General features: G+C 39.9%; 1 long non-coding RNA gene across 1 annotated transcript; it reads left to right on the forward strand.

Annotated features, from left to right (window-relative positions):
* Positions 1–8,263: 8,263 nt before the first annotated feature.
* Positions 8,264–47,672, forward strand: LOC124553201. The gene is made up of 4 exons (XR_006968016.1): positions 8,264–8,395; positions 20,122–20,163; positions 41,101–41,169; positions 47,558–47,672. It is a non-coding gene; the product is annotated as an uncharacterized LOC124553201 (long non-coding RNA).
* Positions 47,673–72,089: the final 24,417 nt, after the last annotated feature.

A 72,089-nucleotide genomic window follows, 5' to 3' on the forward strand; every position in this document is an offset into this window, starting at 1 on the left:
GCTCTGTGCAGTGATTTGAGCAGTGTGTATGTAGATGTAGGAAGTATAGAAGCAGTTGAGGCCCGGGTGGACCTGGGCACGAAGAGGGGTCCGTCGTCACTCTTTTGTAATTGAGAACTGCATTAACGAGAGGGAGAGAGTATTAAATTGCCCAGGAGATTTGTTTGTGAATAAAATCTGTGAGGTAGCTGTAGTTGAGGACAGTCTGAGAGAGACTGTCAGTGTCAGTGTATGTGTTGAGGGAGTCTGTGGTGTTGTTGTGGTCTTCAGTCTTGAGACTGGTTTGATGCAGCTCTCCATGCTACTCTATCTTGTGCAAGCTTCTTCATCTCCCAGTACCTACTGCAGCCTACATCCTTCTGAATCTGCTTAAGTATATTCATCTCTTGGTCTCCCTCTACGATTTTTACCCTCCACACTGTTCTCCAGTACTAAATTGGTGATCCCTCGATGTTTGAGAACATGTCCTACCAACCGATCCCTTCTTCTACTCAAGTTGTGCCACAAGCTCCTCATCTCCCCAATTCTATTCAATACCTCCTCATTAGTTATGTGATCTACCCATCTAATCTTCAGCATTCTTCTGTAACACCACATTTCGAAAGCTTCTATTCTCTTCTTGTCCATACTATTTATCGTCCATGTTTCACTTCCATACATGGCTACACTCCATACGAATACTTTCAGAAATGACTTCCTGACACTTAAATCAATACTGGATGTTAACAAATTTCTCTTCTTCAGAAACGCTTTCCTTGCCATTGCCAGCCTACATTTTATATCCTCTCTACTTCGACCATCATCAGTTATTTTGCTCCCCAAATAGCAAAACTCCTTTACTACTTTAAGTGCCTCATTTCCTAATCTAATTCCCTCAGCATCACCCGACTTAATTAGACTACATTCCATTATCCTTGTTTTGCTTTTGTTGATGTTCATCTTATATCCTCCTTTCAAGACACTGTCCATTCCATTCAACTGCTCTTCCAAGTCCTTTGCTGTCTCTGACAGAATTACAATGTCATCGGCCAACCTCTAAGTTTTTATTTCTTCTCCATGAATTTTAATACCTACTCCTAATTTTTCTTTTGTTTCCTTTACTGCTTGCTCAATATACAGATTGAACAACATCGGGGAGAGGCTACAACCCTGTCTTACTCCCTTCCCAACCACTGCTTCCCTTTCATGTCCCTCGACTCTTATAACTGCCATCTGGTTTCTGTACAAATTGTAAATAGCCTTTCGCTCCCTGTATTTTACCCCTGCCACCTTTAGAATTTGAAAGAGAGTATTCCAGACAACATTGTCAAAAGCTTTCTCTAAGTCTACGAATGCTAGAAACGTAGGTTTGCCTTTCCTTATCTTTCTTCTAAGATAAGTCGTAAGGTCAGAATTGCCTCACGTGTTCCAGTGTTTCTACGGAATCCAAACTGATCTTCCCCGAGGTTGGCTTCTACTAGTTTTTCCATTCGTCTGTAAAGAATTCGTGTTAGTATTTTGCAGCTGTGACTTATTAAGCTGATAGTTCGGTAATTTTCACATCTGTCAACACCTGCTTTCTTTGGGATTGGAATTATTATATTCTTTAAGATAAGTTGTAGGGTCAGTATCGCCTCACGTGTTCAAACATTTCTACAGAATCCAATTTTGTGGTGGAGCAGATATTTTTGCTGCAGATGTGAATGTTTATCAGAGATGAGAGTATTGTCATGAGTGCCCCAGGGAAGTGTAATCAGACTGCTGTTGTTTTCTATATACTCGTACATAAATGATTTGGCGGACAGGAGAAGCATCAATCTGCTGTTGTCTGCTGATGATGCTGCAGTGTATAGTAAAGTGTAAAAACTGAATGACTGCATGAAGATTCAAGATGACTTAGACGAAATTTCTATTTGGTGTGATGAATGGCAGTTAGCTCTAAATGTGGAAAAATGTAAGTTAATGAGGATGAGTAGGAAGAACAAACCTGTGATGTTCAGATACAGTATTACTAGTGACCTGCTTGATACACTCCAGTCAGTTAAATATCTGGTCATAATGTTGCAAAGCAATATGAAATGGAATGAGCATATAAGGTTTGTGGTAGGGAAGGCGAATGGTCAACTTCAGTTTATTGGGAAAATTTTAGGAAAGAGTGATTCACCTGTGAAGGAAATCACATACAGGATGCTGGTGTGACCTATTCTTGAGTACTATTCAAGTGTTTGGGACCTGTACCAGATCAGATTGAAGGAAGACATTGAAGAAATTCAGAGATGGTCTTCTGGATATGTTACTGGTAGGTTGGAACAACACGTAAGTGCTACGGTGATGCTTTGGGAACTCAAATGGGAATCCCTGGAGGGAAGGCAGCATTCTTTTCGAGAAATACTATTGCGAAAATTTAGAGAACTTGCATTTGAGACTGAGTACTGAATGGTTCTACTGCCACAGCAACATACATTGCGTGTAAGGACCAAAGAGATAAGATATGAGAAATTAGGGCTCATACAAAGGAGTACAGACAGTCGTTTTTCCCTTGCTCTATTTGTGAGTGAAACAGGAAACAAAATGATTAGCAGTGGTACAGTGTACCCTCCACCACGCACCATACGGTGGCTTGTGGAGTATCTCTCTAGATGTAGATGCAGATGCCTGGGTTGTAGGGAAGGGAGCATTTGATGTAGACAGGGTGGCAGCTTTCATAAAGTGTAGGTATTGTTGGTTTTGATATGGACTGAGGTTTGGATGTGAGTTTCAGTGAGGCAGAAGTCAGCATGAAAGGAATTTGCTTTGGGTCTGAAAAAAGACCAGGTGAATTTGATTTGGGAAAATTAGTTAAGTTTTTGCAGGAAGAGGAGAAGAAATTGTTCTTCACCACGAGTCCAGACCACAAAGATGTTGTCAGTGAATCTGTATCAAACCAGGGTGGGGTGGGGTGGGGGGGGGGAGCTTATAGGTCTTGGGGAAGGCCTCTTTCATGCACCCATGAAAAGGTTGTCATAGGAATGGGGTGCCCTGGTCCCCATGGCTTTGCCTCTGATTTGTTTGCAGGTCTGGTCCTCAAATGTGAAGTAGTTATGGGTAGGGCCGGAGCCGGCTTGTGTGACAATAAAGGAAGTTTTAGAAAGACTTTCAGGCTACTGTTGGAAGAGGTGGCATTCTAGGACAGAGAGACCATGTGTATGTGGGTATTAGTGTAAAGCAAAGCTGTGTTGGTGGTACATAACAAGGATAGCACCCTGTGGGAGAGCATTGGAAATAAATTGGACACATTCCAGGTGGTGATTGGTGTAGGAGTTGGACACAACTATTGAGGTATTTGAGCAATTGGCTACACAGATTCTTAAGATGGTGAGAGGTTTTGTTCAATTTTATGGCTGGCTTCAAGGAGAACCACACTGAGTGTGTTAGCACATTAAGGGGCTGAAAGGTAGGATTTTCAAGAGAGAATGCATCTGTCGGGAATGGCAGTTTGGGAGGCAGTTTATTTGTCAAGGGCAAGGTGGGTAAGTAGTACAGATTTTTCAGTCTGGAATTTAAGGAGGGAATGGTAGAATAAAGGGTCACATCCAAAGATGGGTCTTGGCCTTTTGGAACAGAAACAAAGGTTAAGCATGTTGGGAATGTGCGTCTCGCGGGGAGCATGCAAGGGGTAAGTGCCTGCAGGTGCACTATTCTCTGTGCCCTCGGTGGCTCAGATGGATAGAGCATCTGCCATGTAAGTAGGAGATCCCGGGTTCGAGTCCCAGTTGGGGCACACATTTTCAATATGTCCCCAATGAAGTATATCAACGCCTGGTTACAGCTAGCGTGTACATTTAATTATCATTTCATTCTAGCAAAGCTGCATGGTCATATATGGTAACTGTTCTTTTGGGAACAGATACTAATGTCATATATAGTTAAAAAATATGGCTTCCCGACCATCGACCTTCTTGTGTGAATGCACACACTATGCCCAAACTTGCAAGGGACTTGGTAGATTAATCTGCCACGAGTAATGAGAATGATGGGCAAACATCTATTAGGCGCACTACGAATGTAGTGGTGTGGACATGTTGGGAATGTGCATCTCACAGGGAGCATGCAAGGGATAAGTGCCTGCAGGTGCACTATTCTCTGTGCCCTCGGTGGCTCAGATGGATAGGGCGTCTGCCATGTAAGGAGGAGGTCCCGGGTTTGAGTCCCAGTCAAGGCACACATTTTCAACATGTCCCCAATGAAGTATGTCAGTGCCTGGTTGCAGCTATGGTTTCCATTTAATTATCACTTGATTGTGGAATTAATCAGGCCATAAAAAGGAGTAATTTTGCTGTAGTGTTTCTAGAACAGTTTTGACATCTTGTGCTGAGTTTGATAGCATTATCTTTATGAACAATCAGTAAATCACACAGAGCATATTTCCTGATGGACTTCAATATGCTGTCACACCAATCTAGAAACTGGACAATCACAGAAAATCACTTTTAATTACAGAACTATATCAATCCTTCCAGGCTTTTCAAAAATGATTGAGAAAGTGGCATGTGATAGAATACGGACTCAATTAACTGAAGAGAACTTGTTAACCGCCTCCCAGTTTGGCGTTTATAAAGGATTATCCACACACAAAGCAATACAAGGCCTCCGAAATAAAGTCTTAGCTAGTGGAGCTAAACAAGGAAAAAATCTTATTGTCATATTCTGTGACCCAACCAAACCCTTTGATTGTGTGGAACACAAAGTTATACTTTGCAAAATAAAGCATTACAGCATTAATGGTGTCTCTCTTGCATGGATGGGACCTTACCTCCATGACAGGAACAGACTGTACCTCAGGCTTGAAAATAACTTCAGAATGGAGAAACATAACACATGGAGTGCCACAATGATTGGTACTAGGCCTGCTCTTGTTTCTAACCTACAGACACTGATCAGCCAAACCATTATGACCACCTGCCGAATGGCTGATTGGTACCACATCTGCACACACGTCACCTGGGGTGATGAGCTCTGATGCCAGTTCTACATCTACATCTACATCCATACTCCGCAAGCCACCTGACGGTGTGTGGCGGAGGGTACCCTGAGTACCTCTATCGGTTCTCCCTTCTATTCCAGTCTCATATTGTTCGTGGAAAGAAGGATTGTCGGTATGCTTCTGTGTGGGCTCTAATCTCTCTGATTTTATCCTCATGGTCTCTTCGCGAGATATATGTAGGAGGGAGCAATATACTGCTTGACACTTCGGTGAAGGTATGTTCTCGAAACTTTAACAAAATCTCGTACCGAGCTACTGAGCATCTCTCCTGCAGAGTCTTCCACTGGAGTTTATCTATCATCTCTGTAATGCTTTCGCGATTATTAAATGATCCTGTAATGAAGCGCGCTGCTCTCCGTTGGATCTTCTCTATCTCTTCTATCAGTCCTATCTGGTACGGATCCCACACTGTTGAGCAGTATTCAAGCAGTGGGCGAACAAGCGTACTGTAACCTACTTCCTTTGTTTTCGGATTGCATTTCCTTAGGATTCTTCCAATGAATCTCAGTCTGGCATCCGCTTTACCGACGATCAACTTTATATGATAATTCCATTTTAAATCACTCCTAATGCCTACTCCCAGATAATTTATGGAATTAACTGCTTCCAGTTGCTGACCTGCTATTTTTTAGTTAAATGATAAGGGAACTATCTTTCTATGTATTCGCAGCACATTACACTTGTCTACTTGAGACTCAATTGCCACTCCCTGCACCATGCGTCTATTTGCTGCAGATCCTCCTGCATTTCAGTACAATTTTCCATTGTTACAACCTCTCGATACACCACAGCATCATCTGCAAAAAGCCTCAGTGAACTTCCAATGTCATCCACAAGGTCATTTATGTATATTGTGAATAGCAACGGTCCTATGACACTCCCCTGCGGCACACCTGAAATCACTCTTACTTTGGAAGACTTCTCTCCATTGAGAATGACATGCTGCGTTCTGTCATCTAGGAACTCTTCAATCCAATCACACAATTGGTCTGATAGTCCATATGCTCTTACTTTGTTCATTAAACGACTGTGGGGAACTGTATCGAACACCTTGCGGAAGTCAAGAAACACGGCATCTACCTGTGAACCCGTGTCTATGGCTCTCCGAGTCTCGTGGACGAATAGCGCGAGCTGGGTTTCACACGACCGTCTTTTTCGAAACCCATGCTGATTCCTACAGAGTAGATTTCTAGTCTCCAGAAAAGTCTGTTTCAGTCACATCCCAGATGGTTTTGATCGGGTTCACATCTCGAGGGTTGGGGGGCCAGCACATCAATTGGGACTCGCCACTGTATTCCTTGAAACACTCGATCACACTCTTTTCATTGTGACATGGTGCATTATCTTGCTGAAAAATGCCACTGCCATCAGGAAACATGAACATTATGAACTATGTGGTCTGCAACGAGTGTACAATACTCCTTGGCCCTCATGGTGCCTTCCTCAAGCTCCGCTGGACCCATGGATGTTTACATGAAAGTTCCCCAGAGCACAATGTAGTTGCCACCAGATTGTATCCATCCTGAAGTATGGGTGTCAAGGAGCTGTTCCCTGAAAGACTGGGATTCATCACACTGTGCAATGCTCTTCCACTACCCCAACGTCCAGTGCCGATGGTCACGAGTCCATTTCAGTCGTAGTTACCGACATTATAATGTTAACATTGGCACTTGCCAGGGTCGTCAGCATCAGAGGTCCTTCGTTAGGAGTGTTCCGTCTTCTGTGTGTTCAGACACACTTGTACTCTACTCAGATTAACGTCCGATGGCACAGGTTGCTACCTGTCCTGTTTTACGAGTCTACTCAGCCTACAATGTCCAACATCTGTAATGAGGGGTGGCCACCCAACCCTCTGACATCTGGACTTGGTTCCACCTCGGTTTCGCCACATGTTGAAGACACTAATCACAGCACTCCTTGAACACCTGACAAGTTGTGCTGTTTCCGAAATGCTTGTGCCAAACCTCCGGGCCGTTACAGTCTGCCCTCGCCCAATCTCAAATAGATCACGTACCTTCCACATTGTACACACAGACGGCATGCTCACCGATACAACATATACCGTGCATTTGCTGGACTACGTTATTCCTTGGCGGGTGACACTGCTATCGCCTGAACGGATTTATATTTATAGTAGGTCGATAATTTAGTTCTGTATCATTTTTTTATGGTACAATCTACATCGCACAAAATATTGTTCAACCTTTTAGTAAGGATTCGAAGCTTTCTTAATAAGCCAATAGTCCAAAATACTTTGAGCTGCTTTCATGCTATGCCTCCAACCCATGTTAACTAAGTGACAGACTTCTTTTAGTCAATAACGATTTACCGTTGTAACTTACATGAAAGCCATGGCCGGTATGCAAGGAATTATCTAACATGATTACGTCTTTCAAGTTCACCTATATTAGTTTTCTGTGCACTTCATTCATCTCACTGTTCACTTTTTTCTATGAATTTATTTTCGCATGACCGAGTGGACAGACAAACAGAAAAAGTGGATTGCTGGTGACACCGCGATCGACGCAACTTGAACTAAACATTTCGCCTTCTGAAAATGATGTTTCTACTGCAAGCAATTCTGGCACAGAAGAATTACTTTGACGCTCCTGATCAAACAGTCGCGCATCGGACATAACTCATGAGTGTTTAGAGCACACAGTGTTGAATTAATTCTCTGCACTGCAGTCTGCAAACCACTGTGAACGTGTGAAATGCATGACTCACTCTATACACACAGCAAGTTACACTGACATGCGTAACCGAAACAGATTTTCGGGAGTCTAGCAATGACTGATGCAGCAAATGGGCAATCGAAAGAATTTGAAAATGCAGTCTCGATATAAAAAAATTCTCACTTCCATGTCAGTGAGAGAGTGATTTTCGATGAACTAAAATGAAGATACAACAGGTTCACGTAATTTAAACGCCTTTAGAGATAGAATTAATGTTTGAAACAACTTAAAAAAAGAAATTTGTGATATTGAGGAGGGTGTAGTGATACTTTCGCGATTTTGATCTGCCTTCAGCTGTTGGGTAAGCAACGATTCGGTTTTTGTCGCCAAATCTACGTAGTACGTACTACGTTGGTAGCTTTGGTCTCTGTTCATTTGTTTTAGAGTTATTCCGTAAATCCGTAATAGTATGTGGAGCGATATGTTTGTTGTTGGTTACAAATAAAAACAAATTAATAATAGTGTGGTAACGGGATTACTGTGTTCAGTCATGCACGATTTGAATTCAAAAAACGTTACCGAAGATCTGCAGTTTTTGTACATTTTAATACATGGGTGTAAGTGGTTGTACATCACTAGTGTACCACTTTTGCTGTTAATCAAAGCCTGTGAACAAATAGTACAGTAACTTGAAGAATGAGCATGTAATGCGATGCAGGTATTTATCATCCTTGTTATTCGTTTATTTTTGAAACTATGTTAGGTACGTCACGTTACATTGAAAAATGCATAAGCGTTGGCAGACAGGCAGATGCTTTCAGTTTTGCCGTAATTTAAGTTCAAAATATACATTTGAACTTCATCTCACTCATACCACTACTCTAACGCTTCTTCCACTGCCTTAATTTTGTACCCAGCGTAGATAATACTAGATCAGACAAATTTGATTAAGTTTTGGACCTTGATGTCTCAGTTGTGTCAGATTTTTTGAACATCTGACCATACCCAGGTAGTTAACAAACACCGCGAATTCCAACAGCGTTTCTCTATGCTAGACTTTTTTCTTCGAAATCGTGAGAAACTGCGTGATTTTCCAAACCTTTTGAGAAATATTTCTGTATTTAGCTCTTTAACTATTGAAGCTAGATAGTTAACTCTTGTCAGTTGAAAGCACCTAAACTATGCGTTAATTACTGTGAGATTAAATTTTACTTTCAAAAATTGAAGAAAAAATCCATTTGAAAGTCTCAAAAACACACTTTTTATTTTTCTAAGAAAAATATATTGCTGCCGTATTTCTGTTTGCCATTGATAAAATTTGAAGGTGAGGAGAGGATGAGTAGAAAGGGGAATTGATTTTTAAATGTACAAGTCTACTGCACTACATTGATTTTTCTTAAGTTACAAGGGATCATCAATAATGAAGAGTGGAAGTTTTGGTGTAGCTTCTATTCTAATTTTAGATTAAAGTTACGCTGTTATGTTATTGGAGAGATTTTTTGGAAATTTGTGGTAAGATCTTATGAGACCAAACTGCTGAGGTCATGGGTCCCTAATGTTATTAAGGGGCAATCAGTTTTCTTATGATACAAGATGACTCAAAAGTTCTCATAACCTATAATTTTGCTGAAAATTACTCATTTGTGCTTCGATGTATGAAATTCAGTCTTACCGGTGGACCGTCTGCCAATCCACAATGCATCCTTCGGTTGTATACTGCAATGAGGATAATACTGAACTCGGATACATGTATTACACATAGACATTTTAGAATGCGTAAAATGCAACACAGTGATATTTAATGTTTTCCATTCAACAGCCTATCTTAAAATGGCAGCATTCACAAGACTTCAACAATAATGAAGCAGCATTCACTGTCTTCTCATAACAAATTGTAAAAGTGCTTATAGCATATTTATGGGCCAGTGACAACAAACTTTCTGCTAATGCGGTGTTGATTTGAAAATGAAATTATGACACACAAACAGCTGTGCAATAATAGCTCAAGAAACCATTGTCGGAATCTGATTTGAACAAAGGAATACCGTCAGAACCAAGCGATTCAGAAATCATCCCAGGGACTTCCCTCTCTCATTCCAATGTGTTAATTTTAGGTTGCATTTAAGCCATATGCTGTGAATGATAAATCAGGTGCACAGACCATAGACCATTCCTAAACAGAAGACTTCTACAGAAAATGTGTCATTGAACCTCGATTGGTTGCATCTGCTTGAACCGAGAGTAGCTTAACATTTTTCAAAGTTGATAGTATGTTGCTTGCCAACATTCAAAGAAATTAAAAGTTAGTGTTCTGTGCCCAAAAGGATCAACAGCTTCATTGTTTTTTCCTTATCTATATCTTGAAATATCTTACACATCTTAACTGGTTGTATTCTAGGGTAAGCTGAGCCCAGTATGGCCACTGGGAGAGTCTGTACTTTGATTTTTGATAAAATATCATAATAACCACTTTGTTTGTTCTTGTTTACAATTTGTTGTAAAATCCAAACGAAAGGCATCTTGGCATCTTACAAATGAGACTTCAGGTAACATAGCTCAAGTGACTGCTTTGTGTAATCTTATTTTATTCATTTTTATTCTCTTGTGGGAGAAAAGGATTGCTTAAACCTTTCCAAACAAAATGCAAATGATGTTCATTAAAGTCATTGTTAGCCTCTGTTTCTACGGTGGGTAACTTTTATTACTTAAATATATCATCATATTCATACTATATATAGGATTGATAAAGATGTAGTTCAGTTCTTAGTAAGACTAATACCATAGCTTTGCTTCTGGAAGAAAGTTGTTGGTTGGTCGATTTGGGAGAGGGGACCCAACAGTGAGGTTATCAGTCCTGAAGAAAAGTCATCATTTCACGGCTTGTTATTTAAACAACTTAAAATGTACATAATAGATTGGTCTTAACATTGTATCTCAAATACCCTTGCTTTCTTTATCTTGAAATTTAACCCATTGTATGTAAACAAAAGGACTGTTTTTGACACTTACCAAACTTTAAAAAAAATAAAAAATAAAAAATTGAGCATCACTTTAGATTTCTAATCAAAGCTCAAACCTAGACATTTACATTATTTATGTTGATGGTGATTGACAACTGTTTGAAATTAATCCGCTAAATAGGAATAACTTGGTGCCATTGTATTAGGTACAGATGTTGTACCTTCTGGTGTTATATGAAAATATGTGCCAGACTGGGACTCGAACCCAGATTTCCCGCTTATCGCAAGGAGTCCTCTTACCATTAGGCTATCTGTTCATACCTTCTGGACCGATCCAAACACTGCGTTGCTATACTGTAGTCTTACTTTCATCACTGAATGCCTGCAGCTTAATTCTGTATGCCTGCATTAGTGGGAATAAGACTGTATAGAATAGAGACCTATTCTTTATAATCTAGGGCCTGCACCAATATGGAGTATTACATTAATAATGATTAACAGCCGCTTGAATTCAGATCAAAATAAATTAACTGAATGTGAATTACTTGGTGTCAGCTATTTTAGGTACTAATGTTTTACCTGTTGGTGACATTTGAAAATTTGCACCGGACTGGTACTCGAACCCAGATACCTTGCTTATCGTGAGCGGTTGCCTTAGAATGAAGCTATCTTTGCACACCTCTTGGATCGACACAAACTTCTATACGTTACGTTGTCTTCATCCCGACACCATAGGTGCTGGTCGGTCTGGGAGGCAAGTACAGAGAGCCTAATCCTGAGGCGAGCACATGTGATGAGTGGGAAAACTGGGTTCGAGTCTCCGTCCGGCACAAATTATCACGTGACCATCTGGTAGGACATCCGTATTGTAACAACTGATGTCAAGTTACTTGGATTCGGTGAATTTATTTCGATCTAAGTCATTTATGTTAACATCAGTTTCAGATTTCTAGCAACAGTAGTTTTGAAGTTTCATGGCAATCTCAAAAAATACTTCTCTTGTTAATTGAAAAACAAATAACCTGTGCTTCAACAGAATATTAAATTTATTAGGCCTACTTTTTGTTTACTCTGTGGGTATATACTGTAAATAAAAAATATGAAATACCTGACACTTTGATGTCAAAATCTTTTGGGGATTTGATATAAACTAGCCCACAGGTACCAGAAGCACAGGTGATAATTTCCACATTGTCCATATTGGTATCATATATCACGTTTAATAATGATGACGATAAGATATGTAATAATAGTCCTAAGCCTCTATAGTACTAAGAAGAGGATTTGACATTTTGTATTAAATAGTCACAAGGGGACAAGATCACAATAAAGTAATGGACAGCACTAGATCTGCTGTTCCAAAAAGCTGACAAAACAGAATGGGGAAAAATAGCACTGTATTGCACCACATGATCAAATAGTGTTCACTCAGTGACAAACCCCATTGCAGTGTCCTTGCTAATCAGTGAAATTACATTTTCACCTGTCAGCCCCAAACACACACACACACACATTGATTACATTTTGTGTAATGTAGAATGGAGTATATGGGAAGCGGTCTGTTATTTTCAGTAATCACAAAGTTTTTCATGCTCAAATTGTAAACATTCTTAGTGTGCTATCCACATTTTTAGTGTCTCCCAACTTATCTTCAACCACGTTGTTGCCATTTGACCTGAATTATATCCCTAGCCGTATTGCTTAGCAATCTCCCACCACAATCAAGATTTCAGGTGAGAAAGAGTGCCTTAGTGTTGGCAGTAATAACTCGCATTTAGAGGGGTGCATAAACATTTTCAGGAAGCTGTTTCTAGGAGTTCTATGTGACACGGTGGGGGTGGGACTAGTGAATACAAAAGGGGGGGGGGGCCCAAAATCACTGGAATTTCTTTGTAGAAAGCATTTACTTTATTGTTTTTCAAACACAACCTTGACCTTCTCCTAAGTACACTCCATTAGCATTAATGCACTTGTCCAAATGTTTATTCCAGTGTGGGCAATACCTTCTAAATTCGTCCTCTTTGTGAAGTGCTAATACCTTCGTGACACTGCGTCTTACATCTTTGATATCGGCAGAAAACTTTCCTTTCAAGTCTCTTTTTATCCTCAGGAACAGGAAGAAGTCAGATGGTGGTAAATCTGGCGAAGAAGGCACGGGGTCAAGGTAGTCATCTTTGCTGAGGACAAAAACTGATGAACACTGAGAGCTGTGTGTGTGTGTTAGTGTTGACAAGATGCAGGGACCAATTGCTGGAATCCCATAAAGTTGGACGTTTTCACTCCAAACTCCTGTGCAGACTTTTCATAACTTCCATATAGAATTGGTGTTTACTGTATGGTCTTGAGGGACAAATTGCGAGTGTGCAATCAGTTTGATGTGAAAAAAAAAAAAAAAAAAAAAAAATTGACAGTGTCTTCACGTTCGATTTCACTTGCTGAGCTTTTTCTGGACAATGTGGGCCAGTTAACTTCCATAGAATTGACTATTGCGTACTATCTGGATCATACCGATAGCACTGTTGCTCATCACCTGTGATGATTTTGTTGAAAAAGTTTAGATCATCTTTGAATGTATCCTTCAGTTTGTGACAGGCTCAAACGTGATGATCCTTTTGATCTGTGGTGATAATTTTCAGCACAAACTTTGCTGCCTCTTTACACCTCCCCAAATCAACAGTCAAAATGCACTGAATTGAGCTCCGGGACAACCCTGGCATGTCGTCAAATTGGTCAGTGGCCTGCATAGATCTTTGTTAATCACATCACGCATTTTGCTGACATTGTCCTCGCTTTGAGCAGTCGAAGGGCGATTGGAATGAGGCAGATCTTCAGTGGCCATTTCTCTGATTTTGAACTGAGAAAATTGTTTGTACACTTGAGTTTTACTGAGAGCATGTTGTTTGTGCTATGTTTTAATCATCACATCTGTTTCCGTTACTTGTCAAGAACATAGCAGAAACAGCTATGATGATGCAAACAGCTCACAAACAACACGCTCTCCGTAAGACTCAAGTGGTTATGTGAATTTTGAAAATAAAATGAAAATGATAGTAATGATGAGGAAAATAATAAGAAATGATAATAGCAAGAAAAAAATGCATATGTTTACCTTATATAACAGGAACGTGTGCCTTTTAAAAAGCAGACATAATTAACATGAAAGTTTAAGTAAAAGGAATTGAAGAAAATATGTTTAAGGTCAAAACTGATTATTTTCCTTGACTTCAGTAAGTGTGGTAAAACTGTAATAAGCCTGATCATAAACTATTTGTACTGACATTGTTTCACTACTTCTGTGGACTACACTGCAAAGAGAACCGATTAGCTGTTAGCATGTCTTGCTTAATCATTAATCTTTTAGTTAAACCAGGTTAAGCAATTAATGTAACTACATGAAGTAAGTTAAATTAACCTCCCCTGAAAATCCATACCAATTAATATTACTGCCACCCAGAATAAAACAGTATAAACCCAGTTTTGTCACGTAATATACAAAACCCATTTTAACTTATACAACATAAGAACTTCGTATGTAATTTGTTGTTGGAGAGACCTAATCATTTATTCACATAATAACCTTAATCTACACTTGTTAAGGCACCAACATCAGTAAATTATAACTTACCTCTCATAGAAGACTTAGAGGATGTTCCTTTTCTTCAAGCATTTTGATTACTGTTAGCATTACCATTTCTGGAGGACTCTCCCTTCTGAGCAATTCCAGCCAAAAACTAGCCAGTGCCTGTAGCAGGGGAAAAAAAGGAAAAGAATTGTGTCTCTGCAGAGAAAAAAGGGTTTAATTACTATTAGATACGTCGGTAAGTCAATTGTTATCCACAATTTAGTTATATTTTTGTTTATTTTGGTAGTACTGTCATTTTACGTTGATGACGCATACTTTGTTCATTGGCTGCTCCGCTGTCTATTTGCACCAAAGAAGAGCAACGTTCAGTGATACATTTTTTGTGGTCAGAAGGCGTATCGGGCCGAAATTCATCGAAGACTTTCAGTACAGTACGGGAATAGTGTTTTGCCACAATGGAGTGTCTAGGAATGGATTGAAAAAATTCTGAAATGGTCGCACAAGTGTTACACACGATGAAGGAGCCGAACAACCGTTTACCACCACAAATGAAGAAACCACTGAGCATTCATGTGAAATGATTCTCTTAGATAGACGATTAACTATTGATGAAGTGGCACATCGTCTGCAAATTAGTCACAGTTCTGCCTATGTAATCATCCACAACAGACTTGCGTTTCATAAAGTTTGTGCAAGATGGGTCCCAAATTAACTCACACAGTTGCATAAATGAATGCGGTTGGACATCTGCAGAAAATATTTGGATTGCTATGGTAATGAAGGGAACAACTTCTTAGACAAGATCATTATTGGTGACGAAACATGGATCCATCATTACAAGCTGGAAAGTAAACAGCAGAGTATGGAATGGAAACAACCAAATTCGCCATGCAAGAAAAAGTTCAAGAGACAACCATCCGCAGGAAAACTGATGCCTACTGTTTTTTCGACGCACAGGGCCCAATACTGGAACATTATGGGGAAAGGGGCACAACAATAAACAATGTATGTTATAGAGAGATGTTTACTACCAGGCTAAAGCCTGCAGTTCGAAGCAAATGCCCAAATGCTGAGGATTGCTGTCAAAAGGTGTTGTGTTGTTGCACGACAAAACCCTTCTGAATACTGCTGCCCACACTGCTGAAACACCCCAGAAACTCAAATTTGAAGTACTGGATCATCCTCCATATAATACTGATCTTGCCTGTTCTGACTATCACTTGTTTGATCCAATCTAACAGGCGTTAAAGGGCCGTCGATTTGCCTTGGATGAAGCAGTGAAAGAAGCGGTGCATTCCCGGTTCACAGCTCAACTGAGAACCTTCTTTTATGAGGGAATCAGGAGGCTTATACAACGATGGACCAAGTTTGTTGAAACGCAAGGAGGCTATGTCGAAAAATGATGTTCTTGTTAAGTTTCCTGTTTGATTACAATAAAATTTTATAACTACTTTGTGTATAATAATTGACTTAACCTCGTAGGTTCTTCCTTGTAGCAAGGGGAGAAAGATTTCGCGCTACGTTAATCTACACCATGTAGGTGCTCACCCCCTCCCTCTTTTTTTAATGAAAAGAAGGAAGAAGAAACATTACTTGACCTCAATACTAATGTTAAGATTCGTCATGAATTTTTACATCATTTGGTTCATCATAATAGACCCTAACAAATGGTACCTCCTAATCAGGGCACAAAGTCCTTAGGCCACCATCCAGTCACACTTATACAGGGTGTAAATGATAGAAGCTGCCATAATTATACAGCAGGTACATGTCATTGTGCTTGACAAAAAAAATCTATTGAGATATCACTGTATCGAATTCTTTATTTTTGTATTCCGAAAAGGCAGATATTTGTGGGTTTGATAGTTGATGCACTTCTGTTTACATTGTCATCTGACGGCGTACAGCGTTTCTTGTCTATTAAAGACATTGACACAGTGGTCAGAGAAAGTTAATGGATGAAGCAGAGCAATGTAAGCATTGGACGTGTACAAGAATGCTGCGTGGTGTCTAGGTATTAAAATACTACCGAAACAAGCAGTTTAAAGAGTCACTGGCTGGTTGACAACATATAATCCATTTTACATAATCAATGAACTAAGTACAACCAGATGTTTTCTCTGTTGCAACATTACCATAAAGGAGGTCATGGTAGTAAAGAAAAGCTACATAAAATAAAATGTGTTTCCCGTAGTACAAAATGAATCAATTATAATTTGTTGTGCATTAATACAATCAACTGTTTTCTCTTTTTACAATAAAACTGCAATGAAAATTAAATTCAGGTTGTTTCCCTTTGCTACAATAGTACTGTAATGAAACCCACATTACTTTGTTTAGTGTTACACCAGTGTTCAAAATGCCCGCCATTCATTTCAACACGTGCTTCATGACGGCGAACCCAGTCTTGTCGCACTCATTCACGCGTGTGCTCATTTGCCTTCACGGTATTGCCTCTGTGTAAGTTCATCCACACTAATTACTTTCTGGACATAAGTAATTCCCTTCATAGGGCCCGAAAAGTAAAAAAAATCCAGTGAATTTAAATCAGGACTGCGTGCTGGCCATCAATATGCACAAAAACATCCTATCCATTGTCCTAGAAATCGTCCATTCAAAACCTCCATACTGTGTGACCAGTGTGGGGTGGAGCACCACCATGGAGGAACCTGTGTTGTGACATATGGCTAATGGAACATTTTCCAATGAAGTTGTTAGCAATGTCTCCTCTACATAGTTTTGGTAATTGTTAGGAATCCATCATGCAGGTAAAACGTAAGGGCCAATAATTAAATCATCGATTATACCTGCCCGTACATTTACAGAAAAGTGGTACTGAAAATGTGTTGCTACTACTTGGCATGGATTGTGTTCATTCCTCGTGTGCACGTTATGAAAATTAGTTATTCTGTCGTGAGTCAAACACGGTTCAATCTGTGATGAGTATTTTGTTTACCATGCGATCTGTTGTTGTCTACCTGTTTCTGATTCACTCTCACTATATCTTTATGCGCAGGGGCAGGGGTGATCCTAGAAGTCAGTCAAGGGGGGTTTTTGGGGGAATGGAATATCGCTTAACTAAACGAGAGTTGGGGTCCTCCACCGACAAATTGTTAAAATTTGGTGTTGCTTAAAGTAGTTTTTGGTAACATGTCTACAGAATGTGTGTGCTCGTGAAAATAATACGATTTGTCCCAGATGTCCGGCAATTTCGAAGTTTTTTGTGTGGGGTCAGCAGTTTGTGTTGGTAGGCATACGCAGCATAGGCCTATTTAGCTTCCTTGATTATTGTAAGTGGTATTCGTACCTTAATAATCATCCAGTGTATATTATTAAATAATAAGATGCCCTTTTTAAGTTAAATGCTATTTATTGGTTTAGCTACATTGCAACCTGTATTGCTGTATTATCATAAAAGTGGTTGAATCTGTTGAAGTTATGTAGTTGCTGATTTCTGAAGTCATTTTATTCAGTGTAACATGATACTCCATTGGGGGGTGGGGGGGTTGGGGCTATAGCCCCATAGCTAACCCCTTGCCACCGCCCCTGCGCAGCACTAAATAATGCGAACCGATCGCTTACATAAGCGTACCTGTGTTGGAGGATGTGTGGGACAGGCGCCCTTAGTTTTTGATTCTCTTTAATGGATTCTTCCAGTCTACTATGCATAATGTTTCCACAAGTCACATCTAATCTTTGTGCGCTGTCCAGTGTCAACTTTTCCAAAAACATTGTCCCGAGTCGAACTCTTTTTTCCTGGAACATTTGTAGGAAATGGACAAACATTTTACTAGATGTTTTAAATCATTTGGTTGTGATTTACTAACATGATCTTTTTTTGGCAGCTTATACCAATTACATCTTGTATGTCGGTTCGTATATGCCTAAAATACTTCTCCTTAACTTTCTGCCAGTTACTCATCTTGTTCCCATTGTGATAATCTAACTACTTCTCATCTTGTAGCAGACTCTTACAGTTAATGAGACAAATGTATTATCATCTATGAAACTTCCAAAATAAATATAATCTTAAATCATTACAGTGCCAGATGTTTTATCTGCCAAGTGCCTGAACCTAGTCTGAAGAGCCAGTAGTTACTCAGATACCCTGAATTTTGAAACTACGTGTTGGTCAGTTGATAAGACTGTCAGGTTTTCCATGATAATAGCTTACCCTTGCTCTTTGTAGGAAGGTGCTCCCACAAACAGTGATGTTATTTTATTCCTTATTTGTCTTCCACATGTACACTACTGGCCATTAAAATTGCTACACCAAGAAGAAATGAAGATGATAAATGGGTATTCATTGGACAAATACATTATACTAGAACTGTCATGTGATTACATTTTCATGCAATTTGGGTGCATAGATCCTGAGAAATCAGTACCCCGAACAACCACCTCTGGCCGTAATAACGGCCTTTATACACCTGGGCATTGAGTCAAACAGAGCTTGGATGGCTTGTACAAGTACAGCTGCCCGTGCAGCTTCAACACGATACCACAATTCATTAAGAGTAGTGACTGGCGCATTGTGACGAGCCAGTTGCTCGGCCAACATTGACCAGAAGTTTTCAGTTGGTGAGAGATCTGGAGAATGTGCTGGCCAGGGCAGCAGTCGAACATTTTCTGTATCCAGAAAGGCCCGTACAGGACCTGCAACATGTGGTCGTGCATTATTCCTGCTGAAATGTAGCGTTTCGCAGGGATCGAATGAAGGGATGAGCCACGGGTCGTGAAACATCTGAAATGTAACGTCCACTGTTCAAAGTGCCGTCAGTGTGAACAAGAGGTGACAGAGACTTGTAACCAATGGCACCCTATACCATCACGCCGGGTGATACGCCAGTATGGCGATAACGAATACACGCTTCCAATGTGTGTTCACTGCGATGTCGCCAAACACGGATGCGACCATCATGATGCTGTAAACAGAACCTGGATGCATCCGGAAAAATGACATTTTGCCATTCGTGCACCCAGGTTCGTCATTGAGTACACCATCGCAGATGGTCCTGCTTGTGATGCAGCATCAAGGGTAACCAGAGCCGTGGTCTCCGAGCTGATAGTCCGTGCTGCTGCGTCGAACTGTTTGTGCAGATGGTTGTTGTCATGCAAACATCACCATCTGTTGACTCGGGGATCGAGATGTGGCTGCACGATCCGCTACAGCCATGCGGATAAGATGCCTGTCATGTCGACTGCTAGTGATACGAGGCCGTTGGGATCCAGCACGGCGTTCCGTATTACCCTCCTGAACCAACCAATTCCATATTCTGCTAACAGTCATTGGATCTCGAGCAACGCGAGCAGCAGTGCCGCGATACGATAAACCGCAATTGTGATAGGCTACAATCCGACCTTTATCAAAGTCGGAAACGTGATGGTAAGCATTTCTCCTCCTTACACGAGGCATCACGACAATGTTTTACCAGACAACGCCAGTCAACTGCTGTTTGTGTATGAGAAATCGGTTGGCAACTTCCCTCATGTCAGCACGTCGTAGGTGTCGCCACCGTCGTCAACCTTATGTGAATGCTCTGAATAGCTAATCATTGGCGTATCACAGCATCTTCTTCCGGTCGATTAAATTTTGCGCCTATAGCACGTCATCTTCGTAATGTAGCAATTTTAATGACCAGTAGTGTAATAAAATAATCTTCAGTCTTGATAAATTTGCTACATGATCAAAGTCCAAACAGAAAAGGGTAATAAATTCCTGTAGTAATTTCTTGATGTAAATACTTAGCCTCCTCATGTTAAGTTTCAGTACAGTCCAGGTATCTAACTCCAAGGCATGAGATGACAAAAATATAGTAAATTTTGATTACAAATATGTGTAGCAAGTTGTTAGTAATTATTTTCTATTTTAACTGTCAAACCAAATTTCTTCCATTCCAGATTCATGTTACACTCCAGGACTGCCATGTGAGAGAGTCTGCTGTATGTAAAATCCATTAAAATTTTGTTACTCTTAAAGTATTTTCCTTTTCACTATATTCTTTACTATTATTTATCATTATTATTTACTCCTTCATACTGGGAAATAGTTATCGACAGAATTAGATAACAGAGTACCTTGTTATATGCTACCTCTGTATATACATCAGAGCAATTTTTAGTACTCACTGTCAGCTTTTCTGTACAAGTTTTTACAGAAGCATTTTTGCATGTAGCTTTCATTGACAGTGTTAGATATCTCTTACTCTGAGGTGCTCCTTAAGACATCCATGTAGAGTTGGAAGCTCTGTCGTGTACTTGGTGTGACATAAAGGCATTTTCTGACAAATTTCTAATGCCACACATCGCCCAAGGAATATCTCAAATAAACAATAATACAACACAAACAAAATATGTGTACTAATATGTAACAATACATGCAAAATGTGGGCCTATGTGCCTTACATTATTAATAAACTGCACAATTCCTCATTTTTAGAGTTCCGTATCTCAGCTGATAAAAATGGAACCCATACAGGATCACTATGTTATCCGTCCGTCTGTCTGCCTACCCGTGCGGCCATTTTTATTTTATTTATTTACGCGTCAAGTTCTGTAAAACCAAATTGAGGAGCAAATCTCCAAGGTCCTGGAATGTGTCAGTACATGACATTACAACATAAAAGTAATAACAGATAAAAATAAAATGTGTATGAGCCTGAAAAATGTCAAGCCATAAGTTTCAGTAAACCCAGTCAGCAATATAACGTAAGAATCAGCTTGATTTTTAAGGAACTCCTCAACAGAATAGGAGGAGTGACCCATGAGGAAACTCTTTAGTTTATATTTGAAAGTGCATGGATTACTGCTAGATTTTTGAATTCTAGTGGTAACTTCTTGAAAATGGTTGCAGCAGTATACTGCACACCTTTCTGCACAAGAGTTAAGGGAGTCCAATCCAAATGCAGGATTGATTTCTGCCGAGTATTAATTGAGTGAAAGCTGCTTGTTCTTGGAAATAAGCTAATATTATTAACAAGAAATGACAGTAAGGAATATATATATTGAGGCCAATGTCGAAATACCCAGACCTGTGAACAGGGGTCTACAAGAGGTTCGTTAACTTACGCGACTTATTGCTCGAACCACCTGTTACTGGGCCAAAACTATCCTTTTAGAATGGGAATAGTTACCCAAAAAACATAATACCATATGACATAAGTGAATGAAAATAAGCAGAGTAGACTAATTTTCATGTTGGGCGATCACTCAGTTCAGATTGCATTCGAATCGTAAAAATGGCAGCATTAAGTCTTTGAACAAGATCCTGAGCGTGTGCTTTCTACGACAGTTTACTATCTATCTGAACACCTAGAAATCTGAACTGTTCAGTTTCACTAATCATATGCCCATTCTGTGAAATTAAAATGTCAGGTTTTGTGGAATTGTGTTAGAAACTGTTAAAACTGAGTCTTACTGTGATTTAGCGTTAGTTTATTTTCTACAGGCCATGAACTTAATGTCGTGAACTGCACTATTTGAAACCGAGCCAATGTTGCGCGCAACATCCTTTACTACCAAGCTAGTGTTATCAGGAACAGACATATTTTAGAGTTACCCATAATTATTTATTTATTTACATAGTTTATGCCCACATTGGAGCACTAAAATCAAACATAATACAACAGTCTACAATGATTAAATTTAGGTCTTAGCAGTCAGCAATTTCTTCGTTTTCCAAAACTTCTTCATTCGCGGTGATCTGGCTGCTCGTTCTTCTGCAGATATGAAATATTTCCTCCATTCTGATGGTTAGAATCTCAGCCGTGTGTATTTGTTCTCCAGAAGCAGTTTCTCTTCACTTTGTTGAATTTGGTGTGTGGTGATGTTCAGTTCATCCAGATCACTTTGTACTTCTTTAAACCAGATGTTTTTGGTTTTACTGTTCCAGAAGTAGTCAAAAAGTTGCTTCAGGATTCTAGTATTTGGAAGGTGAGATATGTAGCTGAAAAATGCAATCCTTGTTTTCTGCATTTTATCAAAAATGGATTCACTTTGTTTATACACTACTGAATTTGGCAAAAGTCTCCTCTGCCCATTAACTTGATGTTTCTTACTGATAATTGTTAGGAGTATTCTTATCTCAACTTTCTGCAATTTGTCAGTTGTTGCTTGAGTATTTAGTCGGAATAGTGTTTCACTTGCATATGTTGCTTCCAGTTTAACGATGGAGGAGTAATGTCGAAATTTAGCATTTATTGAGAGAGATTGTTTTTAGTAGGTGGCCACATTGTTCTCTGCGCTCACAGAAGTTCTAATGTTCTACTATCTACTGATGCTCTTTCATTAACATTCCAGGTAATAATGTCACCAAGATATTTAAACTTTATTTTAATTATTTGATCATTATGGAGTATGATACGGGATGTGTCAACCGAGAAAGCTGGGCATCATTTCTGTTTTCCCAAACGAAATTTGCAATCCGATCTTTGCCGCTAGTTGTTCTATTTGTTCTGTCTGAACCTTTGCTTCATTAATATTGTTTGCTAACAGCACCAAATCATCTGCAAATGCAAGGCAGTTAAGTTGAATCTTTCATCCAGTCTTAACAGGTGGTGAGCATATCTTGTTCCATTTGCACATGATTTTGTCCAACACCCAATAGAACAATAATGGAGACAATCCATTGCTTTGTCATAGGCCAGTATGGATCTCAAAAGGTTTAGAGAATTCATTTCTGAACCTTACTCTAGCTTTAGTATATTGAAGGGTGACTGCAACGAGGTTGACACGTTTCTGACGTAAACCAAATTCTTTAAGAATTGACAGTAGAGATTCACGATGGATACTATCGTAGGCCTTTTTAAAATCAACAAACGTGATCACTAGTTTCTTGTCCCTGACCCTTCGATGTTTCATTATCCATATGAGACTAATAATTTGATCAGGACAGCTTCGTCCTGGACAAAAGCCTCCTTGATATTCGCCTAGTTCACCATCAAGCTGTTCATGAATTCTGAAATACAGAACCTTGGAAGAAATTTTATAAGTAATATCCAGTCGGGATATACCCCTATAATTATTTGGATCCAATCTATCTCCTTTTTTGTGTAGTGGATGGATTATCGCAACATTCCATTCCTCTGGCAACTTTTCAGTATTCCAAATGTCAGTAAGATGTTTAAGTTCAGGATAATTTGTACATTTGCATATTTCTAAAGTTCTGCCACTAGTTGGTTCTCACCTGCTGCTTTATAATTCCGAAGTGAGTTAATCGCTGCTTGTACTTCATCTGGAAGTGGTGGTATAAGTCTTTCTAAATGTGTTTTGTTTCTTGGATAGGGGTCAGATTCAGAATGATGTTCAGGTTCCACACTATTTAGTAACTATTTTAAATATTTAGCCAATATCATTGAATTGTCATAATTGTTGTGTGCTGCCTTTCCGTTTGTATCCTTCATCATAAGAGTAGGTGGAGTGTATTTCGACTGGTACTGTTTGAATGTCTGTAAGTAATGTCTGGTTTTGTGGTGATTGAAAGCATCCTCCATAGATTTTTACCGATTCCTTATGAAATTGCCTTTTGACCCAACTGATTTCTTTGGCAGTTGATCATCTAGCATTTATTAATTCCTCCCTGGAGCTTTCAGTTCTCTTTTGTCGGTAATTTAACCAGGTCTTACGTTTACATTGAATCACTACATCACATTCCTCATTCCACCAAGCATGTTTCTCGCGTTTCCATACAAGAGCTACTTCTTCAGCTAAGGCTTTTAATCAATTGACAGTGGCTTCTAGATTGTCACTTAAAGGTATTCTTGATCTCTCTTAATATATTTGATTATTAATATTATAAGTAGGATCATATGTTCTCTTTGTATCTAACTTTTGAGGTTTGCATTTTCTTTTAGGTTTCAGTTAGATTTTAATTTTAGAAATGTGGTGGTCTGAATAAACATCAACGCCACACAGCACTTATAATAGACTTCCTTATGGTATTTCTGATCCATGGCCACATCTATCTGGAACTCTAGTAGCTTGATGTTAGGACATTTCCATGTCATGTACTTATGTGATCTTCTCTTAAACCTTGTTGTCTTCAACACCAATCCATTTGTAGAATGAAATTCAATTAACCATTCCGCATTCCTGTTAATAAGTTTATGAACTGGCCATCGCCCCACCACACCTCGAAATTTCTTCTCTCGTCTTGTCTTCGCATTACAGTCTCCAAGCAGAATTTTAATGTTAGTTTCTAGTATGGTCCTTACTAGTTGATCAAGTTCATCCCAGAATTTTTCTGTTCCATCCTTGTCAGTTCTATTTTTAACATTAGTTGGAGCATGAATATTTATCAGTGTATATCTTTTGTTTTCCACCTTAATTGTCAACAATGCCATTCTTGAGGAATTGGACGAAAGATCGTCAATGGAATCAAATATTCTATTGTGTACCAAGAAACCCACACCAAATTGGGGAAGATTTTCTATTATCCTTTCTCCTGGTGGTCCCTTATAAATTCGATATCCCCCTGATTCAATAGTGTCCCGGTTAACTCTTGAAGGGCTGTGATAACTATGTTCTGTTGATCTAAGACATCTGTTAAATGTTTCAATTTACCAACTTTCCTTAAAGAATTAATTTTAGCATCTTCTTATGTGGAATATGTTGCTTGTTTGTTCATTCAGTGCATCGCTAGGTGCTCAGACTCGCCTTTGTACTCTATGTGACACCCCACCGTATCCGAATGGTGTCTTCGCCTGGATAATCTCTACGTGACTGTCCAAACCGGTGGATTCTTTTAATAGAAGACTCCTCATATTTGTTTGATTATCTGATCAATGATTAAGTGTCTGACCAAGGTCAGGGTTTACGATTCCAGTTACCCGTAATACTAGAGGGCATATCATTTATATAAATAAGGAACAGGAGTGGCCCCAACATTGATCCATCTGTTGAGACTCCTTTTTTCCAGGAATGGGTACAGGTATCAAGTGTACCAAGTTGAAATTTTTTGTCAGCTACTATGGTTCCTTGGCAGTGTAAAATATTTAAGCTTCTCCAAGTCAGTGCAGTATGGCCACTTATTTCACATATTTGACACCCGCAAACCCACTCGTCAAATCCTATAGCGTGCTTTACATTGACTTACAATAGTAAAATTTGGCAAGAAGCACGGTTTCACAGTACGAATCTCAGTTGAGTAATGACTTTTTCAGTCTTCATTTTAAAATAGCCTTCACCTCCCAACAATGTGAGAAGTCTCCAGAAAGCCCCATATCTAACTACAGTCGGGAATAAATCCGAGATTCATCAGTGGGACTGGATTGTGTACATAGCATACACTTACGACACCACCTCCAGCTTGTTCATACCAACTTGTGTCAAAAATATACACAAAGACAAAAATGGTGAACAGTTTAGAGTCAGAAAGGAAAAAGTTGCACAAAAATACCACACTCAGTTTCCATGAAAGCAGTTGGAATTTATGGATCTGCTATGTGATATAAGGCATGCGCATATGTAGTGTATGTGTGTTCGCAAAATGACTGGACAGAATTCACACCCACACTCAGAAATACACCTCCCATTGTTGTAGTCTTTCCAGGATTGGAAGGTAACTGTTGATGGTGAATACTTTGGAACACCAGCTCCACCCCAGACAGCACTAGCCTCCTCCTGCAAACCCTACAAATGCTATCGGTCGACTCCTCGATTTCAAGAATTCCAAACTGCTTTCACCCGATCGACTCAAGCAACAGAATTCAGGCATTTCCATTGCCTGTTATTGACACCCACTAACAACACGTACTGCTCAGTAATTGGTGGGAAGTATATCGAAGAGACATTGATAAGAATATTTTCTCTATTGAGTTTTAATTAGAGTGTGATGGTGAAGTTGTCTGGTCCTATATAAGGACAGTTTTAGAGTCATTCGAAGATAGTTTGACCACTGCACGGACCCTCATATGGAAGATACAATAACAGATACACTACTGCTAATTAATTTCAGTACACCCAATAAATGACATCTAGATTCTGTAGATAAGGTCTAATACCGTGGGTACGGTTGACGAAGCAAAGGAATAGTACAACAGTTGTACAGATGTCATGATTTTTGTTTGTGGTCATAGAGATACAACAGTATCCAACAAACAGTGTTGTATACATAAATATTATGTACCTATCTGATATGTTTCTTTACCTATTTGGCGACAGACGCCGCATTTAGTGGACCTGCATTTTCCCTGTAGTGATGTGATGTCCGCAGCGAATGACAAGCGTTGCTAAGATACATAACGTGTGGTTCCTGCATTTCAGTTCCTTCGTGACATTGAAGCAGAAGGGTGTGGTCTTTGCTTCGGAGACTTGGAGGTGGAGGTAAAAATCTGCGAATGACCAGCGCTATGTCCCCAAATACAGTTGCGGCTCACATCAGGAAGACGTCCAGGGCCCCAAAGGAACGAGCCCATACTATAAAAATTAAAAAGGAGCTTAAAGAGCTAAAATCGACAGCAGAGAACAATACATCTTACTCCCAACCCTTTTCAGTCGAAGAGTTAAATATGGCCCTGAACGATATAAAACCAAGAAAGGCCCCAGAATTTCTGCTCCACTGTGGTAAATTTGCAAGATTATGGCTTGCGCGATTCTTCTCTAACGTGTTGCAAACTGGACAAATTCCGCACACTCTCAAAAAGGCTAAAATTGTTGCCATATTAAAACCGGGCAAACTGAGTGACCAACCTCAGAGCTACCGCCCAAACGCCTTACTCAGCATGATCTATAAATTACTGGAGAGACTTATGTACAACAGAATGAGCGAAGTCATCCTGGAGGCTGTACCGGTAGAACAGGCGGGCTTCCGGCCGAAAAGAAGCTGCACGGATCGGGTCCTCGCTCTAACAACCTACATCGAGGCGGGCTTCCAAAGACAGCAAAAAACATCAGTGGTATTTGTTGACCTGACGGCGGCGTTCGACACTGTCTGGAGACAGGGCCTGATTTATAAGCTCCTCCACATCGTGCCATGTCTAAAAACGGCTAACCTTATCAACGAAATGCTCTGCAATAGACCATTCCAGGTTGTCATTGGTAACAACAGAAGTAAATTCATGAAAATAATGGCCTGCCCCAAGACTCAGTACTGGCTCCACTGCTTTTCAGCATGTATATAGCCGATATGCCTAGGACGAGATCCAAAATGTTCGGATATGCGGACGACTGGGCCTTGGCCACACAACACCGAGTGATGGAGGGAACTGAGATCACACTATCCAGCGATTTGACCACTCTAGGAAAATACTTCCGTGACTGTGGAGGCTCCAACCCAGCCCATCCAAAACAGAGGCCACTTGTTTCCACCTGAATAACAAATTAGCAAACAAAGAGCTCAAGATCTGCTTTGATGGCGGCATTCTTCCATATAATAGAACACCAAAGTATCTGGGCGTGACACTCGATAGAACATTGAGCTATAAACAACACCTTGTAAACACTGCTGAAAAAGTCAGAACTAGAAACAACATTGTCCAATAGCTTTGTGGCACTAGTTGGGGGTCCACTTCCTCCGTTCTGCGTAGCTCTGCGCTAGGACTTGTCTATTCTGCAACAGAGTACTGTTCCCCAATATGGTTAAATAGTGGTCACATCAAGAAGGTGGATGCAGTCTTGAACCAAACGATGAGGGTTATCTCTGGAACGATCAGGTCAACTCCTGTCCAATGGCTGCCTGTATTGAGCCATATCCCGCCGCCACATTTGCGCAGAGAACACGCACTTGTCAGGGAGTGTCGAAAAATCCAAAATAGCCAAGATCTTCCTATCCACACCCTGAGTAATGGAATTGAGCAAAATAGATTGAAATCCAGACACCCCCCTCTCGCAAGTGCCAAAGATCTGGTAAAGAACGCTTTTATTCTTGAGGACCGCTGGAGAGAAGAATGGGAGGAAAAGACACCGCCTCAGGTTAACACCTTATTGGGAACATCTAACAGACCTCGGGGCTTTGATTTGCCCTGCAAAATCTGGTCTACCCTTAACAGGAGCAGGACGAGCCACGGCCGTTGTGCGGACTCCTTGTACAAATGGAGCATAGTGCCATCACCACAGTGCGACTGCGGCGCTGACAGGCAGACAATTCACCATATCGTGGTAGAATGCCCTCTGAGGGCCTACCCTGGGCCAACAAGGGACTTCATGGATGCGACTAACAGTGCAATCGATTATATTTCTAACCTAGATGTTTGTTTGTGATATTGTAACTGTTTTGTGTGTTATGTACTTTTAGATTTTTCATACGTGATTTGTACTTGCCATACGCTAAATAAATAATTGAAGTGTGCACACTGATAGTATGGCTTCACGAGTGGAGATGTCCGTAGAAAAACTGGCTGGTATTGTAGCACATAGCCAAGCAGGTTTCTCTATTCGCCAAATTGTGAAACAGTGTAGTGTGTCTGTAGGGGGAGTGCAATACACCTTTCACTGCCAGGAGACAATAGGTAGCAATAAGGACATACCATGACCAGGACGAACTCGTAAAACAACCAAAAGTGAGATAAATATATCAGAATTACCAGTAAGAGAAACAGATTCAAAACAGCGCCTCAAATTCATGCTGAATTGGTAGAAGTGAACACGACAACAATATCTGTTGCAATAGTAAAAAGGAGGCTGACTGAAATCGGGTTGAAAGGATATGTCACAGTAAGGAAACCCCTTCTAAGGAGATTTGAATGGGCTAGAAAACACCGTAGTTGGACACTGGAAGAGTGGATGAAGGTGTTATTCACCGATGAATCGGAGTTACAGATTTTTGGAACCAGAAGGATAACATTTGTTCTCCGATTTGTAGGGCAAACGGTAGCCGAGAAGTGTGTTCTACCTACAGTTAAACACGGTGGAGGTTCTATTATGGTTTGGGTATGTTTTGCTGTGGATAGAGTTGGTGACGTAGTGTAAATAGAGGGGTGTATGGATCAGAAGCAGTACCACCACATACTTCAATATCGGGCAATATGAAGTGGATTGCACTTAATAGGGAAGGGGTTCACCTTAAAACAGGTTAATGACTCAAAACATTGGTCAGCATACTGTTGAACTACATTGCATCAAAGGAAGAACAGAAAGTACTGAATGATATGGTATGGCCGTCTCAAAGCCCTGATTGTAATCCCATTGAAATAGTCTGGGATGAAGTGTACAGATATATCATGGAAGTTAATATATCCAGCAAGGAATATCTCTGGAGTATTGTTAAGGATGTGTGGAATCATATAGATCCACAATACCTACAAAAACTGATTGACTGCATGCTTCGACTTTGTGAGACATTCATTAAATCCAAAGGAGGGTACTTTAATGAAAGTGAAATATAATGATTGCGATAGTATTATATATGTGGAAGTTAATATAATAATATTTTGTGAGAAATAATGTTCGATTTGTGTTGTAAATATGAAATAGCAGGGTGTATCGAAAATAATGAGCGGTAGTGTACCTCTGGCATAGAGAAACAAGGGAAACAGCTGAAAACAAGTGTCACCAGGTTGGTTTCAAAGAGTACTCTATGGCATTGGTCCTGTACTTAGCTTGCATTTATCATGAATCTCCTGCCCAACTCAAAGTCCAAAGTGAGTGGGAAAAAGCGTAAGTGGCTCCTGTATGTAAGAAAGGTTGAATAACCGATTCACAAAATTACAGACTAATATCTTTAACATTGATTTGCTACAGAGTTCCTGAATGTATTTTCAATTCAAATGTAATAAATTTCCTGAATACTGAAATGCTTCTGTCCTTCAGTCAGCACAGTTTTAGAAAGCATCACTCATGTGTCATGTGAAACTTGGCTTTTCCTTTTCCCATATGATATCCTTTGAACTGTGAATGAAGGGCAGGATGTAGATTCCATATTCCTAGATTTCTAAGAAAACATTTGACACAGTGCCTCACTACAGACTGTTAACGGAGATACGAGCGTATGGAATAGGTTCTCAAATATATGAGTGGCTCATAAGTAACAGAACACAGTATGTTGTTCTCGATGGTGAGCGTGTCATCAGGAGTGACCCAGGGAAGTGTAATAGGAGCTATGTTATTTTCTGTATACAAAAATGATCTGGCAGATAGGGTGAGCAGCAATCTGCGGCTGTTAGCAGATGATGCTGTAGTGTATGGGATAGTATCATCACTGAGTGACTGTAGGAGGATACAGTATGACTTAGACTATATTTCTAGTTGGTGTGATGAAAGGCAGCTACCTCTAAAAGTAGAAATATATGAGTTAATGTAAATGAGCAAGAAAATATTTGTAATGTTTGATTATAGCTTTAGTAGTGCATTGTCTGTAATGTTTGATTATAGCATTAGTAGTGCATTGCTTGACAGTCATGTTGTTTAAATATCGAGATGTAACATTGCAAAGTGATCTGAAATGGAATGAGCATGTAAGGATTGTAGTAGGAAAGGCAAATGCTTGACTCGAGTTTATAGAGAGAATTTTGGGAAAGTGTGGTTCATCTGTAAAGGCGACAGCATATAGGACACTAGTGCGACCTGTTCTTGAGTAACCTATTCTAGAGTGCCAGGGATGCGCACAAGGGAGAATTAAATGAATACATTGGAGCAATGCAGATGTGGGCTGCTAGATTTGTTACTAGTAGGTTCGATCAGCCTGCAAGTATTATGGAGATGTTTCGGGAACTCGAACTCAAATGGGAATCCCTGGAGGGAAGGTGACACGCTTTTCGAGGAAGACTGTTGAGAATATTTAGAGGACCGGCATCTGAAGCTGACTGCAGATTGATCCTACTGCCACAAATGTACATTTCATGTAAGGACCACGAAGATAAGAGAAATTAGGACCCTTAAGGAGGCATGTGGACAGTCATTTTTCCCTCACTCTGCTTGTACATGTAGAAGGGTTATGGATATCTCAGCCCTCTCCCTGGGGAACCGTAGCCCCCGTCGCCAGAATACCAGAAACCTAGTGTAGCACCCACAATGGCGAACACGACAAGGACACGTATGTGGCCAGGAAATGATATGCAATGAGGCTTTTTGCTACTGTGTGTTTCTTAACTATGAAAAGGTTTTTGGAATACTGCTACCAGTCACAAAATTTGTGGACTACGGAAATTATTTAATTAGCAACATACTTTGAGGTTAGGCATCATCATTGAGCTGCAGTGGCAGTAGAAAAATATTTAGCGCAAGGGTGCATAGATGTTAAAGTTTATGTGTGTAGTCTTGGCAGCTGCTGTGGGCATCCTGCAGAGAAACAGAAGGATAGCTTAATAAGAGGCGATGCCTCTTTGTTTGTTAGTCTGCTGTTCACACAGAAAAATTTTAAATAACAACTCACTTTGTTCATCTGAAGTGGCTGTCTTCTTACGATGTGTTCAGCAACCTACATTTCTATGAATTTGTTAGCCATCGTTGGCAAATTCCTGAAGGTAACTCGAAACACGATATCGCAAAAGAACTTGACTGGAGCAAAGCAACACGGCAGTCAGAACAGACTGCTTTTTGATCTACCTATCAGTATGTCTACCCGGCTGTTGGCAGTCACTTGCGATGCATTCTACATATTATACTGTCACATCACTGATATTGCTCGACAACATATATTACAGAATGGGAGACTGTGACAATTTAATTTTAGAAATGACACTATAAAATTTTATTTTAAAGAATTTCAAAGATGTTGCTAGGACCTAGGTTTGTATATGATCTTAATGTGTATATGTGTTCTATTGAATTGAAGTTGGTCAAGAAATGTGGGTTGTTAAACTCCACTGTTTCATTTACGATCTTGTTTTTCAACTTTTAACGTGGATGACTCATCCGTTTCCTCCGAGATGGCCATTTTCCAGCTCTTTTTGAAATTATGCTGTTGCAACACTGTGGCCTGTTTTGTCCATGTGTTTTGCTGTGGCTGACTTCTTAGGTTCATCAAGTCTCAAATGGTCAACAAGTTCTTTAAAATGGGTTTTAAAATTTCTGCCCATTTGATCACTGTAGTATTACAGTAGTTGCAATGACTGCATATAGCTCTGTAAGTTTGTAATTTGCTCAGTTCTTCTGTTGTTTGTGAGATGTCATGAACCAGTTAAGTTGTTGTTGGCAGAAGTGATCCTGATACCTTTGGTTTCCAACAGGTTGGCTGTTTTGTATAAAATGGCTCTGAATTGCGGTATAGTTAAACAGTTGGGTTTTTGTATGTTGGCTGATGGCCCTGTCAGTTTGTTTGCTTTTGTTTTCTGGTATGTGTTGTGATAGCGCACCTAGTTCATATTCATCATAGCCATTGTTTTGTGAAATCTATTTGATTGTGTGTGTTTGTGGGTCATTGTCGCCAGCATGAAGTGGGAATTTCTGTATTCTGTTTAAGAAAGCAGTGAATGCAGATTGTTTTGCATGTGTTGGGGTGTGTGTGTGGTGGGGGGATTTGCAGTGACAGTGACTGTTTGTGTTGGTTTCTGTGCACATTGATGTTCAGGGTCTGCTTTGTATTTGTTATTGTCATGTGAAAGAAGTTTATATTGTTATCTTTCTGGTGTTCTCTCTGTGTGAAATGGCTGTTCTTATGAAAGCTGTTGAATCTACATAACATCATTTCTATTTGCTCTTCAATTTGATTATATGTTACGAATGTGACATCTACATATCTGCTGATTTTGTTACTGTTAAGTCAGGTATATGTACAGTACTGAAGTTGCAACATAAGCAGTAGCAGCATGCACTAATAAGTACCCCATGTGCATACCAAAGGAACCAACTTTACTTCCCCACCAAAGGGGTGACTGAACAACCTAATGAGTAGCAGACAGTTCATATATTGCAGTTACGTCCTTAAGTGCACATTTTAATTTTAAACAAGTAGCCAATGAAATACAGTCAGTGAATTTTTAAAAAATACATTGTGTGATATATTTAAACAGCTGGAATCAGGGCAATTCTGATCAATGTAAACAAGACTTTTGAAACACTTGATTTATTCACAATATTTCAGATTTCGAGCTCTAACACCTAGACACAGGATTCGTTGACACCAAATATAAAATGAAAGATGAGATCTTATGATATCGAGATGCTGGAACCTGTTCAATATTATAACAAGAACAAATGAAATAGGCCAAATGACTTACAGTCTTTGGATAAACTATATATGTGAATCTAAAAAAAACTTAAGTCGTGCACAAAAGGATGCCATCTACTGATATCTCAGAACCACTGAACGAAACACTGATATGTTTCAGTTTGAACATTAAAACATTAACTTCCAAAATTCTTTACTCAACACTCATGTACGAGTACCATTTTGCTGCCTAAACAACATTAGCAGATTGGCATCCACTGACAAGAGACCCCAAAACACTTCACATGCTCTCTGCTCAGCAAGTCACCTGAGCAAACTGCCCTAGTCAGAAGTCCACTGTGGTCAACCACATTTGGTTGCAAAAAGTCATTTATGCTTAGCATTTAAATTATAGACTATTGAAAATTATTAATTACAAATATTGAAACATCCTTTCATTTCATGCATAATTGTTATAAAACTCTCTTATTTTTTTATATCATTACATCACTGGAATACACACAGTAGACAAAACTCTTACTTTAATAATGAATTAAAAACAGTTTCAACCGCAATAAAACATTTGTTTACAATGTTTATCAGTTTCGGTTACAATGTGACCATCTTCAAAAGATTTATACCACGATGCTAGGTAGTGGCAGTGAATGGAGCTGTTGTTATTACTCCATGAATGTCAAAAACTCGCTTTGTGGAGTCATAATACCTGTCCCATTCAGCACTGCGCCACCGCCTACCGTCGTCATATAAATGGTCTGAAGATGGTCACAATCTGACTGAAACCGGTAACACTTTTAAATAAATGTTTTATTGTGGTTGAGACAGTTTTTTATCCATTCTTGAAGTACTGTTAGCCAGTCTGATGTTTCTCCATGAGAATTGTTCTCAAAAATTTCTAGAAGTCTTTACTAAGTTTACTCCTACCATTTCCAAACTGTGTTATTCAAATATTTCCAGTTTCTTGGTGGATGACTTGTCTCGGCACTTGAATTTCGAAATCAGTTTCCTCTTCTCTTCTCTTCTCTTCTCGGAAAATTCTCAGTAAAATTCACGCACATTACACAGGGTCAATGGACAGCAGTGCCACAACTATGATAGCTTTGCTATTTTGTTACACTTACAGAGTCACTTTCTAAAAACAGCTATTGAATTAAATTAAAACTTAGTTTCTGTAGGGAGTTATTCAACTCTTAGAAAATGGCTTTCCATGACTGCTACACGAATTACAGCTCTGTGGTGCTGACAATGGGGAGATCGAGTCACTAATTAAATTGCCGAAGACTAAGGATTCCCGTGGATTATAATGGGATGTGTAGCAGAATTTGTAAATGCTGTGGCACATATGTTAGCCCAGTAATTAGCCACATTTGTAATTTTTGCTTTGCGAATGGCCAGTTGTGTGAACTGCTCTATGAGAAAAGGATAATGTAGGGAATTTTAGACCCATTCCTATGCTATCTGTGTTCTCTGAAGTTTTTAAAAAGGACGTGACAAACAGCACTCGCTTTTCAGTGAGCTTTAAGAGCACGGAGGGAACTCACAGGCTGTGAGTTTGTGAATGGGTGTAGAGGCTACTATGACCATCACAAGGAGGATCAGAAATGGGGGGCTGGGTAAACATCATTGAAAATTCCAATATTATCAGGGTTGACAGATTATGGAAATCGGTTAATATCAGGGAATTTCAAACACATGAGGGAAATATGAAAAAAAACACTGGAAATATTTGGATTTTGTCTCAGAAAATGAAATGGTTTGTTTACTGAGGTGTTATGCATCATCGCGGCTGGGTGCAGCCGAGTAGTGTGCGCCGCTTCCTTACTTCCCCATTCCCACTGCTTCTTCCCTTCCTACCACTCCCTTCAGCTTGCAGTCAGTGCTGCCACCACTTCTTGCCCCTAGCCTAGCAGCTGCCAAAGAGAGCCAAGGAGGCAAGAGTAGTAGTTTATTTGGATCTGATTCTCAGAAACTGCAGATGCAGTGGCCGGAGACAGAGGTTATGTGTGGCTGAGTTGTGTCTGAGTGGAGAGAGAGAGAGAGAGAGAGAGAGAGAGAGAGAGAGAGTGAGTGAGTGAGTGAGTGAGTGAGTGAGTGAGTGTGTGCGTGCGCACGCGCGCTCTCATTTTGTGACAAATACTTAGGATGAACATTTAGTTGTGAGAGTGTGACTGTTTTTTCTACATGTCTGTCTGAGCCTCAGCAATCATCTTTATGGTGAGTTACCGTAGTACCTATCCTCATTATTATTGATTCTCAGAGTATTTGAGCAAGTTACCTGTTGCATGGATTGATCACCATGGTCTCATTTCTTCAACTAGCTGTCTGTTGTTCGTGCTGGCTGTGCGCAGGATTTCCGAGGTGGGCCAAAAGTGCAGGCTGCTCCTGTGGGTATCTGTAACGGATCGGGCCTGCCGACCTAAAGCCATTTGGTTCCCACTGAGGTGCAGGCCCTGCCTGTCGGATCTAGTCTCACCGACCTGCCCGCAGGCTGGGTCTGTTTGTGTGTGACGTAATGCAGCAGATTTTCACGGTTTATCCGTGGGCCCAGGACTGTGGTGTTCCCCGGCAGGCCAGAGGCCGTGGGCGATGGACTTCAGGAATTACAACTGTCTCGTCATAAGTATGTTGTACAGAGTGGCATTTTATAGACATTTTATTTGTTATAGTTCATTTTGGCACTTAAAAGTACTGTATATGTTAGAAAGTGTGGAAAATAAGAAGAAAAAGATTATGCCAGTTGCTGGCGGTTTGTGCTTATATATTTCTCGAAAGAAAAATCCCTGAATACCTGTAAAATAATAGATATAGCACAGTGGGTAATAACCGACAATAAAGAACATTGTAGAATCGATATTTCATTGGGGGTCCCCTGCAGTGTTGCTTTACACAATTCTTTCCCACCTTATACACTGCTTTCAAAAGGCCAGCTTTCTCCTGAGGTTATTTCTGAAATCAGTGAAGGTATTTTAAATCTGTCTTGCAACTCCAAGGAAATATGCATTTTTATCACAATATGTGTTTTGTTTTATTGAAGTAAAATAATATCAGTGGGCCGAATGAAACACACATACTATTTGGCTTGGTTTCCCCATCTAAAAACAGTTCATTACAAAAGAGTTTGATGTTAGTACTTAAGATTTTTGCTCACATCAGGAAACCCCATCTGATTGCTAGATTTTTAAAATATTTCCTCATTTGCTCTATTGTACCATAGCTGCAAAGACAGATTGTCAACTTACGTCTTAACGTACCTTTGAGATCTCAAAATTTGTCATGGAAAAGTGCTAAAACTTGTCCGGAAATCAGGGAAATATCTTGGAAATTTGTGGCAACCCTGATTATTATCTTTTAGTATTTGGGGCTGATGTATTGCACTTTTAGTTACAGTTATGGAGAATGTTCTAGAAGTGTTGAAATGTAGAAGCTTATCTCTATCTTTCTTTTTTTGTGTTGTGGTATTTTCTGAGAAATTGTTCATCTTCCTAAACACAAAGAGGCACAGGCAAACCTACATTTATACTGCATCTAGTTGATACAGGGTCTGTGTTAAACAAGAAACTATAATCAAGTGAGGAAGCTGGTTTATTTGAAAAACTATATGGTGTGTCCTCAGATGGAAAACCAGTCCTAAGCAAAGAAGGGAAAGCTGAAAGGTGGAGGAGTATGTATAAGGTCTCTACAAGAGAGGTGAACTTGAAGGCAATATTACAGAAATAGAAAATGACGTAGATCAGATGAGATGGGAGATACCATACTATGAGAAGAATTCGACAGAGCACTGAAAGACCTAATTCGAAACAAAGTCCTGGGAGTAGATGAGATCCAACTACTGGTAGCCTTGGGGGAGCCACACCTGACAAAACTGTATCTGGAGTGCAAGATGTATGCAACAGGCGAAATAACCTCAGACTCCAAGTAGAATGTAATAATTGCAGTTCCAAAGAATGTAGCTACTGACAGGAGCGAAAATTATCAAAATATCATTTAATAAGTAATAGTTGTAAAATACTAACAGGAATTATTTGCAGTAGAATGGGGAAACTGGTAGAAACCAACGTTGGGGAGGATCAGTTTGGATTTCGGAGAAATGTAGGCAAACACGAGGCAATACTGACCCTATAACTTATCTTAGAAGATAGGTTAAGGAAAGTCAGACATACATTTATAGTATTTGTAGACTTAGACAGTGTTGACTGGAATATTCCCTTTGAAATTCTGAAGGTAGTGGTGATAAAATACAGGGAGCAAAGGGCTATTTACAACTTATACAGAAAAACAGAGAGCAATTATAAAAGTCAAGAGGCATCAAAGGGAAGGAGTAGTTGGGAAGGGAATGGGACAATGTTGTAGCCTACCCTTGATGTTATTTAGTCCGTACATTGAACAAGCAGTAAAGAAAACCATAGAAAAATTGGGAGTAGGAATTAAAGTCCAAGGAGAAGAAGTAAAGACCTTGAACTTTGTCAATGAGATTGCAATTCTGTCAGAAACAGGAAAGTACTTGGAAGAGGAGCTTACGAAATGAGTGGAATATACAATGAACAGCAACAAAAGCAAAACAAGGATAGTGGAATATGATCAAATTAAATCAGGCAATTGTGAGGAAATTAAATGTAGTCAAATTAAATCAGGTGATGGTGAGAAAATTAGATTAGGAAACAGGACACTGAAAGTAGTAGATAAGTTTTGCTATTTGGGCAGAAAAATGACTGAAGACTGTCATAGTAGAAGGGATATAAAATGTTGGCTGGCAATGGCAAGAAAAGCTTTTCTGAAGAAGATTATGAAAAGGAAAGTTGCTACTCACCACATAGTGGAGATGCTGAGTCACAAATAGGCACAAAAAGAGACTGTCACAAGTAAATAAAGCATATCTAATATATGGTGAGTAGCAACTTTGCTTTTCATAATATTGTTACATCCCATCCTGTATTTTCCATTGTCGAATTTTCTGAAAAAGAGAAATTTGTTGACATCGGATACAGATTTAAGAGTTAGGAAATCTTTTCTGAAAATATTTGCCTCGCGTGTAGCCATGTAGGGCAGTGAAAAATGAACTGTTAACAGTTTAGACAAGAATAGAAGTTTTTGAAATGTGGTGCTACACATGAATGCTTAAGATTAGATGTGTAAATGATGTAACTAATGATGAGGTACTGGACAGAGTTGGGGAGAAAAGAAGTTTGTGGTACAACTTGACTGAAAGGCACAATTTGACTGAAAGAAGGGATCAGTTGAGGGGACTTATTCTGAGACATCAAGGGATCACTAAAGTGTGGTGGGTAACAATCGTAGAGGGAGACCAAGAGAGGAATACAGTAAGCAGGTTCAGAAAGATGTAGGCTGCAGTAGTTAGTATGAGATGAAGAGGCTTGCACAGGATAAAGTAGCATGGAGATGTCCATCAGACCAATGTCGAGATTGATGACCCCGACAGCAACATGTTGCTTCTGTAAATTTAAATTTGCCCAAAAATTTATGTATTCTTCTCCCAGAGAGTAAGCTAAAAATATTGTTTATAGTCAAGTTTCATGTTACAGTGCATTGAGCATGTAAAATATGTTGCTTTATAATTGGTAGACAGTACTGGCACTTTTCAAAATTTGTTTAATAGAGGACTTGCATAAATAAATAACTGTGCAGTGTTCCATCATCTTTCGGGCGTGCACTCGGGACAGTGACAATTCTTCTTGCGATATTTCGGCTAGAAACCTCCCAGCCATCTTCAAGGCGAGTCGGAGACTCAGTTCATAGCGTTTTCGCGTTCCTATTTACACGGAGAGTCACGTGATGCAAAGCTGCTGAGGATTGAAAGCGCATGCGTCAAAGATATCAAAGTCGCCACTACTGCGCTAGTTATAGATAAGATGTATATAGCAAAGATACACATACAAGCACAGAGTGCAAACAAAATAGTGCTGCTGCGAATCCACAGTGCTTGTAAATAAATAATTAATCTTTAAAAGTGCTAACATCTGTCGGAAGTGAAGAAGCAGAAATTCTTTCCGAACGAAGGTGTGAAATAAGCGGTTTCCAAGCATGCGCTTTCAATCCTCAGCAGCTTTGTATCACGTAACTCTCCGTATAAATAGGCACACGCAAACACTATGAACTCAGTCTCCTACTCGCCTTGAAGATGGCTGGGAGGTTTCTAGCCGAAATATCGCAAGAAGAATTGTCGCTGTCCCGAGTGCATGCCCGAAAGATGATGGAACATTATGTCCGCCGGGAAAACTTCAAGAATCACATAACTGTGCAGTGGTGAGTAATCAGCTGGCTTGTTATGAGAATGATATGCCTTGCCTTATGTATGCCAGTGCCTTTATCAGAGCAACTAAAATATTCAGTCCTGTAAGTTCAGGTTTTTTAGTGTTAAATGAGATGGAAGAAACCTATGCAATATAAGAAGAATATTTCAACAGTTAAATGCTGCCAATCAGACTACTGGGTGTCGTACTTGTCATCAACATCTACACTCTGCATTCCACTGTGAGGTGCATGACAGAGGGCATGTCCCATTGTATCAGTTATTAGGGTTTCTTCCTGTTCCATTCACATAAGTAGCATGGGAAGAATGGCTGTTTGAATGCCTCTGTGCATGCAGTAATTATTCTAATCTTATCCTCACGATCCCTGTGTGAGCAATACATAGCGGGTTGTAGTATATCCCTAGAGTTATTTAAAGCTGGTTCTTGAAGCATTCTTAATAGATTTTCTTGGGATAGTTTATGTATATCCTCAAGAGTCTGCCATTTCAGTTCCTTATGCCTGTGTCTCTGTGACACACTCCCGTGGATTAAACAAATCTGTGACCATTTGTGCTGCCCTTCTCTGTACACATTCATTATCCCTCATTAGTCCTTTCTGGTATAGACCCCACACACTTGATCAATATTCTAGAACCAGTTGCACGAGTGATTTGCAAGCAATCTCCTTTGTAGACTGATTAACTTCCCTAGGATCCTGCCATCTGCTTTACCCGTGACTGAACCTTTGTGACCATTCCATTTCATATCCGTACAAAGTGTTGCACCCAGGTATTTGTATGAGCTGGCTGATTCACAACAGTGACTCACTGATGTTATAGTCGTAGGATTCTACATTCTTTTCATTTTGTGAAGTGCAAAATTTTACACTTCTCAACCTTTAAAGCAAGTTTCCAATCTTTACACCTCTTTGAAATCTCGTCAAGATCTCACTGAATATTTATGCAGCTTCTTTCAGACAGTACGCCAACATAGGTACCTGCAGCATCTGCAAAAAGTCTGATGTTACTATTAATATTGCCTACTCACCAAGCGGCAGCAGGGGAACGCACACACACAAGGCTTTGACTTTTGCAAGCTTTCAGAGCCGGTGGCATTACATTGTATTATCAATAATTGATTATTTCCATTGTTATATTAATATTGTCTAAAAGGTCATTAATGTACATCACATATAGCAAGGGTCCCTACAAACTTCCCTGGGGCATATCCGAAGTTACTTTACATCTGACGATGACTCTCCATCCGAGATCATACGCTATGTTCTCCCTACCAAAAAGTCCTCAATCCAGTCTCAAGTTTCACTTTATACACCATATGATCATACTTTTGACAATAACAACAGTCATTCTTATCCACTGTACCCACTGAACACTGTGTATGAGAATTTGTAACTTCATATCTAAATGCCTTTATAATATTGTGTAATGTTGATTTTTTTTTAAGAAAGGGGAAAAAAAGAACAACAAAACCGTTTGTAAGATGGCTGTACGAATAAAACCAATTTAAAGAAAAAAAAGAGGAAATAAAGAAAAGAGGACAGATAATTGAGTGACCTTTTTGTTCTGCTTTCAGATACCTGGCCAATGAGATGAAGTTGTACCACTTCCATCAGTCCAGACATTTGTCAAAGAAGTGCAGTTTGTAAGTATTCTGAAACATTGATTGTCGAGTATGCGCTGCAGTAATGTGAATATTGACTGAATTCTGTCATGTTGACACAGTCTGTGTTTCGTGAGGGGGAAAAAGCTTTCATTAGCAAAGATCACAGAAGTTAGTCTGTATTGTTGACAGTGGGTTTCAACAGTTGGAACTGTCGTTTTCTGGTCTTAAAAAATTTCTGTGATGAAACATGTGCCATTGTGAATTTGTAGCTTATGGATAAAACCCAGCACATAGGTTTTTCAAAAACACAACCATTTATAGTTAAAAAAGCAGCTTGTGCACACGAGCATGTTCACATACATAGCACTCACAGAGGCTCGTTAAGTCTTAAAATGTACAGTATACATTAAACTGTAGTTGCACCATATACTTCGGCTGAGGTGTGGATCCACAATGTGTGGAACATTTCTGCAAACAGAAACAGATGTGCATTTTGCTGTATATCATGTGCTTCAAGAATTAACAAGCCTCTGCGAGCACTACTTATGCAAACGTGCTCATATGTACGAGGTGCTTTTTAACTGTAAATGGTTTTATTTTTGGACAATATTATGTATAATATCCTGCATTTTAAGCAGTGTGGCATAAGGTACAAGCTCACAGTGGAACATGTTTCATAACAAACTTTTTTTGAAGACCAGAGGATGACAGAACTGTCAAAACCGGTTGTCCACAATAAAGACTAATTTATGGAATATTGGGTATTGAAAGTTTTGCTCAAGGAATAAATATTACTTCTGTTCCTTATAGCTATCGCAGAGAAGCTGTATGGATGCAGTTTCATATCATATCTGCTACAGTGAAAGACTGAAGTTGAAACAAGGCTGCTGGATAGACACAGGGTGTATATACCCCAGGCTAACTGGGAAATCTGGGGAGAACACAGGAATCTTTAAGATTTCTGATAATTTTTCATTGTTTTAGTTTCCAGTTAAATTTTTGTAATTTTGACGAGTAAGAACTGATATTCGTAACAAAAATTTTACTTTGGCCCACTACAGCAGGATAATATTGCAGAAAGAAAACATAAATGAGAGAATAACGCTAAAATAAAATTTAGCTGCAAAGAAAGTGCGCTATTTACTACAAAACAAACTGCACACACAAGTGTCTGCCAACAGCAAAATGTGTTGAAGGCTTTAGGATGAAGACTGTGTTATATTTTGTAACAACAAACTGCTTTCAATTAGTATGATGTCACAACAGTTTACTTTTATAACAGGTCATGGGAAAATATTGAGGATGGTGGTTTGAGAAGCGTTATTTACGAAGTAAATTTCCTATTATGCAAGATGACGTACGTCGCATGTGAGAATCTGTGATTAATTTCTTAAATCACAGAGCGTTTGACTGTCACTCAAAACTTAACACTTTGAGGGACAGCTGTCTAGAAAAATTTTGAATCTAGAAGACCAGCCATTTATGCCATTATTTAAATATTTCCAGAATATTAGACCGAGTAACACCTTACAGTGGTTAGCACACTGGTCTCCCATTCGGCAGGACGACAGTTCAGGCCTGCGTCTGGCCATTCTGATTTAGGTTTTCCATAAAAAAAACCTCTCCGAACAGGCCTCGGAAGGCTCAATGGTACTGAACGGCCGCCGTGCCATCGTCAGCCCACAGGCGTCACTGGATGCGGATATGGAGGGGCACGTGGTCAGCACACCGCTCTCCTGGCCGTATATCAGTTTACGAGACGGAAGCCACTACTTCTCAATCAAGTATCTCCTCAGTTTTCCTCACAAGGGCTGAGTGCACCTCGCTTGCTCACAGGGCTTGGCAGACCAGATGGTCACCCATCTGAGTACTAGCCAATCCCGAAAGCACTTAACTTCGGTGACCTGACAGGAACCGGTGTTACTACTGCAGCAAGGCCATTGGCTAGGTTTCCCATGATTTCCCTAAATTGCTTCAGGCAGATGCTGGGATGGTTCCTTATAAAAGGGCATGGCCGACTTCCCCATCCTTCACCTATCAGATGGGACTGATGATCTCGCTGTTTGGTCCCTTCCCCATAATCAACCAACCAGCCAACCAACCAACCAATCTGCGTATTTGTGTTTGATATATCTTGAAAGGTAACACACTAAAAAAGGACAAGCTTAGTTTTTCATATCTGTTTTATTTCTGTCATAGATTAAGAATTATACAATAACAGTGGCAAAGAGTAAAATTATCCTTCAAAAGTAGTTAGAGGTGAAATCTTGAGCAATTTTCCATGTAATAGGCTTTTCTATGGAAAAGTTGGAGTGCTTGTCAAAGGATCCATCGTATCCTAAAAAAAAAAAAAAAAAATGACAAAAAGCTTCCGATGACTGGTATATTGTACGTGATAGCTTATCTTTTCATGTAGCTATACTGAATGTATATTAATTTAAACCATTAACTTTTCCTATTTGCATATTCGCTCTACTTAACAGTGATGTTGCTATTGGCCGACTACAACACAAGTCCTGTGCTCGGAATATCTGCTGTCATTGGCTGGGGAGTACTGTAACTTGAGCTATGATTGGTTGCAATGGCTCATCGCAATCTCGTTTTCGGTGCTTCGAAAGATACCGTGCTTTAATTGGTGGAATTTGTATTTATACTTTTGTAATTTGAAAATATGTGCTGTACGTGATGGCTGCGCATCAAATATTTTATATTTTATATACAGGTTATTTTTTGCTGAAGTATCGGGAAGTTCTACACTTGTATACAATACCTTTACAATTCAAAGGATTTGTCAGTAGTTCGGCAGCGCCAAGGAAAAAGTGTATTGTCACTTAACAAAGGGAAAGTTTATTTTTAACTGGGAAATTTGGGAAAAAATCCGTCCCCCCCCCCCCCCCCCCCTCCCATTCTTGCCAGCGTATATACCCTGAGACAACATTGGTCCAGTATTACTGATATGTTTGAGAGCGCCAACCATTATATAATTATTGCATGTGCTGTGCAAGATATATGAGACAGACAAACTATCAGTTTAATAACTCATGAAACTTCCTGGCAGATCAAAACTGTGCACTGGACCAGGGCTCAAACCAGAGATCTTTGCCATTCTCAGAGCTTTACCTCTGCCAGTATATCTCCTACCTTCCAAACTTCTCATTCAAAACCTGTGGGACTAACACTTCTGGAAGAAAGGGTGTTGCAGAGACATTGTTTAGCCTGTGGCTCAGGAAGTTTCCTAATGGCATACACTCCGCTACAGAGTGAAAATTTGTTCTGGTTAATAATTCATCGTATTGTCACAAATAATTTACAGAAGAATGAAAAAATTGCTAGAAACCGATCCCAGGGAAGGTAAGTGCAGGTTGTGGAGAAATGTAGCGGTATGTGAGGAAAAAATGACCCTGTGATTTATATTAGAAGATTAGTTAAAGAAAGGGAAACCTGGATTTATAGTATTTGCAGATTCGGGGAATGCTTTTGACAATGTTGACTGGAATGTACTCTTAGAAATTCTGTAGATAACAGGGATAAATTATAGTGACCAAACAGGTAACTGCAACTATTACAGAAATCAGACGGCAGTCACAAAGAGTTGAACGACGTGAGAGGGAGATAGTGGTTGGTAATGGAGTGAGGCAGGGTTGTAGCCTATCCTCGATGTGTTTCAATATGTACGTAGAGCATGCAGTAAGGGTAACCAAGGAGGAATTCTTAAATGAAATTAAAGTTCAGGAAGAAGAAATAAAAACTGAGGTTTGCCGAAGACACTGTAATTTCTTCAGAGTCGACAAATTAGTTGGAAGAGCAGTGTGGCGTGGGATGTGTAATGTCTTCAACAGAGGCTGTAAGATGAACACCATCGAAGGTAAAACAAGGTCAGTGGAAGGTAGATGAATCGTGATGTTGAGGAAGTTAGATTAGGAAATGAAATGTGTTTTTCTATCTGTGCAACAAAAAGCTGATGATGGTCAGTGAAGGAGAATATAAAATGCAGACTGTTAGTAGCAAGGAAAGTGTTTTGAGAAAAGAGAAATTTGTTAACATCAAACTAAAAGTATAAGTGTTTGGAAGTAATTTCTGAGGATATTTGTCTCGTGTGTAGACCGGTACTGAAATAAAACATGGTTGATAAACAATTCAGACAAGAAGAGAATAGAAACGTTTGAAATGTGGTGCTGTGGAATGATGCTGTAGATCAGGTGGGTAGATAGAATAACTAATCAGATTCGCCAAAAAAGAGTTTTGTGGCTCAGTTTCACTAAAAGAAGGGTATGGTTAATAATACTCATACTGAGCAATCACCAGTTTGGTAACGGGAAAGTAACTGGGGGGGGGGGTTAATAATTGGAGATAATGACCAAGGTTTGGCTACTGCTAGCAGGTTCTAATGGATGTAGGTTGCAGTATCATGCATAGATGAAGAGGCTTGCTCAGCATGGACTAGCATGGAGATTTGCATCAAACCAACCTTTAGACTGAAGGCTACATCATCAACAACAACACACTTAATATTGAGGAAATTTAGAAACCACACATTATAATAACGGCAGAGTCTTCTTTTTATTTTTGTTTCACCCGACTTTGCGATATGTTAAATTAATCACTTTTTAATGTTTTGTGCCTTTCTGTTAGCAGCTCAGTATTGTTTCATTCTTTTGACCTTGCTTTCCTATCTTCTTCAGAGATGTGGATGTTCGTTAGGATTTGATTTTGGAACCTACCCCACCCCCCCCCCCCCCCCTCTCCTTCCCTCCCTCCCCTCCCATTGTGTTCTTTTCCTCCTCTCTCTTTTTCTCCGATTTATTTTTGAACATAGCTCTTGTGATTTGGAGTTATCTGAAGTCCTTTTCCATTTCAGTAATCCATTTTTTTCCTGCAGAAGTAGTCATAATTTATTCAGTTGATCTATTTTGGTTCAGAATGAAGATGTATCCATAAAAATGAATTCTTTTTGTCCTAATTGTGTCTGAGAGTTTTTCGGTAGTTGGGTAAAGGGTTTCATTTTTGGTGCGGATTAATTTTTGTGAAATCTGGGGTCAAGAAACGTTTCTAATACCTTTGTTTCTTCTACTCCAGTCTTTCAACTAGGCCATGGTTGGTGATGGTGTTTCAGCTGCATACAGGGCTTCTGGTTTGACTACTACACTGTTACAATGCTTATTTTTGCATTCTGTGAGAGGGGCCTTTTGTTGTATGTGTTTTTTGCGAGATAGATGACAAGATCAACTTTACTTCTAATTTCCATTGCCTTTTTCTTGAGCCCATTCCAGCTGATGGATTCTGCAAGGTATTTGAGTTCTTTGATTATCTCTACTTTTTGTTGTCCCACTTTAAAATGTTGTGGTGGTTTTTTTGTGTTTGTTGTTACATTGGTCTTTTTGAGGGTTTTGAGACCTTGAGACCTGCTTTTTCTGTTCAAGGGTCTGTTCTTTGGCTATTTCCCAGGTCTCAGCTAGTAGGGTTATATCATCTGCAAAGGATAGATAGTTGGCTTTGATGCCTTTTGTTTTGTGCTCCTAGGCAGATTCCACTATCTCTGTGTTCCAGTCTCTCCAACAAGTTTTTCTTGGGAGCACTTAACTAGCAGTGGGGGATTCCATCTCCTTAGCTTATACCAGTTTTTATTTCAAAAGGGTTAGTGTTTTCCCATGAGTTTGGCTTTGGAATATGTGGTGATAAGGGTCTCTCTGATTGGATTTATATTTTTTGTTATCTAGGGCTAATTCTTTTAGTATATATAAGGGATTCCTGGTGTATTGAGTTTCATGATTTTAAAAACTCAATGACAGTCATAACATATCATTTTGCTCTTCATTTTTGGTATGTCATGAAGTTTTTGAGGTTTAGTGTTTGTTTTGGGCAGGCTCTTCCTTTCCTGAAGCCAATTTCATATACTTCAAGTTAATTGTCTAACAGGGATTTTGCTCTGTTTAGTAAGACTGTGGAGAGTATTTTGTATGTTATATCTAGGGGGAGATTCCTCCATAGTTGTGATCTGCTTGGGACACTTTCTTATGGAGTGGGTGGACGAGGGCCGTCTTCCATTCATCAGGGGTTTTTCATGTATTCATATTTCTTCAAAAAAGTTGTGGTGAGCGTCTGTGACATTTTTTCCTCAAAGTTCAGCTCGATTTGGTCTCTCTGAGACCTTGTGGTTTTTGAGATTTGAAATGACTGTAATTCCTCAGTGATGGATGGTTCAGAGTTAGGGCTGGTTGTCGAGCTCTTCGAGACCACTTTTCTGTGTTCTTCGTAGTTGAGATGGTTTTGGAAATATTGGAAATTGTTTGCACGTATTTCCATTTCTGTCTTCATTTTCCAAGTTCAGTGGGCTGTATTTGGTTATTTTTCGTTTAAAATTTGTATAAAAGTTCCTCATGTTGTTTTTTTTATTAAGATCATTGACTAATTTGTTTTCCACTTGCAGATAAATGACCAAGTGGATGAAGCAGCCACACTCTCACCGGTCCAGATATTCCTCAAAGAAGAGGAAGGTGTAAGTATTCATGAAATACTGACTGTCAGTTACACACTGAAGTAATAAGATAACTCTTAATTGTATTTCATTTACCAGTAGTAGAAAATGCATATACATAAAATTTCTTATATACTATAGTTGAAAGTCAAACTGGAGAATATGCATTATAATAAGCCACAATTGTACTGTGTATACACACACAGATTAGGTGGATATTTCTAAGGGACTCTTTGCAAATGATACAGCTGTGTACAGTGATTTCACATAACTAGAAAATTATTGTTAAATGCTGGAGGACTTGATGATGATGTGCATGTGGTTCAGGGACAGGCAAGTCAAGTACTGTAGATGTGTAAACAGATGAAAAGACTGTCGTTGCTCAGTTACTGGAAAAGGACACAACCAGCAATAGCAGCAGTTTCAGGAGAAATCAGATGGCAGAAAATTCGTACTGGACTGGAACTCAAACCCGGATCTCTGGGACTCAAACCCAGATCTCCCAGTTTATGTGTTAGGTCGCCATAACCACTTTGGCTATCCGTACAGGAGTCATGACAAGAAACACTTCCATATGTCGTCATCTGTGCGTCACAACCTGCACTCTTGCACTTAATTTATAGGGATTGGAAAAATTTACGTTTCCGCTTCAAAATGCAAAATTACGTTTTAGATGCTATTTTGTAGTAAATTGTATCCAGATGAACTATTTTATCAGAGATAATTTGAAATAGCTTGATTCCTGCATAAAAATATTGAAAATGTAACCAGTTTTTGGTTAATGGTATTGTGCATCTTCTGGTGAAGGCCAATTTGTAAAGGTAATGTGTATAAGAACCTTTCTGCAAAATGAAAGTGTACAAATGCAATGACATATCAGTGCACTAAATGATCTGATGCCAGGCCAGTTGTGGGTGGTTGAATGGTCTATTTAAGATACGTACTGTGTAATACAATGTAGTACTCAGCTGTGGGACTAAGTATTTTATAACAAAGAAATGTGTACATTTGTTTGTTAAAAAAGCCCAAAATATGGTTTAATGTGGACATTTCTAAAGTGTCAAATTAGGTGGAGTATGTTTTGAGCAGTGGTTGTATCGAATACTGCTAGATATTAGGCCTGCACTGAGTCGTTAACAATAGTCCGCCAACATCAGCGAGCAGTTGAGCTGTAGCTTTCCCCCAAATATTTTGTGTCACGTGTTGCTTATCGTTTTCCGATTTTGAAATAAGTGAAGCTACTAATCCTGATCCGTTACGGATTTCGATTACGAACCTTACAACGTTAGAAGAGATGGGTGATCCCTTTGACAATACTGTTGGCTGTTGCCATGTGAAAGGGAGGCGGGGTATGTTTCTGCACACCACTCTTCTTCCCTCTGGCAGTCAAAATTCTAGTTTGTTTATGCTTGTTGTCATCTGCCACTGAAGCCTGTAGTGTCTGCACTATGTGCCAAAATTCTTCTCGTAATGTTAACATAGCGTTATGATATGTTCAGTTCTGCTTCTATGCTAACTGCCTTGTCTGTTCTGTTTGTAGCATTGTAAAGCATGGGTTGCACACGTACGAATGCCCACAAAAGATAGAAATTAATAGTTTGTAGATTTTGTTATCATCGAATTGTGTAGAAAAGAGTGATAATGTCCAGAAACACCTTAAATTAGAGACGCATTCAGCTCACTGTCAGGAAAAAGCTGTGGCTTTTCAACAGAACAATCATTTTTAAATTCTTAAATATAGCCAAATGAAGAAAACAAAGGCTAGTTTGGAAGAAAAAGGTTTTGGAAGTTTTTGCAAAAGCAAACATTACTGTCACAAAGTTCCCAATCAGCACCTTTCAGAAATAAGGCTTTGTGTATTTTCACTCACGTGACAACATTTGAGGTAGGTGCATCTAGTCATTAAAAGAAATATGAAATCAACAAAAATAGATGCAAATTATGCCAAAAAAGAGAGAGAGAGAGAGAGAGAGAGAGAGAGAGAGAGAGAGAGAGAAATTTCAGTACGTGGGGTACATATAGAAGTTTGGGCCTGGCCAAGAGTTGTGCACAGATAGCCAAAACAGTTAAGGTGACCGCTTGTGTAAAGCAAGAAACCTAGGTTCGAGTTCCAGTATGGCACAAATTTTAGTTGTTTTCATTCCATTATACAGCTGATGGTTGTCCGTATTTGAAACTCCTAATACGTTTTGTGTATTCCATGTGGGCTGTGGTCAGCACAGTGCTTGTTCTTTTGGGCATGCATGTATGTCCAAAGGAACATTGCATCATACTTTTAACAACACAGGCACTGAAATATCATAAAATGTCTGTGTTTATACAGTGTCTGCATCGTCACAATATAATGCTCTTCAGACACGCATGCCTAAAAGCTGTGGATGAACATTATGAAATAAATCTACTTATTTCATATCTGCATCGATGTCAGCATTTTGTTACACACGAACGTTTGTGCCGGACCGAGACTCGAACTCAAATTTTCCACTCGTTACGAGCGTTCACCTTAACTGCTTCAGCAATCTGAATGTTCCCCTGTGACTGATCCACACTTCTATACATTGTGTAGTCACATCCCGTATGCCCACACAATTTGCGATCTTCGTGCAGGGAGAGAAGAGTGTTATATTGTCATTTTAGCCTCTCGTTGGTGCATATTTGTAATATGTGAATTTTTTCACAACATTATATTATTGTATATAAATTAGTTGTCAGTTGACAGCTCCCACCAGCAATACACGAATGGGACCTGTGCTGGTTTTGCAGGCTCCAACCCTGTTGGCAGTTCCACTGTGCAAATCATTGTTCTTGCTGGTACTCAAGTAGCAAATGTATTTTAATGCGAAAATGTGTCTAAATGAAGAAAAAATGTAACCCTGGTCCTAAAGACAATTAACAGCACTACGGAGGTCTAGATCGTAGTCAACTTAGAGAATTTTTATGTACTTTTTGTAGGAAGTACAGACATCAAACTTAAAACTTGTTATGAGTTAAATGTTGACTAAATTTCAAAACGATGTCTTCCTCGAGCATTATGCACGAGTCTCTATAGACCATACGCTGAAGCTGTGGCGCGATCCCAACCGAGGGATGTTTGGTGAAGACTAGGGACCGTATTATATGCATTTGCATGCTGCATATGCATTTGCATATTTTGCTCCTTTTCACCAGTTATTGCATATTTTAATAAAAACTGGTGACGGTACATATTTCACTCTGTTTATAATATTTTAAAAATTAAGATGGGTAGTCTCTAGCTCTATCTAGTTTCTATGTCTCACACATTCACCGCACCTAAAACTGCATGTAATAGCTAATCGAAAGCCCACTGCATGGCGAAATCATTACAGAATAGGAACAGGAAGAGGCGTACAGAGTCAGTGCTCCTGCGCCTGTGCCCCCCCGGTTAATCCCCCCCACTCTCCTGCCGTATGCGTTCACAACAAATAAATTAAATTACGCGAGCTTTTCAGTTTAGCTTTCTGCTTACTTGTACACAGTTGAACGTGTTAATGATGTGCAGTGTATAACGTGTCGTGTGCCATACCACCCGAAAAAAGAATGGTCGTTTCGTGGATAGCTGACCGTCCCGGAACATTTACATATGACGGAATTATTTTATGTTGTCAAGTCTGTGAAAAATATGTTTTGTGCAAAAAAAGAAGTTTCAAGTAGATCAGCATGCCGAGACAAATCTTCCTATCACAGGAATGCAGAAGAAAGGTGATGACAAAAATTTCTGATAACAGCAAGTTGCAGTAGCAGGGACTTGTCCAGAGGTAACCAAAAAAGTCTGTTTAACATGGATCTGTGCAGAGCATTCATTGCAAGCAATATTCCTCCTCACAAACTTATAAACTCTATCCTCTAAGGCTTCCTGCAGAAATATTGCTTAAATCAAAATATACCAGATGAATCGACATTGTGTAAAAATTACATACCGACAATGTGCGTAAATGTTCTGGAAGAAATACGCAATGAACTCGAGGGCAACATGATCTGGATTTCAGTTGACGAAACTGCAGACAGTTGTGGCCTGTACTTTGCAAATTTAATTGTTGGTGATTTAAATGAAGAGCCTTCTTCTTCCTATTTAGTGGTCTCCAAAGAACTTGAAAAAGTAAATCAGTCTACGATCACTAGATTTGTGATTGAGGGTATTAGAAAAATATATCCAGAATCTTCTGCAGATGCAAGTGTGTTTGTGTTTATTTGAGATGCTGCTCCCTATATGAACAAAGCAGGAAAAGCCCTCAGAGTATTTTATCGTAATTTGATTCGTGTGATGTGCTTTGTTAACTGAGCACATCGCCTTGCTGAATGTAAGTAAACTGATTTCAGCCACAGAGAAAGTGTTTCTAAAGGCTCCTGCTCGCATCAAGACCTACAAAGAAAAATTACCAAATGTGCAATGATTATAGAGAGTCTGCCTCAATTGCAAATAGAAACCGGATGTTCGCCTAGGTTTCGGTGCAGATAACCACGCCTTCTTCGGAACACACTAAAACTACAAAGTGCGTAAATAGGCATCGCCCAGCATTAATACAGTTTGTAGTTTTAGTGTGTTCCGGAGAAGGCATGGTTATCCGCACCGATACCTAGGTCAACATCCGGTTTCTATTTGCAATTGAGGCGGATTCTTTACAATCATTAAATTATTCCAGTCGTAACTCATTGGGGTACGTAGGTTGAAGCTGTGTCATTTTACAATGAATATTTCAAGGCCATTAGAGGGGTAGTAAATGACTTTAATAGTGCAGAGGCTTTGGCAGTTTGCCAATCCAAGGAAGCTTTTAATGAGTCCGGTATTAAAAAAGACATTGCTGTGATTAGCACTACTTTTCCCATATGCCTGCAAGTATTAAAAAGCTTGAAACTCAAGGTTTGGCATTGAATGAATCTATTCAGTTAATGAATGAAATTATTCTAGTGAACTGCTCATTGCCGGAGGTATTCCTGAGAAAACTTACAGAAAAGTTTGAAAACATTTTATACAATAGCCCAGGCTTTGAACCCTTGTACCATATTGATAGTTTTATTAATGGGACGGGTGAACTTTTACCAGAAACGGTAAGTGCCAACATAGCACCCAAATTCAAATACTGCCCAGTCACCTCAGTTGATGTAGAACGGTCCTTTTCTACTTATAAAAATGTTTCGAGTGATCGAAGACACAATCTTACCACCAAACTTTTGAAACAGTACTTGTTTGTATCTATTTACAATAGTAGAAAAATGTAAAATAAATTGTAAATGATGCTTTGGTCCAATAGTATTAATTAAAAGTTAATGATGTCAAAAAATTCATGATTATGTGTTGTTTTTTAAATAAAATATTACTGTGTTTTTGAGTGTGCCCCCCCCTGCGTGCAGGATATCTTGAAGTTGGTCCTGTACGTATCGATTGTTTTGCCGTGACTCAACTCACATCGCGTCTGTTTGTTACCGACAACAATAGTGAAGAAGGAACAACTCTTGAAATACAGTACGAGCCCCCATTTTGCAAATTTTTAGAAAATAATCCCAGAAAGCCTCCGCCCCCCCCCCCCCTTCTAACCTCTACCAGAAATTATTCAGAAAGTGATATCAACATTCTAAATGTACCGATGTTTGGCATGGCTGGCACTCTTCCTCGTAATTGATATGCACGGGTTCGACTTTGAGATGTAATGCATGCAGTAACTCCTATTTTTTTTATTATTTGATCTTGCAGATTTCTGCACTTTTTGTGCATTTTTAAGCGTTTTTCATGCATATTTTAAGATTTTTATGATGCATATAATCCAGTGATGACACACCCACAAGAATAGCATTTTAGAGCAGTGTTGAAAAAAATTGTAAGCTTTCATCAACCTGAAGGTGGTTTTGAGCAGCACAGTGCTCTACTAGGGACAGTCCTACTCAAGGCCATACACCATGGCCCTCCTCTGACCTTTGAACTCATTCATCTACAGTTTGTGAACTCCAAACTGTGGTGGAACTTGCCGTTTTTCACAATAACAGATCCATCAGGAGGTTAAGGAAGTGATTAACGACAAATAAAAACGTGTAGCTACCTCAGCTCTTACACCACTCTTCACCTGTCTGTCAGCGATGTCGCAAATGACCGACGGTGGAAAGATGGTGTGCTCCAGCAGTTAGTACCTCGCTACATGCCATGGCGCGAGCATCAGTGTGAGTGCAGATAATGGATGTGTGTTACTTAAAGTAGCAAGCGGGATTATGATATTACGTGTGTTATCAGTTGCTTGTCTTATTACTGTGCTGACTAATAAAACATTATTATCTCAAAGTGTAGTGTTTGATTAGCTGCAAAGGTGTTACTCATACTGGCACGCTGCCAGCTTCATACTGTATTTACTTGAGTGTAAGACGCCACTGAATATAAAATGGCCAATTTTTTAAATTTTTTTATTTATTCATTTTTTTAATGACAGGCTCCTTGAGAGAAATTTATTTTTAACAGATTCTGATTAACTAGAATTACAAACTGTTTTATTGACATAAAGTACCTGCCAAAAAGGTAACCTTATAATTATTCTAAACTTTTGCCATTTATTGATTGTCTAAATTTTGATAACACTTGGAGAAATAAAATAAACAACAAGAAATTGTTCACATTAATTTTTGGACTGTTTTCTTTTCTGCCTTTTATGCTTACAATCCCTGTAGTGTGTGCTACCACTATCTTGGGTCATCACCATCATCAACCTAGTGGCACAACCGTGAAATTTACACCTTCATTGTCACAAACATATGGCTGTTTCTTCAGAATATGTGGCTATTTCTGAGGTGGTTGTTATGTTGGAATTTGAGAACACAGCTATTTTTTCCTGTATACATACCAGATTTCGCCTCTATCCTGAAATGAGTATGTTATAATCTGACTTCCAAACATGTCACCTCCCCCCACTCTGTGTAGAACACCTGATATACCCTCTTTCATTCTTGTCATACGTCACGGAGAGTGTTGACAACATTGCAGCAAGAAACACAGAAGTACATCACTTGCCTAGATCTAGGCTTTTATAGTCTTGTGCAGAAATGAATACTATTGTTGAGTATTTGTCCAATTTTAAAGTCAGTTCAATTCCGACTACAAATGCATTTGGGCAAACTGCAGTTTAAACACAGTAGATGTTCATACACTGAAGTGCTGAAGAAACTGGTATAAGCATGTTTATTATAACACAGAGATTTGTAAACAGGCAGAATATGGCGCTGCGGTTGGCATTGCCTTTACAAGGCAACAAATGTCTGGGCAGTTCTTAGATCAGTTGCTGCTGCTACAATGGTAGGTTCCCAAGATTTAAATGAGTTTGAACGTGGTGTTACAGCCAGTGCATGAGTGATGGGACACAGCATCCCTGAACTAGCAATGAAATGCAGATTTTCCTGTATGACCATTTCATGAGTGTACTGTGACTATCGGGGATCTGGTAAAACAGCAAATCTCAGACATCACAATGGCTGGAAAACAGTCCTGCGAGAACAGGACCGACGACAACTGAAGACAATTGTTCAATGTGACAGAACTGCAACACTTATGCAAATTGCTGCAGATTTCAATACTTGGTTATCAACAAGTGTCAGTGTGTGAACCATTCAACGAAACATCATCGATACGGTATTTCAGAACCAAAAACCCACTCGTGTACCCTTGATGACAGCATGACACAAAGCTATAGGCTTTGCCTGGGCCCGGTCAACACCAACATTGGACTTATGATCACTGTAAACATGTTGCCTGGTCGGACGAGTTTTGTTTCAAATTATATACAGTTATGGAGACAACCTCATGAATCCATGGACCCTGCATGCCAGCAGTTGACTGTTCAAGCTGGTGGAGGCTCTTAATGGTGTGGGGCATGTGCAGTTTGAGTGATATGGGACCCCTGATAAGTCTAGATATGACTCTTGACTGGTGACACATACGTAAGCATGCTGTCTGATCACCTGCATCCATTCATGTTCATTGTGAATTCCGACAGACTTGGGCAATTCCAGTGGGACAATACGGGGCAATTACAGCAGGACAATGCGACACCTCACACACCCAGAATTGCTACAGAGTTGCTCCAGGAACACTATTCTGAGTTTAAACACTATTCTGAGTTTAAACACTATTCTGAGTTTAAACACTTATGCTGGCCATTAAACTCCCGATCATTATTGAACATATCTGGGATGCCTTGCAACGTGCTATTCTCAAGAGTTCCATCTCCTCACACTCTTAGGGATTTGTGGACAGGCCTTCAGGATTCCTGTTGTCAGTTCCCTCCAGCATTACTTCAGGCATTAGTAGAGTCCATGCCACGTCGTGTTGCGGCACTTCTGCGTGCTCGCAGGGGCCCTACGTAATATTCGGCAGGTGTACCAGTTTCTTTGGCTCTTGAGTGTAGAAAGCAAAAGTACTAGGTATAGATTACCACGCATAACAACATGATGAAATTTGCTGTGGGCTCAGTGCTTCCCTCCATGCAATCATCATAGCTCTCAGCCAAGCTGGTGTCACTGTTCTCCTTCCAAGCTTGAGTAACTGTCAAAAACAGACTGCAATATCTGCTAGTATGCAGGTCATATGTAACAACACCAACTAATATGTAAATAAAAGATTGCATTTAAGATTGCGTTCCACTCTCCAAGTTTTGCTCATCCCGCGATCTACTGATGTCTGTCGGTACTATCTCCACAACGGGTCTTGCGACTGTAATTTATTTTTGCTTTGACAATTACAGTCTGTTTAATATGATCTACTTCCTTTGTTAGCCACGTCATTCTATATTAATTTTCCTTCTTGTTTCAACTGAATTTCACCAACGTGGTATACAGCTGAGTAAAATCAGGTAATGTTTTTACATGGTATTGTAATACATGAACAGTGGTCAAATTTCTCATTTGCAATCTACGTAGTAAATCATTACAGTGTCTCATAACCAAATAAAATTTTGATCTGGTTTCTGAATCAACTAATGTTCTTTGAAGGACAGAAATTTCTATATTTGAATGTTACCTTTACTTAAAAAATTGCATTAATATTTGTATAGAATATTTATACATGTATGAGAATGTTTATTGGGAACCTGTTAAAATACAACAAAAGCTTGTAAGTTGATAGACTTTAATTCTATTTCCTCCTGTGTTTCACCAAACTGTCAAATGTCAATCAGAGCAATAGACTGTTGTGGCTAGTTCATTATTTCTTGTGTATCTCTTGCACTAGTCAGTGTCACGTGATCGTTCGAGTAACGTCGATACTGTACCGAGCACTTCGGTGTATCGGGAACTCTCGAGCTTGTCGGAACGTATCATTTGCCGAGCCCTGCCCTTCAGAATTATTTAAAATAAAATTGCACAAAGCTTCATCTTTATGATGACCACTGTAAATGTAATACTACTACTGTGCACATTACTAAACAATGTGATAATGGGGACCTCAGAAAAGTAGTTCAATCAGCCAATTTAAGACAACCCTGTAGCTTTTGAATGACACATTTGGAAAGAAACCTCGTCTTATAATTATGTAAATACTCTAGATGATGCAGGGTTTTCAATATGTTACCTGCTGATACATATTTCACCATGAGTGGTCTGAAGATGATTGTGTGGTCAACTGAAATTAGTATACACATTTTAATGTTTTACAGTGCACGGGATCTAGACAGTAAAAAAGTTTTTACCGACTTGAGCTATTAATACCTGCTGGGTCGAAATGGAAACACAGTTTCCTTCTGTAATGTGTTTCTGTTGTTTTAGGGGAGGAGACCCGACAGCGAGGTCATCGGTCTCATCGGATTAGGGAAGGACGGGGAAGGAAGTCGGCCATGCCCTTTCAGAGGAACCATCGTGGCATTTGCCTGGAACGATTTAGAGAAATCACGGAAAACCTAAACCGGGACGGCCGAACATGGGATTGAACCGTCGTCCTCCCGAATGCCACTCCAGTGTCCTAACCACTGCGCCACCTCACTCGGTGTGTGTGTTTCTGTCGTGGCAAGATTGACGGTGGGTCAAGTGGTGTCGCTAAATGACTGCCGCATCTGGGAGTGTGGTGGCTCATCTGTTTGCACAAGGGCCACACTGTTTTGGAAGACTTGCAGTGTTGAGGACTGCAATGTGGCGGGAGCTCTGTGTCTAGTGGTAGCCTGCATTGAGGTAGGCTGGCTTGCACCAGGATGTGGACAGTGCTGTGTCTACCCCTTTAATGTGGAGAGTGAGTGTGCTAGTGTTGTGTCCTGTGAATGTATTTGAGCCTCAGAAGGGCGGTTCTAGTGCTCCACACAGTGGACCGTGTCGGAGGAAAATGTGGTACGTCATTGCCAGCTCTCTGAGAACAGTAGTAGTCCGTTTTCAGTGCCGTGTTGTTTCACTAGGTAAGTAAGTGTGGAGGGTAAGAGTTGTAGAGGGAAACCTAGGTGAAACTATGGGAAGCAGGTCCAAAAAGATATAGATTGTGGTAGTTGCGCATGAAGAAGAGGTCTGATCGGGATACACCGATGTGGGAAGCTGCTTATCTGTTGCAAAGCCATTGTACAGCAGGCATGTGAATCGGTACTGAGGATGTTATGCCACCAGTTGTCAGATGTGTGATACTTTTACCGCAACATGTTTGGGACTATGTTACCTCATTATTGAGTGCTATAAAATATGGAAACCAGTTAAGAAATCACAATACTACACATACTGACCCATATAAAAATATTTATATCTCCCTTTAATGTAACATACCATAAAGCTTCTGTGCCATTAGGCATCATCAGCAGTAAAATCCAGCAGCAAATGTGCATTGTCATACATAAAACTCTTCTCAGAACATCTCATATTGGCAGGTTACACTCTCGAGGCACAGTTTGCGTGTTAAATTGGACGACATTAGTGTCACTTTAGCGATATCTCCTCAGGGAACAGCAACAGATTTATTCGAATTAGTGGCATCAGGTTTAATGTTTTCAGTTGTCTTCCATATGGATGCACACAATGAAACGCAGGCGTAGTAACTGTTTTTAGAATTTTTAGAACTTTTGATTTTCATAAATTTTACAGTAGAAAATAACATTGTTGAGGGCTCTGACATATGCTTTGCAGTCGAGTGCAATTTTTGGTAGGTGACAGCAGCAGCTTTAGTTTAACAACTGTGCCTTGAGAGCATAACATACTAACATGAGATGTTACAGGAAGAGTTTTATGTTTGACAGTGCATGTTTGCTGTTGCCTTTTGCTATTGATGATGACGCCTAATGGCACAAGAGCATTGAGATACATTACACTGTGGGCCGACATAAATATTTCGGTATAGGTCAGCAGGTAGAGTGTTGTAATTTATTGGTGGGTTTCCTTGTTTTATAGCACTTGATAAATGCGTTGTGGTAAAAATACCAGACATTTGACCACTCATGGTGTAACATACTCAGTACCATTGGGGTGCAGCGTAAAACAAAAGTCTTTTGAATGAAGACCACAGCAACATGCAGTTGATATTGATGAAGCTATAATAAGTGACAGATAATTATTATTCACGTATGGGCCCAGTAGGACCACGCGAGGTACAATCCATACAATCCATCAGTGTCACGTTTGATGGTTGGCCTTTCTTTGTGCCCAGATTTGTTTCATCCTTTCAGAATGAAGTCTCTTTCTTTCATCAGACCACGGTGTTCCAATCTGTTTTCTAATCAGTGGCAGATTATTGACTGATTTCTCCCCCCCCCCCCCCCTGTTGACTTTCATCTACACTCTGAACTAATGAGATACCTATTAATTGAATGTCCTTTAGTTGTAGCAGAGAAGGCCTGTGGATGCAATTTCTTACCTACTACAGTTGATAGTGAGTGAATTGGAAAATACACATTGTATCAAGTCAAAATTCTACTGTGCAACAACCGAGCGAGGTGGTGCAGTGGTTAGACACTGGACTCGCATTCTGGAGGACGACAGTTCAATCCCGCGTCCGGCCATCCTGATTTACGTTTTCCGTGATTTCCCTAAATCACTCCAGGATAATGCCGGGATGGTTCCTTTCAAAGGGCACAGCCAGCTTCCTTCCCCGTCCTTCCCTAATCTGATGAGACCGATGACCTCGCTGTCTGGTCTCCTTCCCCAAAACAACCAACCAACCTACTGTGCATAAGTGTACAGGTAGGCTAGCTTGCAAGTTCTGTGAAGCTCTTTGGAAATGTTGCCATTGTGTACAGGGATTTCATATTGTTAGGAAATTATTGTTAAATGTAGTGAGTCTTGCAGATGATTTGCACGTCGTTCAAGGACTGACAAATGAAGTATTGTAAATTGCTCAATTACTATAATCGAACACAACTGTCAATAGGTGCAGTTAAGTGTGTAAGTAGTGAGTTTGTGTGTATGTGTGTGTGTGTGTGTGTGTGTGTGTGTGTGTGTGTGTGTGAGAGAGAGAGAGAGAGAGAGAGAGAGAGAGAGAGAGAGAGAGAGAAATTGGGAGGGGCGGGGGGGGGGTGGGGGGGGGGGGGGGGGGGGGGGTTGGGTTCACCCTTAGTTATGTGGGATTTGAAGAAGGGAAGAGAGAGATATAGAACTAAAAGTACTGTCTAGTTGAACCTTCCCAAAAATTTTGTAATGCAGGCTACATTCAATATTTGCTTTTTACCAGGATAATGTCATACTTATAGGTACAGCCCGTATTTGCGTGCAGCCTATTGTGGATAATGAGGTCATAAATATTGTTTGATATCACATACAGTTTTACTGTTGCCCATAAGCATTGCCATCATACCAACTCAAATGCTTTTTGAAAGTTTAGAAATAATCTGTTCAGCTGTTTGGCCCAATCTGTGGCTCTCACAATGTCATGGGAGAAGAATGAAAGTTGGGTTCTGCACTGCTGATCCTTCTGGAATCAGAGCTGGTTGACACAGAGAAAGTAATTCTGTTAGAGACAGCCATTGTAATGCTACAAGACATAATGTAGGGTAAGTTCATATGACTCTATGACTCTGTTGTGGACTTGGACTGGTTGCCAAACCACAAATGGGGTCTGCTTAGCAGCACGGCCACGCACTCTCCTGTCAAAATTGTGTAGTTAGTACCAATTGTTCGTTGGTAGGACTGAGGGTGTTGCTCAATGTGTAGTTGCGTATGTTGCCTAACTTTGCATTTTTTATTTTAGTTGTGATTGAGCTCCCTTTTGTTTGGATTAAAGTTAATGTTAACTAGTCACTTTTAATATCTAGTGTACAGAGATACAGGTTTAATTCTTTTTTCAGGCGTATTGTAAGGCAGAAGAGCCTGTGCTGGTCTCACTTGTCCCAGTGCTTCTCAAAGAACAACATGTGGTAAGTTTTGTTATTAAGACATTTGCATTTAGTAATGAATTGGCTTAAGTGGAGACAATAATGACCCATGATGTATCTTAGAAGATAGATTGAAGCATACATTTTAGATTGGTGTGTTAAATCTCTGGCACTGTGGACTGGAATACACTATTCAATATATCAAAAAAATTAATCAATTTTTGAAAATATGATGTAATTGAATAGGTAAAAAATCTGCTCACCAAGTGGCGGCAGGAGGAAACACGTACAAAGATATTGAAATCTGCAAGCTTTCAGACCCAGTGGCTCATTCTTCTGACAGAAGAGTTGAGGGGGATTGAAAGAGGGGTGAAGGAAAAGGTCTGGTGAGCTTTAGGCACCAGAGAGGAGAGGACACTGATTCCAAAAGCCTGCGGATTTTAATACGTTTACATTTTTCTCCTGCTGCCAGTGCTCGGAATGCACTATTTGGAATTCTTAAGTTGTCACGCATAAAATACAGGGAGCGAAAAGAAATGTCTTGTACAGAAACAAGACTGCAGCTGTAAGAGTCAAATTGCTGCAGCGCACCTATCACGGACTGCTGGCAGCCCAGTGTCTGTCAGCTGCACAAAACCACGGCAGGGCCGAGAAGTCGGCAAGTAGATTGTGTTAAGAGGGCATTGCCAGTGGACCGCACCAAAACGACACTTGCTGCACGCTGTTAGCATTGGCGTTAGGCGATTGAGGCTGTGTTCCGCTTCTGTGACCCGGCCGAGCAGCCAGTCGAAAAGCTGTAGTATTCTGCACACTGAGGATTTAAGTTCGTGCTATGGTAGCAGAAGGCAATGACATTGCCAGTCCGGAACTGTCGAATTCGCCACAGCCGCTGCCGTCCAGTTTGCCGTCCACTGCCACTCGCAACTGAGATGTCGCACGCCCCAGGAATGGTCTCCGCCAGCTTGGCGTATCAAATGCGTTGCCACAGTTGCGAGCAAATCGTTTCTCAAAAACAAAAATTTTTAATATAGAATATTAATTTAAATCTTTGGGAGTCTTTTGTGAACGTCTTTATATGAAGTTTAGCCTTGTATGGAAGAGAAATTTGGACGGTCATCATATCAGGCAAGAGGAGAAGAGCTTTTGAAATGTCATACTACATAAGGCTGCTGAAGATAAGTGGAAGTGGATAATTAGTGAAGTAGTTCTGGATCAAATTAGAAAGAAAAGAAATTTATGTCACATCTTGGCTAAAAGAGGATGTTTGCTGGGGCATCAAGGGATTGTCAGTTTGGTGATGGAGGGGATAGGGTTAAAATTGTAGAGGAAGAACAAGGTTTGAATACACTAAGCAAACTGAAGTGGATGTAGGTTGTTGTATCTATACTGTGATCAGGAAAGAGGCTTGCCAAAGATAGACTTCACGGAGAGCTGCCTCAAACCAGTCTTTGTGCTGAAGACCACAACAGTGTTGAAACCCTAATTTTGTATGAAAGGTCAAATTGAGTGAGTTCGCCATAAAGTTCCAAGCTATAGTGTAATTAGTGGCTGCTTAAAATGTGTGAACTGTTTCAAGAAGTGTTTAGGCCATACGGTATATAGTGCCGCACTTAATGCTGGAAATGGGTACTGCACTCAAACATGGTGGCAACAGAAGTACACATTAATGGTCACACAGTAAAGGTAACACTGGTTGTAGCATCTTCCACTGTGTAAATGTAAAACAAACTGTTGGCTTGTTTTATGAAAATGGAAGTTTCTACTCACCATATAGTGGAGATGCTGAGTCGCAGATAGGCACAACAAAAAGACTGTCACAAATAAGCTTTTGACCTACAAGGCCTTTGTCAGAAACACACACACGACTGCGGACTTTGGCAGCTGAAGCCACACTTATTCGTAATATATCATTCTTTCTGAATTTTACATTGTTTGATGTTTGCTTACCCCCCTCCCCCCCCCCCCCCCCCCTCCCGCCATAGTGTTCATAAGGAGTTGTCCTCTGGGATAAAGCACATAAAATAAATAGCTATGGGCACCCATATGGGGTCATTCTATGCCAAAGTATTCGTGGGCCATCTAGAGCAATATTTTCTAACTGCCCAGAATCCAACCCCTCACCATTTCAGATTCATTGGTGACACCCTCATGATCTGGACTGAGGGTTCCCCCAAAACCTCAACACCTTCCTCAATGCTGACCTCCACCTCAAGGATAGCTTCATCAGTACCTCCGTCCATACCAAACCTTCCAAACACCGACAGTACCTCCACTATGACAGCTGCCACCCATTTCGTACCGAGAAACTGCTTGCGTACAGACTAACCACCCGTGGTCATCCCAATTGCAGGGACGAGCAGCGCCAGAGCAAATATACCGAGTATCCTACCGAGACCCTCGCAGAACTAAATTACCCTCCCAACCTTTTACAGAAGCAGATCTCGCACACCTTGTCTCTCCAGCCATCTACCACCTCCTACTTACTCACCATCTGGCTACAGAGCAGCATTCATCCATGCCTCGGCACCACGTACGACTGGAGCAACGATTTTGACTACCTCTCACTGTGCCCTGAAATAGACCTAGAGGTAAGACCTATCTCATACATTCTCCCAACCACATACTCCAGTCATAACCCCATCAGAGGTAGGACTACCTGTGGAAGCAGTTTTTCTGAACTGTGCAGGTGGGAACTCTGCGTGCAATATATCCTATATTACCGTAACCCCCCTGGCCTCAGCCTTCATTATTCCCTGTCCTCCACTTACCTATCCCCTTCCCTGCTCTCACTCCACCAATACACGGTCTTCTATTCCACTAACACACCCATTAGTCACTAGTCTTTTTCCCCATCTCTTCTTCTCTCCTCCTTTCCCAATCGCCTCCGCTCCCATCCTCCCCCCCCCCCCCCCCCCCCCCACTCCCCACACATACAAATCTCCCAACTGCACCTAAATGCCGTACCCTATCCCCACTGCGCCCTTGCAAGCTCCCACAAGCAGCACACCTTCCCCCACTCCACTCTGCACCCCATGCCGCCTCCTTACCATAACAACTGGATAGCGGCTCCTGTCGGGCGCATATATGACTGACTCAGCTCAGCCACAGTGGCCACAGGTGGCAGAGAGAGAGAGAGAGAGAGAGAGAGAGAGAGAGCGAGAGAGTTCGTCCGTCCGTCCATTCCGTCCGTCCGTCCTCTAGTCCTCTGTATGGCTTTTCACAATATTGTTAAAATAAATAATGTTTTTATTCAGGAGAAATGAGCAGCAAGAATATTGTGTAAAGTAGATAGATGGTGGTGCCCCTTGCAGAGGCTGCTTTAAGGATCTCGAAATTCTTACACTCACTTCCTGGTGCATTTATGTCACAACGATTTTTGTTGCTTATAATAAAAATTTCCTTCAACTGAAAAGTGATTTGCACAGGTTCCTTTGGGTCTAGTATTCGGAGTTAAGTTACGTACTCTGGTGCAAAGGATTTCAACATATACTACAAACATAAAGCAAAGATATTTGGGCAGGAACATTTGGCAGTTGATAAGAAAATGGAAAACATTCCTTGTTGGCCATTCCTTCTAAAATTATCTGAATCTGTAGATTTAAGAATTGAAAATTCATATTAGCTACATGACAAATAACAATGTTCTTAGGAATCTACATCTACATCCAGATTCCGCAAGCCACTGTATGGTGCATGGTGGAAGGCATGCTCTACTACTGTCATTTCCTTTCCTGTTCTAGCTACAAATAGAGCGAGGGAAAAACAACTGTCTATATGCCTCCATGTGGCCCCTAATCTCTCTGAGCTTATCTTCATAGTCCTTACGAGAACTGTACATTGGCGGCAGTAGAATCGCTCTGCAGTCAGCCACAAATGGTGGCACTCTAAATTTTCTGGATAGTGCTCCTCGAAAAGAATGCTGTCTTCCCTCCGGTGATTTCATTTGAGTTCTTGATGCATCTCCATAATGCTTCATTATTGTTGAAACATTACGCCTAGATATTTAACTGACATGAGTGTGTCAAGCATCTCATTATTTGTAAACTGTGGGTTTGCTTTTCCTACTCATCTGCATTAACTTACATTTTTCTACATTTAGAGGTAGTAGCCATTCACCACACCAACTAGAAATTTTGTCTGAGTCATCAACTATCCTCCTACAGTCACTCAACGATGGCACCTTACTGTACACCACAGCAACATTAGCTAACAACCGCAGACTACTGTCCACCAAATCATTTACATATGTAGGAAAACAACAACTTTCCTGTCACACTTTCCCGGGGCACTCCTGTCTCTGATTAATACACACCATCAGGCACAATGTACTGGGTTCTGTTACTCAAGAAGTCTTGGAACCACTTGCAAAATCTGGGGACCTATTCCGTATGCTCGTACCTTCATTAACAGTCGGCAGTGTGGTGCCGTGCCGGCCGGTGTGGCTGTGCGGTTAAAGGCACTTCAGTCTGGAACCGCGTGACCGCTCCAGTCGCAGGTTCGAATCCTGCCTCGGGCATGGATGTGTGTGATGTCCTTAAGTTAGTTAGGTTTAAGTAGTTCTAAGTTCTAGGGGACTGATGACCACAGATGTTAAGTCCCATAGTGCTCAGAGCCAGCCATTTTGTGGTGCTGTGTCAGATGCTTTACAGAAATCTAGGAGTATGGAATGCTGCATGACAAACAATTTTGTGTTTTAAACAGCACTGTTGTGACCCCTCTGGTTATCTCAGGGTGACTGATCAAAGGTGTACACTCTGGTGTTTTGCTGAGTTGTCATTTCCATCTCGTGCACAATATTTCAACAACTGGACGAGCCTTCTTCTTTAGGTGCTGTGAGTTTTACTGTTTTGTGAACTTGCTGGGTGGACTCCACTCCACACAGTCTGGTTGGAGTCTGGGTAGTGAGTAACAGCAAAACTCGTAGCATCCGTGGAAGACGGCTGCGTGAGGTGTCGAAATATTGTGCATAAAATGTAAATGACAACTTGGCAGAATGGCCGGTAGCACACAGTTACAGATTTTGTTCTTAGGATCTGCAGCTGTTTTCTTTTAAAACTGACAGTGTAATCAACTAAATGCACTCACAGAAACAGCAAGTGTCATATCGTGAAGCACCAGTCTGATACTTGTCAACCTTCACGGTGATGTTTATCGTGTAGCAGTTATTTCGTGATTAAAATTTCATTCCATTTTGAACTTATTCATCAATAAAAACTTATCTGGTTTTGATGGTGTTCCAGTAGAGTACTAAAGATTTATTCTCATAAAATAAGCCTGTTATTATTGGAAATACGTAATGCATCAACTGAGTCAAGACATTTTTCCAGAGAAACTGAAATACACCATTGTTAAGTCAATAACTGCTGACCTGTTTCATTGTTGACATCATTTTCCAAAATGCAGTTGAATACCAGCAGCTGCCAGTCTTCTGATGGCTTTTGTTACCACTGGAAAGTTGGCATTGGTGACGCCAAGTTTCCAGACAAGGTGTGTGTGTAAAGACCTCTTTCACAGTTTTGGTAGCACTTGATTCATAGCTATTGAGCTCACAAAATATTACCTTTCTTTTAGTGTGGATCATCCAGTCATATTCAGCAGCATTAAGCCACGAATCCAATCATCTAAGCACAAGGTGGGGGAAGGAAGGGCAGTGAAGGTGCTCGTTCCTTGGATTTCTGCACCTGTAGCGGGACGTTCACATTAATTGTCATGCCACAAGTAATTAATTTTCCTACATCAGAGCAATTTGATCACACCTCTTCTGCAACTCTGCATAACGCATGCACGAGTCAAATGACATAAACCATACTGCGGTAGAGAATTTGAAGCCCTCGGCTGCTTTAGCCGTGTATGAAGCACCATCTGTTGCCAGAAGCAAAACATTTTCTCTGCTCACAACATCTTGTCACAGTAGCTTCACAGAATTGTGAAATGAAATGGCAACTGTTGAATTTTGTACTCTCTCTCGAGAACTTCACACATTAGGAGGAACATTTTTCCAGGCCTGTCAACTTTCAGAACACCCCATAACATCAGCAACATAATGTCCACCCACATTGGTACCTTTGTATAGGGATGTTGATCTTTAGTTCATCAACACTAATTCATTTTTTTTTTTTTTTTTTTTTTTTTTTGAGCTACTCTTCATAGCACACTGATAAATAGTTCTTTCTCAATATAGATTAACCTGGAACAGGATGTTTTGTGTACTTCTCAAGAACTGTCTGAAATGTGGATTCTTCAGCTTCTCAGATGGGATGTTGCAAGACACCATCATTTCACCTGTCTGTAAATGTTTGTACAATTGAAGATGAACCTGTCTGCTCAACTAACAGCATTTGTCTCCTGCCACTTTCAGCACTTCTCTTCACACATCTGATGTATTTGGTGGTATTACAGTGCTGTTGCACATTATTTCTGCACTAACTTCGACTGCACTTAATTAAGAAAATAACATTTCCCCACCAGTGCTGAAGAACTTATAATCAAACTCACGAACGAAACCTTGCAACTCCATGCTGATGGACCGCTTTTGTTGAACCACTTGAGCTCATATTCTGACTGAATAGTGTGACCACGTGTGCGATGTTCATCATGTCGGGAGGTGCCTTTGTTAGTTTTGAGAATGTTTTGTTGACCCCACCCAACACTGTCTTACACCAGCAAACTGACTAGTGTGTAATGCTACTTGTCTACTGTTGTTGTGGTCTTCGATACAGAGACTGGTTTGGTGCAGCCCTCCATGCCACTCTATCCTGCGCAAGCTTCTTCATCTCCAAGTAACTACTGCAACCTACATCCTTCTGAATCTGCTTAGTGTATTCATCTCTTGGTCTCCCTCTAAGATTTTTACCCTCCACACTGCCCTCCATTATTAAAATGGTGATCCGTTGATGCCTCGGAACATGTCCTACCAACCGATCCCTTCTTCTTGTCAAGTTGTACTTACATGATTTACCCATCTGATCTTCAGCATTCTTCTGTAGCACCACATTTCAAAAGCTTCTATTCTCTTCTTGTCTAAACTAATTATCGTACTTGTTTCACTTCCACATGTGGCTACACTCCATACAAATACTTTCAGAAAAGACTTTCTGACTCTTAAATTTATATTCAATGTTAACAAAGTTCTCTGCTTCAGAAACACTTTCCTTGCCATTGCCAGTCTACATTTTATAGCCCTGACCATCATCAGTTATTTTTATCCCCAAATAGCTAAACTCCTTTACTACTTTAAATGTCTCATTTCCTAATCTAATTCCCTCAGCATCACCTGATTTAATTCGACTGCATTCCATTATCCTCTTGTTTTGCTTTTGTTGATGTTCATCTTACATCCCCCTTTCAAGACACTGTTTATTCAATTCAACTTCTCTTCCAGGTCCTTTGCTGTCTCTAACAGAACTAGTATGTCATCGGTAAACCTCAAAGTTTTTATTTCTTCTCCGTGGATTTTAATTCCTTCTCCAAATTTTTCTTTTGTTTCCGTTACTGCTTGCTCAGTATACAGACTGAATAACATTTAGGATAGGCTACAACCCTGTCTCACTCACTTTCCAACCAATGCTTCTCTTTCATGTTCCTTGACTCATATAACTGCCGTCTGGTTTCTGTAAAAATTGTAAATAGCCATTTGGCCCCTGCCACCTTCAGAATATGAAAGAGACTATTCCAGTCAACATTGTCAGAAGCCTTCTCTTAGTCTACAGATGCTATAATTTCAACATAAATTGGACTATGCGCATAGCTGTCTCTAATGGCTTTGCTGCTTTTCACAGGTAAAATATGATTATTCACTAGTCCTTCAGTTTGCATGTTTCTTAAGCAAATGTGGCAAAAGAAATCACTGACTCAAAGCATAATTTGCTTGGTACACATAATTGGAAATTGCTTATTTAGTTGTAATTTTACATTTTTAGATTATAGTATTCTCTGAGAGTTTAACTTGCTGCCTTTCTTTGGTGTGATTTTTCTATATTTAACAAGTTTACTGATATGGTTAATGACAGATGTTTCATCACCAGGTAAGGTATACAGCATTAAGCGTGCTGTGCTGTTGTCGCTGGTGGCAGCAGCATGGTAGTCAATGTGTTAAGGGGGCACTTAGGAACCTTGAGAGTAAAGTATATGCATCTATAATAGTCTTGGCTAGAATGCTAATTACTGTTTGAGCAATTATCCTTTAGACAGTTAATATCTTATGCTAAATATGCATCTAAAACTGAATTCGTAAACAACTTTCTAGTCATTTAATCATTTGGCTTTGTAGAAATTGAAATAAAAATACTGCAGAGCCCAAAATCGCCTGGAAATGGTAAGGAATATCAGATACAAGTAAGTATTTTTGATCAGTAAGAATAAAGTGTAAAAATGCTGCTATCTGGTTATTACCATGAGACCACTGCACACAAAACAGGGCAGTGTAAGACTTTATTCCCTAGTTCTCATTGGCTGAAGCAACTAAAATTAAATTTCTGAGAAATGCAGAAACTTTGTTATCCTTATATCCCCAGCATGATTTAAAATTTTTGCAGTGGAATGGCACTGATAGCGCATAACGTATTTTGCAACTGAGACTAAGTACGTAAAAATTGATGTGGGGTATGTATTTCAAGACACACTTTAGAACCAAACCTGACATTTGTATTGACACACAAGTAAACACATCTGAAAGGCACACTGGGTTACACAAGCATTAGCTGTAGGTATGGAATGGGTAATTTACTCAGAAAACTTGCTGTATGAATTTTATTGTAAAGCACACTAAAGTTAAGGGAAAGATGCAGTGCACAGATGAGATACACTTGGATGGGCATGAATTGGTTTTGCTTAGATATATGGAAAATTAACTGTAGTATTATATTGACATATTTGGTGCAGTTTCCTGTGATAGCAAAATGTGTGAGGTGCAAATTTGTGGACAGGAGAGATTACATTGAACCTGCTGTGCATGGTGCACTTTTAGATGCAGTGCAAGGATGATGACATCCAGCTTTGAAAATTAGGGGCCTAGAAATGAAACTCTCATCAGTTTTAATATTTAAAAATAAACATGCATGAAAATGGAAGCTTAATTAGGACTTTCAAATAAATTGCAAAAATTTTCTTGTTTTGCACATTAAGTGCAGCTGACACTTACAAGCACAGGGTTAGTGGCTTATGTTGACATTTATAAGTGTCAGCCACAGCTAACATATTCAAGATTTTAAAGTAATAAAGTAGTTGTTGACATTCTGATATTAATGGATAACAGTAAGAACCACAGCAATAAAATGATGTAAATTACTTAAACCAGGAGTTAAACAAATGTACATAATCATCACACCCACTTCTTAGTCACTGCATATTTGTGTGCTATAGCTAAGAGAGTAACCTTTTGTTTTCTCGTCTGATCTGGGACACATGTCAGACCTTACTTGTTTTGCTAGATCAACTCCAGGTTTAAAAGTTTCACATTTCAGAATTTTGGTAATTTGTAGTCCTACCTCCTGTGGAAAGTGGGGTTGATAGCTGTCTTTTCAGATATGGTCTCATCAATTGCCATTTAAGGAACTTTAAGCAAAAATGTGATTATTCAATTTTCTGTCAGTGTAGAATATACCACTAATGTATTTACCAGAGAAATATTCATGATGGCACAGAAGAGTGAGAGTCCATCTTCTGGAGCACCTGCTGTGTGGAGTAAATTGTGCACTTCACATCCAGTGGTGCATCAATTTCTTCTTAGGTAGTATCACAGTACTCTAATATCTCAGGCTGTTTATTGTGATGCTCGGTGGAGCAGCATTATGCCTTGAAGATACTAAACTAACAGCCTTCTTAAGCTTTTGGAGGTAATATATCCAAAAACAAATGACTTTTACATTTAGCTGTCAGGAACTCCTTTGGAATCTTTCTTTTTATTATTATTGTGTGTGGCCTTTTTGTGTCCTCTTCCCAGTTTGACATGTACACCTGATTGCCTTAATGAGGATATTTATGGCTACAAACAAAAAATAGAAAATTAAAAAATGTGGTGACTATGCAAATTTAGATAACACACAAGTTGGAATTAAATCAGCAGATATGATCCACCAATCCAAATACAGTTTCAAGATTATCCTCCAAAACTTTACAAGCTGAGGAAGTAAGCACAAAGATTTGGACATCATAGCATGTGTTAATAAGCCAGATGTTTCAGGTATTACAGAGCACAGGTATACCAAAAAAGAACCTTATTATGCACCCATTAACAAAGCATTTCTGCTCATCATTTAGCAGGGAGATCAAGCCTTAAGGTGATGTTGCAAAAGTGGCAAAAATTAGGGCCCCAAAGACGTAAGTTCTTTAAGTGTTGAAGGTGACACTGAACTTTCTGCAATTAACTGTAGTTGTGAAAGGACACACAATTTTGGATATAGACAGACCTCCATCTGCAAGTACAGATATTGTTTTAGCTAATCTCCATCAGTTGCTTATAGAGAGAGATAGTAAACACTCAGGGAAAATTGCTGGGTAATTATGCTGATAATTGTTCAGTCTTGTTGTTGTTGTTGTTGTTGTTGTTGTTGTTGTTGTGGTTGTGGTCTTCAGTCTTGAGACTTGTTTGATGCAGCTCTCCATGCTACTCTATCCTGTGCTATCTTCATCACCTCCCAGTACCTACTGCAACCTTCATCCTTCTGAATCTGTTTAGTGCATTCATCTCTTGGTCTCCCTCTATGATTTTTACCCTCCATGCTGCCCTCCAATACTAAATTGATGATCCCTTGATGCCTCAAAATATGCCCCACCAACTGATCCCTTCTCCTAGTCAAGTTGTGCCACAAATTTCTCTTCTCTCCAATTCTATTCGATACCTCCTCATTAGTTATGTGATCTACCCATCTAATCTTCAGCATTTATCTGTAGTACCACATTTCGAAAGCTTCTATCTCTTCTTGTCCAAACTATTTACTGTCCACGTTTCACTTCCATACATGGCTACACTCCATACAAATACTTTCAGAAACGACTTCCTGACATTTAAATCTATACTGGATGTTAACAAATTTCTCTTCTTCAGAAACGCTTTCCTTGCCATTGCCAGTCTACATCTTATATCTTCTTTTTAGTCTTAGAAAATCTGATCTCACAAAAATCAGGTTTCTCTCTTAAGAATGATGAGTGGCACACACAGATCTGTGTGCACTGATATGTAACACAGGGTACCCTCGGCTTTGCAGTTTGCTGCCTTTGTTTGTTGA

Source organism: Schistocerca americana, chromosome 11 (assembly GCF_021461395.2).
Source record: "Schistocerca americana isolate TAMUIC-IGC-003095 chromosome 11, iqSchAmer2.1, whole genome shotgun sequence".
Taxonomy (NCBI): Eukaryota; Metazoa; Arthropoda; class Insecta; order Orthoptera; family Acrididae; genus Schistocerca; species Schistocerca americana.